The 63,856-nt window shown below is 42.3% G+C and overlaps 2 protein-coding genes across 3 annotated transcripts; both read left to right on the top strand.

Annotated features, from left to right (window-relative positions):
- The first annotated feature begins 9,323 nt into the window (after positions 1-9,323).
- Positions 9,324-36,575, top strand: LOC138750471 (microtubule-actin cross-linking factor 1-like). 2 transcript variants are annotated; one of them, XM_069912538.1, is made up of 8 exons: positions 9,324-9,682; positions 20,043-20,252; positions 24,440-24,668; positions 24,883-25,199; positions 25,942-26,109; positions 28,727-28,850; positions 30,356-30,451; positions 35,336-36,575. In XM_069912538.1, exons 1-8 carry the CDS (start codon positions 9,485-9,487, stop codon positions 35,341-35,343), a joined length of 1,350 nt encoding a protein of 449 aa, XP_069768639.1. In that variant the 5' UTR covers positions 9,324-9,484; the 3' UTR covers positions 35,344-36,575. The 2 variants fall into 2 exon arrangements, with proteins under 2 accessions (XP_069768639.1, XP_069768640.1); XM_069912539.1 differs by lacking the exon at positions 30,356-30,451.
- Positions 36,576-44,352: 7,777 nt separating this feature from the next.
- On the top strand, positions 44,353-50,702 carry LOC138750465 (uncharacterized). The gene is made up of 2 exons (XM_069912527.1): positions 44,353-49,998; positions 50,104-50,702. Exons 1-2 carry the CDS (start codon positions 49,651-49,653, stop codon positions 50,518-50,520), a joined length of 765 nt encoding a protein of 254 aa, XP_069768628.1. The 5' UTR covers positions 44,353-49,650; the 3' UTR covers positions 50,521-50,702.
- The last annotated feature ends 13,154 nt before the right edge of the window (positions 50,703-63,856 follow it).

Genomic DNA, 63,856 nt, shown 5'->3' with positions numbered 1-63,856 from the left:
CCCCAGTTTTAGCGCTACCCGACCTAAACAAAACCTTTGATTTGTACACTAATACCAAAGCTGGAACAGCCACTGGAGTGCTCACCCAGATCAGGGCTGGCTATAGACAACCAGTGGCTTTCCTGTCAAAGCTTTTAGACCCCGTTTGTCGCGGCTGGCCAGAATGTATACAAGCCGTAGCAGCCACTGCAATTTTGGTGGAAGAAGGACGAAAGATTACTTTCGGTGCCCCTATGATAGTTCATACCCCTCATACAGTCCGCAATATTCTATTGCAGCAGGCTGGAAGGTGGCTCACGGATTCGAGAATCTTAAAATACGAAACGATACTAATGGACAGCAATGATTTGACCTTAATCACGACCAAAACTCTCAACCCAGCAGCCTTCCTCATCTCTCCAACTAATGACCAGCCTTCGGATAATTTAGAACATGTGTGCTCAGAGGTTATCGACTTACAAACAAAAATTAGGGAAGACCTAACCGATGTCCCTTTAACTGAAGGGGAAAAATTGTTTATTGATGGTTCTTCACGTTGTATTGCAGGAACCCGCTATAGTGGGTATAGTGTAGTGGACGGTAAACAGGAACTGGTGATCGAAGCTGGTCGCCTCCCTGGTCATTGGTCAGCACAATCCTGTGAGCTATATGCCCTCTGTAGAGCACTCCACGAACTAGAGAACAAGTTAGGAACGATCTACACTGATTCTAAATATGCTTTTGGTGTAGTCCATACCTTCGGTAAGATATGGAAAGAAAGAGGGATGATAACTGGCAAAGGACAAAAGTTAGCCCATGAACAGTTAATTACCCAATCCTTAGAGGCTTTAACACTCCCGTCCGATATTGCCATTGTACATGTGCGGGGACATCAGACTGGTAACAGTCCTGAAGCTATAGGAAACAGGCAGGCTGATGCAGCTGCCAAACAGGCGGCATTAGCAGAAAAGATTCACATATACCAGCTACTACCCACGCCGATAGAGATTAAAAAGAATCCCATCTTTTCACGGGAAGAGGAGGTCGCAATGAGAGATAAGGGATTTTGCCAGACTGCTGACGGGTTGTGGTGGACAGTAGACGGACGGCAAGTCATTAACAAAGCCATAGCCCGCCAAGTCATAGATCAGTTACATCAACAAACACATTGGGGAACCCAGTCCCTTGTTGATACCTTTGCACGTTCCCTTCACTGCCCTGGCATATACAATATTACTAAGTTTGCTACTAGATCTTGTCCCATTTGTCAAAGGGTTAATAAGAAATCGATGCGCCAAGTAATACCTGGCGGTCGCGACATTGCCGTTCGCCCGTTCCAGCGCATACAAATAGACTTTACTGAACTTCCTAAGATTGGTATTTACAAATTTCTCCTTGTCATGGTCGATCATTTTACAAGATGGGTTGAAGCTTTTCCTACCCCGAATGATCGTGCCAACACTGTCATCCGAATACTCATTGAATGTGTCATTCCACGATACGGTATGATGCAGACCATTGATTCAGATAGAGGTACGCATTTCACCTCTAAGATTCTACAGGGTGTCTGCAAGAACCTAGGAATAGAATGGCAACTACATACCCCATGGCATCCCCAAAGTTCGGGTCGAGTCGAACGTATGAATCAAACATTGAAACTCCAACTCACTCGACTTCATGAAGAGACTGGTCTTTCCTGGATTAAATCATTACCATTAGCCCTGATTAGAATTCGGACAGCACCTCGTAAAGATCTTGCAGTCTCACCGTATGAGATGATGTTTGGGCTCCCATTTATGGGGGTCCACACTGATTCTCCCATTCCTGAAGCTAATGACCAATACATTTCCAAATTTTTACGAGGGCTTTCTACTTCCATCCAAGATTTAAAACAAAAAGGACTCTTAGCCCAAACACCACCCTTAGACTTTCCTATACATTCTATTAAACCTGGTGATTGGGTTTATGTAAAAGCATGGCAAGAGGATCAACTAAAACCTGCCTGGGATGGTCCCTTCTGTGTACTTTTAATTACAGACACCGCAGTAAGAACAAGAGAGAAAGGCTGGACCCACATTCAAAGAATTAAACCAGCTTCTGAACCACAACATCACGACACACAGATTCAAACCCAAACCTGGCGTGCAGTCCCTCATCCATCAGACCTGAAACTTACACTGCGCCGTGACAAAGTGCCGTAATGTTACATTTTTGTCATATTTTAATGGTTTATTCAGTTATTGTTGTATTCTTTATTGCCGTATTTTAATGGGTTTTACATTTTTGTCGTATTTTAATGGTTTATTCAGTTATTGTTGTATTCTTTATTGCCGTATTTTAATGGGTTTTACATTTTTGTCGTATTTTAATGGTTTATTCAGTTATTGTTGTATTCTTTATTGCCGTATTTTAATGGGTTTTACATTTTTGTCGTATTTTAATGGTTTATTCAGTTATTGTTGTATTCTTTATTGCCGTATTTCAATGGGTGTTACATTTATCGTTGTTTATTCAGTTATTGTTGTATTTTATTGCTGTTTTCAATGGGTTTTACTTTTATTGTTGTTTATTCATTTTTTTGGAATATTGTTCGTTAAATGGATATGTCACTTCAGTACTCGCTATGTTTTAAGTCCCCCTGGAATAGGGGCAGCAGAGGTTACAATTGTGCTCCTTTAGAATGTAGACAGGGCATGGATTTAATGTATAGTCATAGTGGGATATGGGTTAACAAGGGATTCCAATACGGACCAGGGGAACTGAACAGCTTTAGTGGAGTACATCTAATTTGTATCTTAGCCTACACAGGTATTAAAGACAAGAGTTTTGAGGCGATAGCACAAAGGGCATGGTGGGACAAAGACAGACAGAATGGTAGTCAGGATTGTACATGTAACAGAGAGAGAGAGTTAATACATATGCTAATGTACACAGACAGGCTGCAACTCACAAGTTCAATGATACATATGCTAATGTTAGCAGACAAGCTGCAACACACAGTTAAATCACAAGAAACAATCCCCCCCCAGCTTGGTCTCTTTTCATCACCCCGTGAAGGGGAGCACCAGTTACCAACAACGTGAGCTGCTTGACACTTTAATATCAGGCTCCAAACAGCCTTCGGAGATCGGTGGCCCTAGGGTTCGGGGCTGAAGAGGACGTCAGATACTAGCCACAATTCAACGGAACCGCCTGACTACTGCTATTCGTTCGCTGCTGAAGGCAGCGTTTCTCACAGACTTCGTCAGGACAATGCTTACAAAAGTCGGGTGGTTAAAAGACACTGCTTCAATGTTTCAACGTGAATCTGCCCATGCCCATGTTCAGACGTGGCAACTTCGGACTGATGTGGGATGGACTAGACTCTTTACTGAGAACTGGAGCCTGATACTCGCAACCCTAATAAGCAGCTGGACTCGCTACTCTGACCTTCATGGTGCTCCCCTACCTAAAGACTTAACACAGAGATTACAATTCGGCTATTGACCAGCTGGGTAAAACAACACCTTACACTTGAAAGATCAGTATTACTGATCTAAAAGAAAAGTGAGGAAGGGGGGGGGGGGGGATCAGTCACACTGACACTAGTAACCAAAGATCAGTAACACTGATCATGGTGAAAGATCAGTATTACTGATCTAAAAGAAAAGTGAGGATTGTGAGAGATGGGAAAATTGATCTAAAATTATGAACATGGAAGAAACTAAAGTTCATCAGTAAATGGCTGTAACCAGTTCAAACAGGATGAGCTTGGGGGTTAGGATGCAGGAAAGCAGAGTCTGCACGATTAACATAAGAATCTTCTAGTCTTTGTGACAAGACCATAAGACTAAGATAAGGAATGGTAAGGTACAATAGAATGTAGGAAGTTGAGGTAGTCTGGATCAGATAAGGGTCTCCTAGCCCTGGACAGAAGTACCAAGTCATACATTTCTAATTAGCTAACCATACACAGATTTATACATATGAAATTAGCCAACCCTAGATAGAATGAGTCAACTCTGCATATCAAGAGACTGTAGCCCCGAGAATCAGGAAGGTGTGAATAAGGACAATGACATGATGGGGCACCCACAGGATACCCCCTGGTCCTCCAAGTGTACTGAAACTGCACGTAGGCAGGCAGGATTGCCTATGCCAAACCCATCCAGGGGGCAGAAGAATGTAAGGGGGAGGGCACTCTGATACTGAAATTGACTGTATAAAAGTTGGGTGAGCCCCAGTGTATGTGTGTATTCCCAGGGTAAGGGGAAGCACCCAACTTTGCATTGTTGTAGTAATAAATGTTCTTTGTTCTCAATTTTTGTCTCGAGCAATTTCTTTAAAGGTACTTTAATTTCTAACACTAGGACAGCCAACCATCACATCACCCCAAAGGGCCCCGCCAAACAATACACTCCCAACAACCAGTACTCGTACAGAAAACCATCCACCCCCTCCCACCCTGCAACCGACAGGAATCCCTACATCCCCTCAGCATACTCCCACCTTGCAACCAACAGGAAGCCGTACATCCCCTCAGCATACTCCCACCCTGCAACCGATGAGAAGCCCTACACCCCCTCAGCATACATCCACCCTGCAACTGACGGGAAGCCCTACACCCCCTCGGCATACTCCCACCCTGCAACTGACATGAAGCCCTACAACCCCTCAGCATACTCCCACCCTGCAACCGACGGGAAGCCCTACACCCCCTCAGTATACTCCCGCCCTGCAACCGACGGAAAGCCCTACACCCCCTCAGCATACTCCCACCCTGCAACTGACGGGAAGCCCTACACCCCCTCAGCATACTCCCACCCTGCAACCAATGGGAAGCCCTACACCCTCTGAGCATACTCCCACCCTGCAACTGACGGGAAGCCCTACACCCAATCATCATATTCCCACCCTGCAACCGATGGGAAGCCCTACACCCCCTCAGCATACTCTGGGGAGCAGGGCACCAGAAATGGAGAGAACATCCCTGTTAAGAAGGTGAAGCTTGGGATATGATTCCACCGGCCAGTGACCATAACAGTGGATCAGAAATGGGTTCAGCGGCTAAAGGAGCCACACAGGCTGCACATGAGTTATGTTCATGGGAACCGCTCAGGCTGCGGGCTGCTGGAGACTGGCTCATGGGAATCCCCGTAGGAAATGGGATACGAGAGGGTGCTGAGGGCAAAAAGGGCTTCTGAAGGGTCTCGGATGCTGAAGGCTTCCTGATCATGTCGGAGGTTTGGATCTGGAGCTTGTGTTACACAACACCAATCGTTGTGGACCCTGACATCATCAACAACACCCTGCCGCAACTACCTGTCCTAGCGGAGCTAGATGCTGAATTTACCATCACCGATGTCATAAAAGCAGTCCATTGCATGAAAAATAACAAATCACCTGGAATCAATGGTATCTCTTCTGAGATCTTGAAGCTTGGTGGCGAAGCACTTACCTCCGAGCTCACAATACTATTCAAAACATGTTGGCTCCATCGTTACATCCCCAAAGATCTGTGGGACGCAAATATTGTGACCCTTTCCAAGAACAAAGGTGACCACCAAGACTGCAGTAACTACCATGGCATCTCACTGCTCAGCCTTGTAGACAACATACTCTGTTGTGCAATCCCATTCAACCCCCCCCCCCCACCCCCCACGTCTGCCAACCATCGCCAACAGAATACTGCCTGAAAGCCAATGTGGCTTTCGGCCATCTCCATCAACTATCGATTTGGCCTTCGACTTCCAACAACTGCAAGAGAGATGCATTAAACAACGCAAACCTCTCTATATGTGCTTCATCGACCTGACCAAGGCCTTTGACTCACATCTATTCCATGTCTTAAAACATCTTGGCTGCCCTGACACACTACTGTCCATCATCGTCCAGTTTCACAACATCATAGAGGCCACTGCCCAATTCGATGGCTTGAGATCAGAAGAGTTCCCAATCCAATGCAGCATAAAACAGGGTTGCGTACTCGCTCCAGTTCTGTTTGACATTTTCATCTCTGCTCTTCTGCGCCATGCTTTTCCAGAAGCTTCAGGCACAGCGCTGCACACAAGGAGCTCCAGAAAACTTTTTAATCTGTCACGGCTCCGGGCCAGGACATAAATCAGAAGAGTTATGATTTGAGAACTGCTCTATGCAGATGATGCTGCCGTCATGGTTCACTCCCAGCCAGAGCTGCAAGTATTGTGTGATGCATTTGCATCTGCCTGCACTGAATTTGGTCGGAAAATGAGCCTGGGCAAGACGGGCATCTTTAGCCAACAAACCCACGACACTCCATCAGTTACGATCAATGGGTCAGTGCTCGCCAACATAGACAAATTCTGCTACTGAGGCTTCACTGTGACAACAACGAACTCACTTGATGCAGAACTGGACACAAGCCTGGGAAAAGCATCCACTGTCTCCGTGCCCATGTGTGGGAAAACTGCCACCTCTCCACCAAGTTGAAAATCCGAGTCTACGAGGCCTGCGTGCTGAGTATGCTTCTCTACAGCCTTGAACCCTGGGTCACATACATAAAGCATGAACACTGCCTAACGCATTCCATTTCTGCTGCCTCAGATCCATCCTAGGCTACTCATGGCACGACAGAGTCACAAACGTCCAAGTCCTGGAGAAGACTGGAGGTACGGACCTCTACTCAATCATTCGCGCTCACTGCCTGCGGTGGGCTAGCCACATTGTCTGTATGCAGGATGGCCGATTGCCCAAAGATGTCCTCTACGGTGGGCTACCAGATGCTCCCCGCAATGTTGGCCGCCCACGTTTTCACTACAAAGACGTAATCAAGTGCAATCTCCAGTCATTCCATGTCAACCATACTGACTGGGGGGACCTCGCCGAAAAAATCGCACTGCATGGCGTTCTGCGATTCGCAGTGGAACATCACAATGTGCCAACGACTACAAAAAGTTCCGTGAGGGCAGAAGAGCGACAAGACACCGTGTTCATGTTCACTTGCGAAGGGATGGGCCACGATGTTGTCAATGAATTGAACAGGAGACTGTGCAGCCGCAGAGGCTGATGGAGCATAGGAGGAGAATTCACAGACCGTGGCTCTGAACAGAGATTGTTTTGATTCCCTTTCTACTCCAATAGCTCAGTGCTTAGAGCACTGGCCTTGTCAACATTCCTTGCTGGGGCCTCATTTCTGCAAGGGGAGCTGGACAAAGTGGTGACTCTCCGTCTGCCTAAAATAAAAGGAGTCTTGAACCTTGAACCTCAGTCAGAAGTGAGGAGCTGTTTGGAAAGGCTGGGTGCTGAAGCCTATCAGCTCCTCTCTGAGCGGTGAAATGGATCGGTTCCAATTTGCAATCGTAGCAGTAGGTCTATGGTGGATGCCATCTCACTGGCACTACACAAAGCCCTGGAACTCCTGGACAGCAAAGATGCATACTTCAGGATGCTTTTTATCGACAACAGTTTGCCATTTAACACCATCATTCCCTCAAAATTGATCATCAAACTCCAAGACCTTGGGACTCAACACCCCACTGTGTAATTGGATGCTGAATTTTCCTCTCCTCCTGTCCACAATCAGTGAGGATCAGTAAGAACATCTCCTCTACAATCTCCACCAGTACCAGAGGGCTGTGTTCTTAGTCCCTGCTTTCTCTCTATAAACTTATGACTGCGTGGCTCAGTACAACAAAGCCAATGCAACTGATGCTACCATGGTAGTGGATTATATATAATGGGGCGATGAGACAGCATACAGGAGGGAGAATGAAAACTTGGCTGAATGGTGCACGAACACCCAACTCCCACTCAATGCCACCAAAACCAAGGAGCTGATTGTGGACGTCAGGAAGGGAAATCCAGAGTTGTATGGTTCAGTGATCATCAGGGGATTAGTGGTGGAGAAGGTGAGCAAATTTCAGATCTTGAGAGTCATTATCTTGGACCCAACACACAAATGCCATTGTGAAGAAAAGACATTGACACCTGTACTTCCTCAGGGATTTGCGGAGGTTTGGTACGACATCAGAAACCCTGGCAAATTTCTACGGAGGTGTGGTAGAAAGTGTGCTGATCGGCTCCATCCCAGTCGGGTATCGGCACATCAATACCTTTGACTGAAAAGCCCTCTGAAAGGAAGTGGACACAGCCCAAGACATCACAGGCAAAACCCTCCTCACCAACGAGAATATCTGGAACTCTGCCATCGGAAAGCAACAGCAATCTTCAAGAATCCACACCACCCAGCACACGCTCAGGAAAGAGGTAGCCACAAGACCCACACCATAAGTTTCAGGAACAGCTGCTACCATCAGACTCCTCAACAACAAACTCAGTCAGGGACTTATGTAAGGAGGGTACTTTTACACTTCATTGATGTTTTTCTCTCTGTATCGTACAGTCGGTTTGTTTAAATTTCTTTATTTGTTTACATCTCAACGTTGAGTCAGTTTTATATGGCATTGCCAAGAAGGTTAATTCTGCATGGCCCGCAGCAAAAACTATTTCAGGGATCGATGTGACGTCATGTATGAACTCTGACAAAAAATCTGAAATCCGAAATCGGAAATGTCAGATGTTTTACACGTCTGGACATGGCAAAAGAAACCTTTCCAATGCACTGTTGCCAAAAGTGACTTTAGTTAGGGAATCTTCTGGGGTTTGGAGCCTTCATAATGTGACAAAGACAAGGCCATTTCCTAACCCCTGTTGATCTAAGTAATGTGAATAAAACATCTGGGATCCTAGCTCCATGAAACAAGCCTTAGAGAAGTTGGGTCACTCTATGGTGCCATGTTCTCCCAGAGTAAATCATGTCTGATACCAAACTTTTTTTCCCCTCCCAGAGCAGTTTAATGATTTTGGGAGATGTAATGGTGTCAAATAAACATTCCATCATCTGGAATCCAATGAAGTGGTTCAACCACATCAGAAATGACCACAGCCAGAGTGAGTTGGGGCGGGGGAGTGAATTTGTCCAATTTGCGAAAACATTCACCACGTGTCATTTTTCTTACAGACAGGCCAGATTGGGCTGTCTTATCACACCCCCTCATAGAGGAGGGTATCAATCACTTCCCCGATCTCCTTATAGCCCCCTGGCACCCGATCCAGGTGGGTGCAGACTACCTGGGAGGGAGGGGCAATGACAAGAGGAGTCCACCTGGCTGCCCCGACAACAATGGTTGGCGGGAGACCCTCAAATATAAACTGCCCCTTGAGTACATTCATTCCGAGAATGTGGGGGGGTTGGGGTCTCATTGTGACATCATAGCGAGAGAGTAAATATTGGGAGATTGCCATGGTTTCACTTGTCTTTCTGTATTATTGTGTAACAATAAACCCATTGATGACATCACACAGCCAGCAAACCCAGTTGCTGAGACTGCAGTCGTGTCCATTGTGAGGGTTGAACGTGGTGCGAGCGCGTGGCACAGTCTTTGCCGAATACCAGGGCTTTTTGGCCAAGTGAGGCTCACGGTGGTGACGTATTTGAATTACTACATCACACGTCACTGGAAACACCTCGCGTGTGACTTGCAGGAGAATGGGCAATGCCTTGTGCTGTCTACGAGTGGCACGAGTGGCTGGGGAAGAGGAGCAGAGTAGGAGATCCCTCACTCCTCGGAAAAGAATGACGTGCAACTGCTGCAAGAAGATCAGAGGCAGGTGGTTTCATTCCCGAGTTGCTGCGGAGGAATCGTCAGACTTCAATGTCGACCGCAGGGAAGAAAACACGCAGCAGGTACTCTCGGTCACGTGTGAAACCTTCTATGAGGCAATGTCGAAATGAACATAAGTTGTACTGTGTGCACAAGGTTCATTACTCACGTAAACATCAGACACTCATCCTATAAGGAGAGCTTGGTGTTTCGCAGCTAATTATCTCCAATTCAGTGTTGGTAAATCAGTTACGCTTTGTCTTATCTTTTTCCAAAGCATCTACAGATTGGGTGCTTCATTTATTCTGAAACTTAAACAAGGTCATCAACAAGTGAATCCTACTTGGAATTTATACATTCCTACTTAATAAATGGGTCCAGATAGTCTTATTTTTGTAAATTAAAATGAAAAACATTCTCTTTCCTTTCACAGCACAAAGGATCCCCAAGGTTTAAAGTGTAAATGATAAAACTGGAATTACTGGATATTTCAATAAGAACAGAAAAGGCTGGAAACTCCCAGCAAGTCAGGAGGTGACCAACCTGCTGACTATTTCCAACATTTTCTGTTGTTACATTTGAAGTATAATTATTTTTAATATTTCTTCTGGGAATAATTGGCTGTCAAAGGCAGGAATTAAATTCTCTTTATTGTTTTGGAGTAGGGAGAGTTTAGTGCTTTTTTTAGGAAGGAATATATGGGTTGGCACAACATCAAGGGCTGAAGGGCCTGTACTATGCTGCAGTGTTCTATGTTCTGTGTTTCTGCCATGGTGATTTAAGAGTAAATATTAACCAAGGACCCCCAGAAGAATGTGCCCTTTCCTTTGGTTTCTGCCCTGGAAGAAAGACTGATGAAAGACTGGAGTCCTGGTTTTCTGGCTGAAATCAAAACAAGAGTGTTCTTCGTAAAGATGCACCAAGAATCTGTGGTTTGCCTTTCATCAAATTCAAGTCAGAAACCTCAGCCTTGAGTGTATAGGTGTAAAATCTGAATGTCTCTGGGGATTGACCCTGTGCCATGTGTTCAGTTGCAATGCCTTCAGCAACCCTTGAACCAATGTTCATTGGGCCAATCCTGAAAGGTGTTTTGCCTTGCTTTTTCCAGATACTTTTGTTCTGTTCACTGCCATGGTTCACATGATGAAGATAATGCTTTGCAGTGGATTTGAAAATAGTCATTAAGTTTTAACTGTGACTTTTACCTGCAAGACCACATGCTTGTTCTTGGTAAAATGTTTTTATTGAGTTTAACATATAAGCATACATACAGAAATCTGAAAACCACGTGACAATTCATTCCATTACGAGTAAGGACACGCGAAGAAAACAAAGTTAATGAAACTACATTCAGGATGACTTGTTAACCTCCAAAACAATTACACTCCAACTCCAATCATCCAAAATCAGATTCGCTGAAATCCTCATTTATCCAAAAGTTTACAAAAATTCAAATAAATGAAGATATCCAAAACAAATCAGGAATCTGCATTTATCTGAAATATTTTTCAGAGACAAACTAACCTCTCAGGTTGAAAAAAAAATTATTGCACGTGAAATTAGAACATCGATTGTTCTCGTTTCAGGTAACTCCCTCCCCTCTCTTTTTCTATTCCTTCTTTACCTTCCCCTATTGACTTTTCTCTCCAACTCTCCCATCAAACTGCACACCACTCACTCCCAGCAAGTGGTTGGAAGAATCCCTTGTCCTGCCGTCGTCCAGGAGAGCGGCCTCTCGGCAGCAGCCGGTTGGTCACAGCCCTTTCAGATAATCGGAGTTGTAATGTAATAAGAAATAATCTATATGGTGAACCCATTTATTGAAATAAATTGTACAAAACAAAAGAATAAAAAGAAAAAGAAAACAACTCGAAAAATTAAATCTAAAAAATACATCTAATCTAATGCCTCTCTCTAATCAAGGTTACCTTGCAGACAGAGTAAAATGGGGATTTTTGTTTAAGGTATTGGAAAAATTTAAATTTGGGCCACTCTTTATTGGTTGGGTGAAGGCCTTATATAAAAATCCATTGGCTAGAGTGGTGACAAATGGACAAGTATCTTCTTCCTTTATATTATCTAGATCAACTTGACAGGGTGTCCTTTGTCACCGGCTTTATTTGCTTTGGTTATTGAACCGTTAGCGCGAATGATTAGACAAGATAGTGATATTAAAGATATTAAGGCGAATGAGGAAGAGTATAAAATGAATTTATTTGCCGATGATGCTTTGATATATTTAACAAATCCTACGCAGTCGTTAGGAAGGTTACATGCAAGGTTGGAACAGTGTGGTGCATTATCAGGATATAAGGTTAATTGGGATAAGAGTGAAATGATGCCTTTGACAAGAATGGATTTTGCAAACTGCAGATATTGTTACATTTAAGCGGTTGGATAAAATTAAGTATTTTGGGATAAATGTAGATGATAATTATAATCATTTATATGAGTTGAATTATAGACTATTATAGCATAAAATTAAATTAGATTTAAATAGGTGGAAAGATTTACTGATAACTTTAATAGGGCGATGTGGCGGCGCAGTCTCCCATGGTGTATAACGCCACATGGCGGAGCAGCCATGGGAAGATGGCGCTGTCAAGGTTTTCTCCCTGCCTCAAGTCACCTGCCCAGCGCACGCCTGGGGCAGCGATTCTGATATCACAATGCACGAGGTGACTGAGCTTAGGCTGCCCTTAAGCGGGCGCGGGCTGAATTTGAATAAAAACGTCATTAATGGCTTTCAATGTGGTGGCTGAGTCTTTCTTGGTTGTGTCCATCACGACAGTGTTTTAAAATGAATGTTTTCCCCCGTATTCAGTATTTTTGTCAATCAATTACATGTGGGATTCCTAAAAGGTTTTAAGGATTTCCATGTGCTGGGAAGATCTTTATTATGAAAAGGTAAATTGGCAAGAGTATCTATACAAAAATTGACTTGGAGTTTTATAATTACCACATTTTCAGGATTATTATGAAGCGGCACAATTCAAGTTTATTAATAGAATGGTTGGATCACAACAATGTTTACGTTGGGCTAAAATCCAAATGGCTCAGCTTCATGAACAAAGAATGATACAGTTTATTTATAAATGGAATGCTCAACTTTTCCAAAATTATCCTTTACCGGTGTTAAAACATTTCATGGAAATATGGTATCGGACCAACGTTGCTATTGGTGCTGAGGGCAAAATTTCGGCTAAAACCCTTTGTATTAAAATAAGCTTTGTATAAAAATAAATCACGTATTCCTGAATATTTGGGAAAAGAAAGGTATTATCTTGGCCGAAGATTGTTATGAAGCTGGAAATTTTGTTTCATATCAATGATGGAATGAAAAATATGGATCAGGTCCATGCTTAGTTACCAACTTTGTTACTAGATAATTTTGGACACAGTTTGAGATTACCTCGAAGGAAGAGATTTGAATGTTCAATTATTGAAGGAGGGGAAAGGGGATTGATTACACAAATGTATGCTTTATTACAAAATAAGATGCCTAAGTCGGATATTTATAAAGTGAGAAGTAAAAGGAAGAAGGATCTGTCGGTTTTAATTTCTCAGGATGATTGGATGACATTATGTGAGGACAGTGTGACTAAGCCAGTAAACGTAAGATAAAGATTCGTTCATTATAATTTTATTCATCAACTTTACTTAACACCTGAGAAGTTGAAGAGGTATAGATTTATCTCTTTGGATATGTGTTTTCAATGTGGGGAATAGATAGGGTCTTTTTTACATTCAGTATGGTTAGGTGATCAGGTGAAACCCTTTCTGAATGGAATTATGGAATTTTTATTGGGACATATGAAGTAAAATGGAGTTTGGAAATGAAATTGGGTACATTTCAAATTGCATTTATTCAGTTGGAATAGGCAGTAGCGAGAAAATGTAAAGCTATAACCTGGAAAGATTAAATTGAATTAAGTATTCAGAGATGGGACATGGAATTGCAATCATGTATTCCATTGGAAAAGATAACTTACAATTTACGCCATCCGTCTACCATTTTTGTTAATGTGCGGGTCCCTCTGTGAAATGTATGGGTCTAAATATGTCATGGTTGATTGGTGACATCAAACCCGACTATGATGGTTTGTTTCTTTAGTTTGAGGTTGTAGAGGATGGGAGGGAGCTAAGAGAGGGGGTGGGAGGGGGGTATATATGGGGGAAATTTTTGTATGTTAATATGATGTATTTTATTGTGGATTTTGAATTTGATTTTAAATAAAGTATACAAAAAGAAGGTTACTTTGTAGACCACATGCTAATAGTTCCTTTCATTGTTGTTCAATAACATCTGATCCTTTCCTGCTTCTAAACTGTATTTCTGTGAAATCTCCACACAGCGGCTTCTCTGTGTATTTCCGGCACTACCTGATCCAATGCACTAATTGATAAGGTGGTGTCTGCAACCTATCTTAAGGAAGGCTGAGACGACCACAGATCGCTAGTGATTGTTGTTTACTTTCAAGCAAAGTTGGCTCGGCCAAGGGTTCTTCTCAGATCTCTGAATGTGCAGTGTGACAAGAGTTTTAGAGGTAGCTTGGAATGAATTACTCGTGCAGCTTCCACACACACACATTTGAAAAGCCAGAATTTTAGCAGGATTATTGCATCCTGCTTTTTGCAAAGGAGCAACAAAGTATCCACATACAGCTTGCCTAGGAGAGCATGTGGCGTTAGCAGGCAGAGTTAGAACAGCTTTGCTCTCAGAGAGGGAGGGAGTGAGAGAGAAGGAGTCAGAGAAATCTGTTCCAGAGGGACAAGCTGCCAAACTTTGGAAGGCTGCCTGGTCAAAGGAGAAGACTGGTGGTCTGAAAGATGGCCTGAAAGAAAAAGGATCATCCGGAGAACCCTGAAGGGGGCAAGTTCTGTCAGAAAGACTAATTAAGAGGAAATCAGTTGCAGATGCTCTGGAAATGGAATCTCTCTCTCTGAAAACCAGCAAGAGCCCTTCTGAGTGGTAACCATTTGTCTGTTAAACACCAAAGCTTGGTGAACTTTGTTAATGCTAATGTATGAGCACTGTTGCAAGAATTGCCTGCAACCAGTGAGATTGGACTGTGATCCAAAGAACTTTTCTAATCTTCAATACACATTACACTCACCTGCACTTAGTATTTGAGGGCGGATTAAGTGGGTTAGGTAGGTTAAGTAATAAGTTAAAGTTCAATTCTGTTTTCATGTTCAAATAAAATTCTAAACTACTTTTGTTTAAATAACCCTGTGTTGTCGTGCATATCTATTGCTACTGGTTTTTGGTGTCATCTGGACTCCGTAACATTTTATGGGGGCTCATCCTTTAGGATTTGAACATTGCAGTTTCATGATTTATTAGTTGATTGGGATGTTTTTGCAGGCTATTTTTACAAGCTTACAGAAAGCTTGTGTCTGGAAAAACTGCAGCAATGGATGTTGATACATTTTTGTTACAACCATCACCTGCAGAACTGCAGAAGGTGAGAAAATAGGAACTGATGGCTATTTCTGAGGCATTGAAAATTGTTGAAGTTAAACATTGGATGAGAAAAGTACAAACGTAGAGGATTATAATAGTGAAATATTACATGTGAAGGAAAATTTGTTGAGGAAGACTCACAAAAGGACATTCCAGAATAATAGGCATTTTCAGAGAGCTCATGTGGACCAGATTAATAAACCTGTTCATAAGGTTAGGATGGAGCAGGATAGTAGGGCTGAAATAAAGTCTGGAGAAAATGTTCAGTAAAAAGATGAAGGAAAGGTAGGAAAGGACAGAACTTCTGTATTTATATGCCATTTGTGTAAGAAAGCTGGTCGTGTGACTGTCTAGTCTTGAAACAGAAAAGGTAAAAACAGGTTTAACCAGAACCATGTATACAGAAACAGTGGAATTTAAGGAGAGCAGAGGTGCATAACCTGATCAGTAGGTCATGGATGTTTTCAAGCCTTTTGTGTCAGAGGGCTTTGTCTCAATAAAGGAGGGAGAACCACAGGTTCCAGTTAACATTCTTAGAGATACTGAGGCTGCTCAGTCATTGTTGTTAGAAACCGTTTTAACTGTGGATCAAAGGACAGACACAGAGGAGACAACTTTGATTAAAGGTGTTGGAGATGAGGTAGGGTCAATATTGCTTCACAAGGTTGTGCTAAATTCAGAATTAGTCAAAGGAACTGTTGTAGTAGGAGTTACCCATGCAAGGTGTCTCGTTTTTGCTGGGGAATGATTTGTCAGAGAATAAAGTTGGGTCAGTTTTAAGATTGACAAATTGGCCTAGTAAGGATGTGGTTAGAGAGGATGGTGAGATATATCCTGCATGTGCGGTAACTAGGTCTGTGACTAAGAAAATGATGACAGCTGAAGATGATCCAGATGGGGGGAGTCACGTGATGGAGTAGTGGCCTGTCAGGGAATTCCAGCCCTCTCCGGAAAAGTTAAAAAATGCACAAAACACAAAGGTACAAGATTAAAATTTAAAACAAAGTAAAAATAAAGGTGAGAAGAAAATGGCAGCGAAGAGAGAAAAGTCGAAAACAACGGGAAGAAGAGAAGAAGAAAAAACGTCGGAAGAAGAAGGTGAAGGCCTTACCTGTCCGAGGAGGCCTGCCGCGGAGAGAGAAGCCCGCTCCCTCAGGTCAGTGGAAGTCCCGGGCTCGGGACTACAAAAATGGCTCGCAGAGCCGAGTAAAAGTGCGCAACCGCGCAAGAAAAAAAACACACTGACGGGAGGGGGAAACAGCTGCGGAGTCCATCTCCACAGCTGAGAGAGACACCTGCAGCACAGCAGCTGGTGCAGAACAGAGACAATAACGACAACAAGAAAGAAGATGGTAAAAAGAAAACAAGGAAACAACAGATGGTCAATCCAGAGGAAGAAGAAAAAGAAGAACAGTAAGAAGTGGAAGAAGAAGAGAAAGGCAAGACAATGGATGTATCTTTTTTCAAAGAATATATGGAATCAGTGAAAGAATGGCAATTACAAGAATTTAATGAGATAAAAAGAAGAATTAAGAATGCAGAAGAAAAAATGAATAAAATAGAAATGGTCATATCAGAGATAGGAAAAAGAGTGGAGAATGTGGAAGAACGAGAAATAATCGTAGAAATGGAAGTAAAGGACAAAAGGGAAATTAGAAGAATCTAATAAAAAAGTTAAAGAGGCACATGAGCTGTAAGCTCAGAAGACAGATATAATGGAAAACTACATTAGAAGAAATAATATAAAGATTGTGGGCCTTAAGGAAGATGAAGAAGGCAAGAATATGAGAGAATTTATAAAAGATTGGATCCCCAGGGTCCTAGGAAGACCAGAATTACAGGAAGAAATTGAAATAGAGAGGGCACATAGAACATTAGCCCCGAAACCACAACCGCAGCAAAAACCAAGATCCATTTTAGTAAAATTTTTAAGATATACAAGAGAAAATATATTGGAGAAAGCAATGAAGAAAATAAGAGAAGACAAAAAGCCACTGGAATACAAAGGTCAAAAATTTTTTTTCTATCCAGACATAAGTTTTGATCTCCTGAAGAAGAGGAAGGAGTTCAATACAGCAAAAACGATCTTATGGAAAAAAGGATATAAATTTATGTTAAAGTACCCAGCGGTACTTAAAATAGTTATTCCAGGGCAACAAAACAGACTATTCTCGGATCCAGAGGAAGCACGAAAATTTGCAGAACAACTACAAAACAAGCAGAGAGATGAAGACATGTAATGAGAGTAAAAATGACCACGAACTATATGTATGTGTGTATATGGGTATATGTATGTATATATTATATATATAAAAAAAAAAAATATATATATATATATATATATATATGTAGATGTGTATGTATGTGTGTGTATACATGAATGTATACGTATTTAGAGGAAAATATATAGAGTATAGATAAGAATTAATAAGGGAATGAAAGGGAATAGAGGGAATAAGGAGGGAATTAAAAGAGTGACCTTTGTTACATATGAAAATTGAAATCTTTTCCGGGGGGGGGCTGGGTGGGGATGAGTTACGGTCACTGCAAAATCAGTTGACATTTGCGAGTGAATTCGCAAATCCAAATGTAGAGGGGAGATGTGTTTGCCCAACATGAGATAAAGGGCAACTCAGGAGGGGGAGGGGAGAATGGGGTTAAAGAAGTTTTAAATAGGAGAATAAGGAAAATGTTTGATGTTTTAGAAATGTTGTCTTATAAAGTGTTCAAAACAAGAAAACAGAAATGGATAAGAAGGAAAGGTGATGATGGAGAAACGGAAAGGGAAGATAAACAAAGTTTGAAATGGCTACGTTGAACTATATGACTTTAAATATTAACGGAATACATAACCAAATCAAAAGGAAGAAACTGCTAAATTTACTGAAAAAAGAAAAAATTGATATAACATTTGTGCAAGAAACACATTTAACTGAATTGGAGCACAAGAAATTAAAGAGAGATTGGGTAGGACATGTAACAGCAGCGTCGTATAATTCAAAAGCAAGAGGAGTAGCTATATTAATCAGTAAAAATGTACCAATTAAAATAGAAGAGGAAATAATAGATCCAGCAGGGAGATATGTAATGATAAAATGTCAGATATATTTGGAGTTTTGGTATCTACTCAATGTATATTCACCTAACGAAGAAGATCAAAAGTTTATGCAAGATATTTTTTTGAAGATAGCAGATACGCAAGGGAACATATTAATAGGAGGGGATTTCAACCTTAATTTGGATTCAAATATGGATAAAACTGGGAAAAAAATTAACAGAAAGAACAAAGTAACCAAATTTATAATTAAATCGATGCAAGAAATGCAACTTTTGGATATATGGAGGAAACAACACCCAAAGGAAAAGGAATATTCATATTATTCGGGTAGACATAAAACATACTCAAGAATAGACCTATTTCTGTTATCAGCTCGTAAGCAAGATAGAGTAAGAAAAACAGAATATAAAGCTAGAATATTATCGGACCATTCACCCTTGATATTGACAACAGAGTTAGAGGACATCCCTCCAAGAATGTATAGATGGAAATTAAACTCCATGCTACTTAAAAGGCAGGATTTTAGAGAATTCATTGAAAGACAAATTAAAATGTACTTTGAAATAAATACGGAATCAGTGAAAGATAAGTTTATACTATGGGATGCAATGAAAGCGTTCATTAGAGGGCAAATAATAAGTTATGTAACCAAGATGAAGAAGGACTATAATCAGGAAACAGAGCAGTTGGAAAGGGAAATAGTAAATATAGAAAAAGAATTAGCAATGAAGGAAGATACAACTAAAAGAAGAGAATTGGCAGATCAAAAAATAAAATATGAAACACTACAAACATATAAGGTGGAGAAGAACATAATGAAGACAAAACAGAAATATTATGAACTAAGGGAAAAAACGCACAAAATTCTAGCATAGCAGCTTAAGACAGAACAAGCTAAGAAAATGGTATTGGCATCAAGGAAAAAAGACAAACAAATCACATATAATCCAACGGAGATCAATGAAAACTTTAGAGAATTCTATGAACAATTATACCAAACTAAAAACGAAGGGAAAGAAGGCAAAATAGATGAATTTTTAACTAAAATTGAACTAACAAAATCACAAATAGAGGAATAAATTAAATTAACAGAACCATTTGAAATAGTAGAAATACAAGAGATAATAAAAAAAAAACTACCAAATAATAAAACACCAGGAGAGGATGGATTCCCAATAGAATTCTATAAAACATTTAAAGATTTATTAATTCCTCCCCTCCTGGAAGTAATCAACCAGATTGACAAAACACAAAGCTTAACAGATTCATGTAAAACAGCAATAATTACAGTAATACCAAAGCAAGGGAAAGATCCACTCGCACCAGCATCATATAGACCAATATCATTACTTAACACAGATTATAGGATAATAGCTAAACTATTAGCAAACAGATTAGCAGATTATGTACCTAAAATGGTAAATCTAGACCAAACTGGATTTATTAAAAAAAGACGCACAACAGACAATATTTGTAAATTTATTAACTTAATTCATGCAGTAGAAGGGAGTAAAGCGCCAACAGTAGCAGTTGCTTTAGACGCAGCGAAGGCCTTTGAAATGAAAGGGGAGGGATTAGACGAAGGGACCCGAGAAATGAAGGCAGTGTTAGGGAGACATGAGCAGGGAAATGATGAAGCGGAATTCCGTCGATGCCCGTGTGTGTGTATAGGAGGCTGGTCTTTAGTATTTTCCATCCTTTTCGTATTGATCCAAGACTGGGCAAGACCACGTGTTGCCCATGTGCATATTCCGATGAAATGGTGTGGAATGGCCCCTGTTTATAAACAGGCATCTTCCACTCAAGTGGTTTCACATCCTCCTCAATCCCAAGGGTTTGCAAATAGATGAGGGAATATGGAATTGCTGCCAGGAAAGTACAACACGTCTTCAAACTAACAGGATTTTGCAATTTGTAGGAAACAACAGAAGGTCACCTACAAAAACATAAGAAGACAGTAGGTGATCTTCTGAAATGGTTGGCAGTCGAGGGTCACTATGGAGTTCATATCACCGAAGACGAATTCTACGCATTAGGTGATGGTTTCCAGATGGAGGAAGAGGACGATGCGATGGGGTCATTTGCTGAGATGGGCGAAAGACTGAATGACCACCAGCAAGGCCTGAAGGTATGAACACTTCCAGGTGTTTTGGATAAGTGTATATTCGAACAATTGTAAAAATATTTTGGATTGGACTTTTCATCAGAACCTCTGATCAGTACAGATTTGATGAAAGGCGACTGACTAAATTTCACTTAAATAATGACTAACACAATTTCCAAATAATGTTGAATTGAATTTTGACGATCTTCTCCCAATCCTATTCAAAGATCTAGCAGATCCTCTTTCTAACTCAGTCCTACTTTCTGTTCTTTGCTCTGGCCCAGTCACGCAAGTGATGAGAGATGACGGGAATATGATTAACTCACTAGTGAAGGGGCAGTGATTGACGATGGTCACAGAGGCCCTTCACTAACAATCTCACCATGGCAGCTTCTTAACAAAAACTCTTCACCTCAGTAATGCTGTATTCTCAGATAATGTGGATCTTGATGTTGTAAAGGGAAGAACCTCCTCCCCTATTTTGATAACTCCAGCACCCACTCATGTGATTAACTCTTTATAACCCATTGAATGGGCCATGCAAGCTATTCACAACCAAAAAGGGTTGAGGAAGCATACACCACCGGAATGAATTCTGGCGTAGCAACGTCACTGTTCGTCCACTCAACCAGGCCAGATCCTTGTGCAGATCTAGGGATTGGTTTGGAAAAGAGAGTGAGTAAGGCTACACCCCCTCACTACCACAATTTTCCTGTTGTTGAGGCAACTGTTGGTGACAGCAGGAGCAGAAAGATTCATCCCATGTTTCTCCAGGGGCTCCCTCAATTCTGATGTGTGGTAGCACCATTGTGCTAAATGGGATAGATTCAGAATAAATTGACAGCTGGAATCACAGTGGCCAAAAGGTACGATGGGCCTTTAACATTTGCAGCAGGAAAGTGTTACTTACCATCGTTAGTTCTCCCATTACAACCAAGACAAGTCATCACCATGGTTTAATAGGGAATGCAGATGCACATGAGGTGCCAGACTGATAATCTTACAACACTGGACAGTGGGCAGGCAATGCAGAAAAAAAAATAACATTCCAAAGACAGAATTAACCGCTGATGAAATTTGAGCTCTGTCGTCCTTCCGGCTGGGTCATGAACAGTAAACAGGAAAAGAGGGACCAAGGGTCTCCTCATTCTCAGTGGTGGTAGGCCTCAGCTTCTGAATAACAATGTTGGGGTTAAGACACTTTCTAGCATGTTCCATTAGGTTCTTCCGACACCATCACAGAAATCACTTTCACCCTATTTGATTTACTTAGGAACACCAAGTGCAGCAGACAAATAGGACCAGACTCCATCACATTCGAAGTACTGGAGAAGTTCAGTCTAGATTTTTTTGCACCTATTGTCACAGTTGATCCACTGACATCCTTCTGACAAAGTGGCAAATTCTTCAGGTATCTGGTCCATCTACCAAAAGCAGGACAAAGCCATACTTTATTTAATCAGCTGCCCGATGGAAAGTGTGTCGCACACACTGTGACATAAAGTGGCATTGTTCACCAATAACCTGCATAATGGTACTTCAATTGGGTTTTGTCACATGACTCCAGGTCTCCTTCTCACTGTGGTCCTAACATGGACCAGCCACTTTGAGTACTGTGATAACTAAAACAGATCAGAGGCTACCTGTCAAGCAGTAGGTGGCGAACCTTTGCTCCGCACTTGACTGGATGAGCACAATTCCCAAAGGGCCCAAGGACCTCAACAGCAGAGCAAAGCAGTTGGCTTGATTAGCCCTCCATTCATTCTCTCCACTGAGGTAGTCCTGTATTCTATCAACGGAGTGAACGACATCTACTCGACTCCAAGAATATGTCCAAAGAGGAGCCTTCTGACATGGAGAGGGACGTGCATTAGGTCCGTAGGAACATTACTACCTGCTGATTCCCCTCCACACTCCTCTCCCTTCTAACTGGGAAAGATATTGCCGTTCGTTCAGTTTGGGCCCTGGCAGGGACACCTGCATCTTGAAGCACTAATGTGAAAATGATAATTACCCAGAATGTTTTCACTCAAATGGGGATAGATTTTCACGTTTGTCATTCCTTAATATGCAGTGCTCAAGTCAGATTTTCATCGTTAAAAAAGAGCAAAGATCTTTAAACATTTACCAATTGATGTTATCTTCTTTTCGTAAAGCATTGCTTAACATGTATGCAAATTATTGCCCTGTGTGTGCTTGACAGCCTGGTTTGTTTTGGAATAAGGCGACTTGAATAAAGTCTTGTAAAGTCCAAAGGATGTTGAACAAAATGGTAAAGATCAATACAATAAAGTCACCGTTATGTCTCTGTGTGGGAGGCTTCTTAAATAGCAGAAGTAAAATCTCTTCTGCTATTTGAATCTTGCATCTTCTTAGAGATGCAAGATTCAAATAGCAGAAGAGATTTTACTTATTGATGCCTTCCACCATGCCAGGAAATGTTCATACTCAAATAGACATGCACCCCACATTGGTGCACGACATTTACGACAGTGAGAAGGGTGTGTTATCTCGTCAGGATCATGTGAACTCTTTTGTAACTTCCTAGGAATACACACCCTTCTCACTGTGGTAACCGTCGTGCACTACTGGGGGGCACCTATACATGAGTATGAGTGTGAACAGTTTCCTGAGATGGTGGAAGGCATCAGTAAGTAAACTCCCTTCTGTTATTTGAATCTTGCATCTTTAAGTTATTTAAGAATCCTCCCAGGTAACACGGAGACAGAACATGTTGGCAGTGGTCGGTAAAGAGAACAAGAATAAAACTATAAAATTGATTGGAAGTGACTGAAATCTGAAGGGGAAGAAGAGAAAAAGTACACCTGAAAATGAATGGCTGGTGCAACAGCAGTTCACCCAGTGATGGACGGGAGGCTGAAGACATGGTTGAATCGTTTAAAACGTTTCAGCAGATGTACAATTTAGCAGTGAAAAGCTATTTTAAAAATGCAACAGCGAGGAGAAGGTTAGTTCTATACATGTCTGGACAGGGGAGCCAGGCCGTGACTTATTTAATAGCTGAGAGCTTACGGGGTGGAGAAAAATGATCCAGAGCAGATATTTGCAAAGGTTGTTTCTCACCTTGAACTCAGCTCTAATCCTAGACTTGAATGCAATGAATTTCAAGGTTTTGTGTAAGAGACTGATGAGACTGTTACTAACGTCCTTACTACACCAAAAATTAATGCTGCAAAATGCAGATGGAAGGATATAGAGGAAAGATTAGCTGATCCACTAATATGCCCATCCTGAAGTGCAAAAGTCTCTTCTAGGGAAGGATAGCTTGAAATTGGCCAAAGACTCTGACACAGCCAGAGTCTTCAAAGCCACGAGGACGCAAATGAAATCCCTATCAATGCAGACCCACCCACAGCAAAGAGAAGGAAGGGTTGATGCTATAAAAAATACAATCAGAAAAGTGCCACCCCCAGGACCTGTAGGAAGGGCAGCGGACAACACCCCTCCGTGACCAAAATGATTGCCCCGCATACGGTTCTGAATGTGGAGCCTACGGCATAGCAAACCACTGGGCGAAGATGTGCAAGTCTGGCGTGAAGGAAACAGTGATACCAGTGAAGAAAAAAGACAAGAAGATCCACCATCTCTTAAAAATGTTGACACACTCATATACATAGACATCCACCCCACAGTTACTTCAGTGAGAAGGGTGCATTCTTACACAGTTACAAACTAGTTCACATTCTCCTGACTAGATCACAGTCACCTCTCGTTAGATTTCACGTGTTCTCTTTTACATCATGAAAGAATATTAAATCCCTGAATTGAAAGTTAAGGATGAGATCATTCAAATGACAAAAGTTTAATGTGCTTAAGTTTAAATAAAAGTAAGTCTGTTTGACAGGGAAGGGACTGTGTACAAATACTGAAGGAGAGGATTTATTTTCTTGTCAGTCAAATTAAATATGGAATATATTCTACTCCATCTCAGCAGGATTCATCCTTTGACACAAGCAAAGAATTGTAGATCAAGGTAGTTGATTAAACCTCCGAAAGCATAAAACCATTTAGATTTCTGGACTTGAAGTACATTTCCTGTGTGTATTTAAGAGTGTATTGGTACCCTGATTTTTAATAAATTGGGAAACCTGAATATTTTATTTCAATTGCAAATGCAATAAATAGAAACCTTACCTCCCCCAAGACAACTTGGAGCAATAAAAATGAACCTAGGATTGTTTCTTTTCTAGGAACATCGCCAAAAGTTGTCCCAGAAAGAGCAAGAGTTGGTTTTGGCCATAGAGGCAGCTCAGACTTTCCTGGAACAAAATGTCCAGGACCCTTTGCGAGACGAGGAAGTTGCACTGCAGGAGAACTTGAATGTCTTGATGGAGGAGTACAAATCCGCTTTATCAAGTGCAGATTCTCAATTAAACGTGATTGAGGATCTGCATCTAGAACTGCAGAAGTTCCGAAAAGGTGAGGGAAAGTATTCATTTATTTTCCAGATTACTATAAAATACTATTTACTGAGAGTTAAAAAGAATTCTAAGTAAGACAACTGAAAGCTACATGTGGTTTGGAATAACCCCAACTTGTAATTATTACAGGATCCTGTCAATGTGTCAAAGTCTATATAATCTGGTATTATTTGATCATTTTGATTATTTCACCATTATATTCCTTTAAACAGATCATGATGAATTCGAAACATTAATGATTCATTCAGAAAAGGAACTACAAAAAATAAAAGCTGAGGAATTTGACTCCACGTCATTGACATTCAAACTTAAGAAGCAGAAATTCCTCTTCAATGATCTTCAGTTTCTCAAAGGGGATCTAAGATACCTCAGACGATCTTGGAAAAGTCTCTTCGATGCTGCCTTTCTCTTTGAAATCAGGAATGCAATTGAAAGCTACAAGATCCCAATTGATCCTGATGCCATAAGCCAACGTGTGGAGGAGACGGTTGAAAGCGCCGATGCTCGCTTCAACGCACTTCGATCAGAAGTATGACATATCTCCTTTTTTTTGACTAATAGCATTTAAACTCCAATTTTACTTTAGATCAGTAACATGAGAGCATTTTGATAGACTGAGCAAATTGTGTAAGTTTTAGTCTTATAAGAGTGGCTCTGGAAAAGGTTTGCGGCTGTGATTAATAATACCCATGAAGAACAGGAACAATGATCAAATCTTTCCAGTATTGTGGAGCTCTCTTGGTGGCCAAACTCACTCGAGTTGGACAGAGACCACTGCAGAAAATAAGTCATGAACTCATTTCCTTTTAATAAAATCAAATGTCGAACAGATCATAATTGGTGAAGATTTTCCAGACTGGCCTCCCACGTGCATTTGTCACTGAACATGGTGTAATGTGTCCAATCCACAAAGGTCACCTCGCTGTCTCAGTATGTCCTAAACCCAAGGGTTAGGCTTGAATGGCATAACAGAAATGCAGAGTGTTCGGCTGGAACAAGCCCAGCCCCAAAAGAATTTCTGTCTAATCTTCACTGACACACTAAATTTGTGAAGGTTTTCAATGCTTCTGATATATTCCTGACCATCAGTTTATTTGTGACCCTCAAAAAACTTGATGCAGGGAACAAAAAAATGATAGTTGGCATAAGTAATGGACCAGTAATGTATCGCTTGACCCATTTTGGATCGATTGGACACTCGATATTTGATTGCATCACAAAATCGTACATTTTAAAAATCCACATACTCATTCATTTCTTTCACTCTATAGTGCATTGGACTTGGAATCCGTCTTGGCACCAAGGTATTTGAACAATGGCAAGAGAAGGCAGATGAGCTGCGTTTGTGGCTAGAGAGAGTAGAAAGAGAAAGACGAATGGTTCAGCTGGAGGCCATCTCTAATCCAGAAATCTTGCAGCAAGAACTTGAAAATATCATGGTAAATTAAAGTTGTTATTTCATAAATCACTGTGTAATGTTGCTTATTCTAATTTACGAGTAGAATGATGAATGCTTTGAAATAATGATAATGTGCACATCCAATAACAGTGGTTAAGGCCAAATGGGAGGTTGTAAGTTTGGCACCTGAAATAGGAAGTTGAGCTCCATTCATTCCAACTTGATCAGGTTTTAATGGGAGCCTGATGAAGATCCAACAGCCAATTTGCTTCCAGATGGTGGGGGCGAGATTGGAAAATGTAACAAAGAAGCCAAACAGTTCTGCTCTCATTGTGTGTCTATTTTCAGTATGGGTTTCCTCAGACCTTATCCATGTTTAATGGGGGCCTGGTGACTAAGGAAATGGTGGCAGAATTTTGGACGACCTCCAAGATTATAACAGCAGAGCAAAAAATCTCAGCAAATCATTAATGGGATCATCAGGTGCAGAGACGATAACTCCATAGATGGGGGTTTCAGGAACAGGTGAAGGGAGGTGGGAGGAAAGTGGTGACTTGGAGCACATTTGGAGGTAAGATTTGTTTGCAAAGTGGCAGAGATAGATTTATTCCAAAGAAGTATTCGAACCATAGAACCTTACAATATTACAGAACAGAAACAGGCCCCTTTGGCCCTTCTTGTCTGTTCCGAACCCTTTTTCTGCCGAGGCCCTCTGACGCACCTAGTCCATAGCCCTCCATACCTCTCCCATCCATGTACCAGTCCAAATTCTTTTCAAATTAAAAATTGAGCCCACAGTCACCACTTCAACGGACAGCTTGTTCCACTCTCCCACCTCTTCACTCTGTGTGAAGACGTTCTCCCTCATGTTCCCCCTAAATTTATCCCCTTCACCCTTATCCCATGTCCTCTGGTTTGTATTTCACTTGCTCTCAGTGGAACAAGCCTACCTATATTTACTCTGTCCTCCACATCATTTTAAATCTCTCTCTCAATTCTTCCCTCATTCTACACTCCAGGGAATAAAATCATAACCTGTTTAACCTTTTCCTACAACTCTGCTCCTGACGTCCAGGCCACATCCAAGTCAATCTCTGCACAATTGCCATCCTTCCTGCAGTTAGGTGATCCAAACGGCACACAATAATCCAAATTGGGTCTCACCAATGAAAATTAGACTTTATCCTTTGATTGATCAAGGTCAATGTGCCAAAAGTTCTCTTTGCAACCCTATCCACATGTGACACCATTTTCAGAGAATGAGGTGTCTGTATTCCCAGATCCGTCTGTTCTATCATACTCCTCACTGCCCGACTGGTTACCATGTATGTCCTTTCTTGGCTTGTCCTTCCAAAATGCAACACCTCACACACATCTGCATTAAATTCCATGTTTCAGCCCATGTTTCCAGCTGGTCCTGATCCCTCTGCAAGCTTTGAAAACCTTCTTTAGTGTCCACAACACCTGCAAGCTTACTCATCCAATTTACCCCATTATCATCCACATAGCCTTCCTGGTTTCTTTCTTGAGGTTTTTTCTTGCATTTTCTATACTCTTCAAGCACCTCATTTGCTCTGTGATGTCTATACCTGCTGCACACCTCTCTTCTTCCAAACCAGATTCCTAAGCCTGCTAATCTTGACAGGAACATGCAAAGTCTGTACTCTCCAAATTTCACCTTTGTAGGTCTTCCACTCACCCCGCACATACTTTTCCAGGTCAACACCTTCTCATTCCTTTCTAATTTCCTCAAATTGGCCTTTCTCCAATTTAAAATCTCAACCCGAGTCCCAGACCTATCCTTCTCTATCATTAACGAAACTAATGGCATCATGTTGACTGGAGTTGATGTTTGAGGAATTGGAATTTGCATCAGAAAGACAAATCAGAAAGTTTTGCTTTATTGAGGTGGAGGGCATTTCTGGTCTTGCAGTCAGAGAAAAATCGGACCATTTATTGCAATAATGGCCTGGGATTGATGGTCATGGAGAAAAGCTGTGGGCCATTAAGTGCTCGAGAGAATAGGAGTTGCAAACGGGTCGGATTGCTGAGGGAGAACACATATTTACCTTTGAAGGATGATGGATTGGGGAGAGGGGTCATCTGGAGTAAAAGTAGACAGGCAGAAAAACGATAATGCAGCCAAATCTATGTCCATTAGTGGTGAAAAGCCAAATGAGTTCTTCAGCATTATTTTATCAATGCTGATGTAAATCTAAGCATCAGAACATTTTTAAATATTTTCTTGTGACCTTGATGGTTTGCAAGGGGACTTCAGGGCCGGTCAAGAGATGTAGACAAGATAAAGATGATGAGCTCAACAGCATCAGAAAATGCTCAAACATCAGGCGTATTAAATACCTCGAAGCATTAATGAGTAATGAGTAATGATCAATAGAAAGTTTGATCTGGTTGTTTGAGAAAATTCCAATATCCTGTGGTTATTGGGTCCTTGAAAATGTTCGCCTCCTCACCCCAAAGCAGGCCAGAGAGTTGTTGGTATTTATGATAATTTATAGAATCGCCTTCACAGGCTGTTTATCTCCTTGACCCAAAGACAATATCGAAATTAACCAAGGCATCGGCAAATCTAAGATATACAGAAATAAATATTAATTTTATTGTGAATGAGTCATTGTGTCATTTTGAAATCACAGGTTCTTCAGGGAGAAATTTCTGAACATGAAGATGGTGTCGAAAAGTTACAGGAGGCAGCAAAGTGCCTGCTGAATTTGAGCAATGACGTTGTTCCAAATATAGTCCAGCTTCGAAAGACCACAGGTACCATTTCAACATTTGATGTTTAGATCAAAAGGTGGTTCTCTAATTCCAACAAATACAAGTGATGCTTCCAGCTGGTAAATTAGACATTTTCAAATTGTGCAAATTACCAGTGGGGACCCACCAACCTCTTTGAACCATTCTAAAATATTTCTTGCAATTGATTGGATTTCAAATGTTGAATCATCTTTACCTAGCACGTCATAAATAGGCTATCATTTCATAAACAGCTCTGAAAATGACCATTTACTAAAGAACTGTGCACACTTAAATGTTTGAATAAAATTAAGTATTTAAGAAAGTTCAATCGAACTTTCTCCACTGAATTGTGGTCAGTGATTCAGACTTGTAGGCCAGAATCGCAATAGTATTGCAAAATGTGTGTTTATTGAATGAAATTTCTGCTCGAGTGGTGCATCTTAGAAGTGTTGGGTCTTATAAAATTGTTGCATTAAAGGTACTGAATTGAGAACCATATTTGGAGCGTTGGAAATGAAAATGGCGGCAAATGGGAATTCTTGCAGTGAATTCGTTGAAAGTGATGCTCTGCGATTATTTAATAAAGCAGCCAGGCTCCAGTCATGCATACTTGTCCGTGGCTCATCAATTAAAGAGAAGATTGAATGATTGGAAACCAGACAACTTCCAATCATAGAAACAAGACTGGAAATAGGAAACAAATGTTAAAATATGCCAGCAAGGCAGTGAAGTCACGAGCTCCATCGAAATGTTAATGTTGCTTTTCTTTTTTCCAGATGCTCTATCAGCTCATTTATTTTTATACATTTTTGTTTTCTTTCCTAAACCTCAGAAATTCTATATTTTCCGTTTGTCTTGTTGATCAGTTATTAATAGAAATAGAGGGTATGTAGAAATGGTAGAAGGTTAAGCAGCGGCCATTTACCAAGTGTGAACATCTGGCAAACATGCAGCCAAGGAAGTGTTTAGGGCTGTGATGTCTCAAAGACCCCCCAATGAGAGGGGATTTCTCATGCTGTGCTGGGAGGGCACTGAAGATCCATGCATCTGAGCACCTGAAGGGCGGGATACAGTTCTGCTGAGAACGGTTGCAGCTGCTCTCAGAGTTTTCTCTATTCAGCAGGGTATTCTTTGTTGTTCCTGCTCCTCTCCAGCCCCAGCTCCCCCCCACTTCACCTGCTCCTCTCGATGAGTAAAAGGCCTTGAAGTCAACATGTTTTCAACAGAGTTGCACAACTGTCCCTCTCTTTCTCTCTCCATTTTCTTTTGCAAATGTCCCTTCCTTTTCACTGTTCTTCATTTCACTTGTCTGCTATTTCACGCTGATTCCCTCCAAACTTTTTTCATTCCTTGCTCACCTTTTCTCTCGTCATCTTCTGTTCTGCATTGCTTTAAATATTACTAAACCCACAGTTCTCTCTCCAAAACAAAAAAATGTGTTTGTTGGGAAGAAAACACCGGAAACATGGTAAATCTTTGAAGACATTTTTAAATGTATGTGTAACAGAACCTTGTGTTCATTTTAGCTACCATCGAACAGAGATTCCAGCGTTTGCGTCAGGAAACATCAGAGCAGAAGAGGACGTTGGAACGGACAAATGTCCAAGTGGAAGATCTTGAAGGTTTACTTTTACCTGGCACTTCTCACCACTGCGATTTTGGAAATGTTTTATTTCTGGATTGATGAAGCAGGGTCGTTGACCTAGTTGAGAAACATTGCTATTTTGCACACATAACTGGTCCCTAATAGCAATGCAGGAATGACCAGATGATGTTGATTGCAAGATAAATCTTGGCTGAGACAATTACAGTCCAGATACAGGACATCTCGGCCCCTCGAGTCCACACCGATTTAAGTGGGCTCCTCTAGCCCAACTTACCCACTCCCTGTCCATAACCCTCCAATCCCCTCACATCCATGCAGCTTTCCAACTTGTTCTGAAATGACACAGGAAGTTACATCCCAGACCCTGGCACCAATCTGTTTCCTTAATCGTATCCACAGAATCCACAATTTGTCATCCTGACCATCGAATCCCCTATAACTATTACCCTCCTCTTCCTTTCCCTACCCTTTTGGGCAACAGAGGTTGACCTTGTGCCAGAGATACAGCCACTGATTCCTTCCCCAGCCTGAATGCTCCTCAAGGAGGTGTGCCATTTGTTGAGTGCTTCAGTCACAGGTGCCCCCTCCTGTATCTGTCTCTTCCCTTTCCCCTCTCCTAACTGGAACCCACTGATCATCCTCCTGTGGCCCTGTTGAGACCACCTGGCTATAGCTCCTATCTATGATGGCCTCACTCTCACTGACCAGGTCGAGGTCATTGAGCTGCAGCTCCAATTCCCTAACACGGTCCCTGAGATGCTGCAGCTCAGTACACCTAGTGCAATCGTGGATGTCCAGGAGGTCGAAGACTCCAGGACCTTTCACATCTGACACTGAAAAGAGCAAACTGCTCTCACACTCAACCCTTCTCTCTTCCCCCTCACCTTAGAAAGAGAAAATAACAAAAAAAATATAGTCTTACCTTAATCTAGATACACTCGACCTCAGCCTCTACTCGCTGAACCCTCTCGAGCCAAAGCCTCGAAACCCCACTCTTTCACCAGGCCACTACTCACTGGGCCACTCCTCGCTGGCCTCTCCTTTGCGTTTCCCTCCTTTTATCGGCCTTGACCAATTAAACCTGTCACTCTCAACTCGCTCCACCTCCGAACACTGCCCAAACTCTGGTCTCCGCCTCCTCCGACTCACTGCTCGAACCGACTAGGCCCGAGGCCGGGTAAAGAACAGAATTTATTGTACGATAGAATCTTGTATGTTCTTTAAAAACCATATAGGATGTGGTTTAAGGTCTCATCCAAAGCAATTGCATCCACTCATGCAATTTGATTTCACTACTTCCCCAATGTGCCATTTAGAAATGCACAGAATGACGTGGATGTTGCTTCTCTTCACCATCTGAAACAAGTAAATGGGTTCTTACTATTAAAGCTTCTGCCTCGCACGTTCGAAGTTTGAAAAAGATCAAAGCTGGTGCATAGTTTCATGCATCCACAAGTATATAAAAAATGGGTTGTGGCAAATCATCGGCAATTATCCATGCCTGCTGCATCCAGGCATATTTGAAGATTGGAGCACGACTGCAACGCCATGTCAACTGTGGCGGATTAACTACCACTCCAGGCTGAGCTTTAGTAAAGCCCCCCTAACCTTGCCTCCCTGCCCCACTCTTTGCTGAATCGAATAAAGTGACATTAAGTTACTTTAAATAACATATTAGGGGTCTCCAAAGTGGTCGATATCGACCCTTGGTGAAGGGGTGGGGGGTGGGTTGGAGAGGCAGCAGCGTGACCCAGATGTGTGGGGGGGGGGGGTGAGACAGCAGCACCACTCACGTGGGCAAGGAGGGAGATAGACGGCAGCGCGACTCGGGTGGATTGGAGAATGGTAAATAGAGTCCCCTTGTTTAAAAAAGGTAATAGGGAGAATCTTGGGAATTAGGGTTAGTCTTACATTATTGGTGAGTAAACTAATGTAAGGGATTCTTAAGGATGGGATCTATGAAGATCTGGAGAAATACACTCTACTCAAGGATAGTCAGCATGTCTTTGTGAAGGCAAGCTTGGGCCTCACAAATCTAACTCAGTCTTTGGAGGAGGTTACAAAAGAAATTAATGAGGGTACGGTGATAGATGAGGTCTACGAGGATTTTAGCAAGGCGTCTGAGAAGGTCGGTCACAGGAGACTCCTTCGGAAAGTCCTGAGTCATGGGATGAGCGAAAAATTACCTGCATGAAATAAAAGCTGTCATGTCGGAAGAAAGCAGAGTGTCGTAGTGGAATGAAAGTATTCTGCCTGGAGGTTGGTGCCGCAGGGATCTGTTCTGCGACCCCTGCTCTTTGTGATTTTCATGTCACCTGGATGAAGAGGCGGATGGATAGGTCAGTAAGTTTGCGGATGTCACGGAGGTTGGTTTGGAGGAGTTGTGGATGGAGATGAAGGCTGTTAAAGGTTACAAAATGATGAAGGTGGGATGCAGAGTTAGGCAGAAAAGTGGTGGATGGATTTCAATCCAGATAACTGAGAGTTGATGCATTTTGGAAGGACAAACCAGAAGGCTGAGTCCAGAGTTAATGGTCAGTTACTTATGAGTGTGGATGAACAGAGGAACCTTGGGTTGCAAATCTACACATTTCTCAAGGTTGCCGCACAGTGTGATAGGAGAGTGAAGAAGGATTATGGTGTGCTGAGATTCCTTCATAGGTGGTTTGAATTCAGGAGTAGAGTTGTCATGTTGCAAATCTATAAATCTTTGGTATGACTCACTTAGAATATTATGTTCAGTTCTGGTCACCTCATTATAGGAAGGAGAGGGGACAGAGGAGATTTACCAGGATGCTGCCTGGATTGGGAAACAATTCTCATGAGGCAAGGTTCGCAGAGCTGGAGTGTAGAAGGATTAGAGGAGACGTGATAGAGGTCTACAAGATCTTCGACATCCTTCCGTGAATTCAGGGACCAGAACACTACGTAATATTCCAAATGCAGCGAACCAAAATTTTATACAGCTGTAACTTGACTCACCAACTTTTACACTCAGTGCCCCAAATCATGAAGTCCAGCAGGCTGGATGTTTTTTTTACCATCCTCTCCACCATGTTGTCTCTTTCAGGGTGCAGAGAGCGTTCAGCTCAAAATCCTTCTCTCCATCAATGCTAGAAAGGATATATTGTAGACTTTCCCTTGCATTTGACCTCCCCCCCTCCCAAATCCAGCACCTCACTCAGGGGAGGGAGAGGAGAAGAGGAGGGAGAGGGGAAGGAGAGGGAGAGGAAAAGAGAGGGAGGGAGTGTTGTCGAGGAAGGGGGAGGGATATAGTGAGAGGGTGAAGGGAAGAGGAAAAAGAGAGAGAGTGGGGAAGGAGAGGGAGGGAGAGTTGTCAAGGAAGGCGGTGGGATAGGGGGAGAGAGGGTGAGTGGAAGAGGAGGAGAGGGAAAGGGGAAGGAGAGAGGAAGAAATGTCGAGGAAGGGGGAAGGATACAGGGAGAGTTTGAGGAGAAGGAGAGGAAGTGGAGAAGGAGAGGGAGAGAAAAGGATAGGGAGGAAGAGTTGTAAAGGAATGGGGAGGAATATAGGGAGAGGGTGAGGGGCATAAGAGAGGGGAAGGAGAGAGATAAGAATGGAGTGGGAGGTAGACTTGTCGAAGAAGGGGGTGGGTTAGAGGGGAAGAGGAGAGGGAGAGGCAGGGAGAGTTGTCAAAGAAGGGAAGGGATAGGGGAAGTGGGTGTGGGGAAGAGGAGAAGTAGATGGATAGGGGAAAGAGAGGAAGAGGAAATAAGAGGGAGGGAGAGTTGTCGAGGAAGGGTAAGGAATATAGGGAGAGGGTGAGGGGAAGGAGAAGGAGAAGGGAAAGAGGATGAGGGATAGTTGTCAAGGAAGGCAGAGGGTTATAGGGAGATTGTGAGGGGAAGGGAAGGAGAGGGAGGGAGGGAGAGTTATCGAGGAAGGGGGAGGGATATAGGGAGAGAGTGGGGGAGGAGAAGAAGATGGAAAGTGGAAGGAATGGGAGAGGGAGGGAGAGTTGTCGAGGAAGGGGAGGGATAGTGGGAGGGTGAGAAGAAAGAGAGGGAGAGAGGAAGGAGATGGAGAGGGAGGGAGACTTGTCGAGGAATGGGGAAGGATATAGGGAAGAGTGTGATGGTAAGAGGAGAAGGAGAGCGATAAGAGATGGAGAGGGAGAGGAAAGGAGAGAGGGAGAGTTGGTGAGGAAGGGGGAGCGATATAGGCTGAGGGTGAGGGGAAGAGGAGGAGAGGGAAAGGAGAGGGAGAGGAAAGGAGAGTGAGGGAGAGTTTTCGAGGAAGGGGGAGTAATGGGGTGAGGGTGAGGAGGGGAAGGAGAGGGAGGGGAAGGAGGGGGAAAGGGAGAGGGAGGGAGAGTTGTTGAGGAAGGGATAGGGATTTTGGGAGAGGGTGAGGGGAAGAGGAGGAGAGGGAGAGGAAAGGAGAGGAGAGTTTTTGAGGAATGGGAGGGATATAGGGAGAGAGTGAGGGCAGGAGAAGGAGAGGGAGAGGGGAAGGAGAGGGAGAGGGGAAAGAGGAGGAAAGGGAGGGAAATTTTTTGAGGGGAGGGATTTTGGGAGAGGGTGAGGGGGAGAGGGAGAGGAAAGTAGAGGGAGGGAGAGTTGTCGAGGAAAGGGGAGTGATAGAGGGAGAGGGTGAGGGGAAAAGGAGAGGGAGAGGAAAGGAGAGTTTTTGAGGATGGGGAGGGATATTCGTAGAGAGTGAGAGTTAGAGGGGAAGGAGAGGGAGGGAGAGGGAGGAAGAGTTGTCGACGAAGGGGGAGGGATAGAGGGATAGGGGATTAATGGGTTTCTATTGTCTCTGAATCTTTACGAAAAAGTGAAGATGATTTTGAGCTGAAGACCATTGGTCGTCTTCGCGTGATCTTCCTCAACTCTGTTCATCTCTTCCCTTGAATGACTTTTGTTTCCATTGCTTGTAGATTCGTGAAGCGCAGAAGGGAGGACAACAACTTGTGCTGGAAGTCGAGCTGGTAGCAGGACCAACTGTCAATAAGGCAGCCACACTTGGAAACACAATCAACATGTTCAGGTATTTCTACATCCAGTCCTGGAGGATCTCAACAAAGTTCAAGGAGATTTCTGCCAACACCTAAAAATTCGACAACTCCAAAAAAATGTAGTGAACAGATCCAACCTTTGTACACGTCATTCATCACCCACACCAAAGCCTTTAACTCTGCATCAAGGAAACAACTATAGGACACCCCTTCTAGTATTAGATGAACTGAAATGGAAGTACGGATCCTGAGGCTCTTCAACAAAGGCATATTGGCCACAGTCATGGTCAACATGAGTACTTGGGAGCCTTTTTGCATGAAGTGAAGAGTAAACAAGGATCTGTGTCAGGTCACTCGCCTGAGTGCTACTGGTACCATGTAACCCAGTACTACCTGTCGCATGGTCGAGTGGTCGGCGACTAAACCGGCTCCCCCATCAGGCTTGCCTGGTGAGGAGGGTGGCTAGACACCCTGCAGGATGAAAAACAAGACCTGTCAAAGGGTGGATGAACCATGGACAGAAAGGTCTGGCAAACCATCATCTGAGAGGGAACAGCAACCTTTGAAGCCAGCAGATGTGCAGAAATAGAAGAAGATGAGAGGAGAGGCCGTACCAACCCAAGCCTGATCTGCCATCTGGAACAACCTGTCCTGAATGCAGAAGAACTTTCAAAGGCAAGATTGAACACAGAAGCCACTTGATAGCAACGAGGAGGAGAACTTTCTGACAGACAGCGCAGAATTCAAACTGAGGTCCAGTCCTGACCACTGGCCATGTAAAGGCATTGCCCTAACCACTACATCAACCGTGACACCCTGCTCAGAGAAGCCGGCTGGAATCTCGAGCGTCTGGAGGAATCGATGTGTCAGGCAGCAGTGGGGAGGGGTCGGGGATCAGCGGCGGCAGTGGGGAGGACTCGGGGATCAGCGGCAGTTCCTACCACACCCCCACACACAAACCCTGACGCACACGCCCCACACACACACACACATACACACTCGATTCTTTGAAAGATTTTATTTAATATTCTCAAATTACATAAAGAAAATCAAATACACATAAAATAACTGTAAACTACATCCCCTCCCCCTTACTAATACAATAAAAACCAAAAAAAGAAAAAAATAACCAAAATAAAGAAAAAAAAAACAACCTCTCCTCCCCCAAAACCTTAGAGAAATGTATCAAATATTCCCTGATTGGTCTGCCAACATTACAACATTGATTTAATTTCTATAGCCATGTGTTTCAAATATAAACACCACATATAAATAAAAAAGAGTAATTACTTACATTATATGTTAATTTTTCTAAATATAGACAAGAGTGCAATCCGTTATGCCATCTTTGCAAGTTTATATTCTTCCATGTGACAGCTATATATTTTCTCGCTACTGCTAACCCAAATCTTAACAAAGCCAAATATGGTTTAGGCATTTTGAATCAACAAATGGAACATTAACATAACCCAACAAACATATTTTTGGATCCATTAAATATCCCTTTGAAACAAATCCCTCAAAAATTTTATAATTTCCTCCCAAAAATGCTTAATTTTCTTTCACGACCAAACTGAATGTACAAAAGTAACTTTCTGCTCTCTACATCTAAAACAGAAATCTGTTAAACTGAATCCATATCTCTTCAATTTCTCAGGGGTTGAATATAATTGATGCAAAAAATTCTAATTGACCATAGTATACCTCACATTAATTAACTTGGTAACACCGTCAACACACAGTTTTGACCATTCCTCCCATGTCAAAATAATATTTAATTCTTTCCCATTTGTCTTTTTCCATTTTCTCCTGCAACAACCTATACATATCAGAAATAAAGCATTTTTCACCTTTATCTGCAATTAATAATTCAAATTTCTTTTGATCTGGTAAATTTATTTCCTTCCCATAATTCTTCTTTAAATAATCTCAAAGTTGGTAATAAACAAAGAATTTGATGCAATACCATATCTTTCCTGCAACCTTTTAAATGAACAAAACCTCCCTGCTTCAAAACAATCTATTACATTCACTAATCCTTTAATTTCCCAATCTTTTAAGTAAGGATTCTATCATGAAAAGGGAATTAATTTATTCTGATATAATGGTGATCTTATCGAAACTATTCCGATAGAATCAAGAATTAAATTGCGATTTTACCAAATATTCATTATATGTCGAAAAACGGATAATTTAAATTCTTGTAACAATAAAGGATTCCATTTATAAATGAAATGATTAATATTATTTTCCAAAATCTGAGCCATCTTTATCTTTGCCCACCTAGGAGATTGTTGATTATCAAATAACCAATTAATAAACTTCATCGGTGCCACCTCATAATAATTATAAAAACAATGTAATTGCAAACCACCCAATTTATAATGCCAAGTCCATTTTTGGAAAGAAACCCTCGATAATTTACCTTTCCATAAGAATAACCCAACTATGCAAGGAATAGATTGAAAAAAGTATTGTACTCGAGCATAAATGTTCATCTTTATGCAATTCACTCTTCCTATTAAGGTCAGTGGTAAATCTTTCCACTTATCTAAATCAATTTTAACCTTATTTAATAAAGGTACATAATGCAAAATAAATAATTCATGATCATTTTTATTTACAACTATTCCTAAATATTTAATTTTATTTGACCATCTAAATTTAGTAATTTGTCTACAATCCATAAAATCTTCTTCTGCTATTGGTAAAACCTCACTCTTTTCCCAATTAATCTCATATCCCGATAATTTACCATACTTATTCAACAAGTCCTGTGATAATTTTAGTGAAGTTTTTGGATTAGTTAAATATACAAAAACATCATGTGTAAATAAGCTAATTTTATTTTCATTTTCTCTCACTTTAAGTCCTCTAACACCAAAATCATGTCAAACAGCCTGAGCTAAAGGTTCTGTCACCAAAGCAAGTAAAGCAGGTGAAAGAGGAAAACCCTGTCTTGTAGAACAAGATAAATTGAAAGATTTTGAAATCTCACCATTCGTTATTACCCTTGTCGTAAGTTCTGCATATAAAGCCCTAACCCAACCCCTAAAAAATGGAACAAAATTAATTTTTTCCAATACTTTAAACGAAAACTTCCACTCAACTCGATCAAATGCCTTCTCAGCATCCAAAGATATATCCGTTGGTTGATTATCTTGTTGTTTTTAGCATTAATTAATGAAATCAATTTAACTATATTATCTGATGACAATTTAACTATATTGTCTTTGACAAACCCTACCTGATTGTTACGTAAAAAAATTTGGCAAATAATTCACTAACCTATTATCTGAAACTTTTGACACCAATCTATAATCAACATTTAATAATGATATCGGTCTGTAAGGTGACACTTTTAAAGAGTTCCTTTCTTTTTTTAGGTATAACTGTAATCAATGCTTTTGAGAAAGATTCTGGAAATACATCCATTTTAGTTGCTTGTTTCAAAACATCTTTATATAATGGAAATAATAAATCATTAAATTTTTTATAAAACACCACCTTAAATCCATCCTCTCCAGGAGATTTCCCATCAGGCATCGATTGCAAAGCTTCTCTCAATTCTAATTCAGTAAATAAAATATCTAAATTCTTTACCTCAAATTCATTTAACACTGGCAAATTTAAACTAGATAAAAATAAATCAATTTGATCCATTTTTTGATAACCTTCTGACATATATAAATTTTCATTAAATTTTAAAAATTCATCAGTATTCATTTATGTAATTTCTCCATTCTTCCTAATAGCATTAATTGTCCTTGATACTTGCTCAGTTTTATGTTGCCATGCCAAACCATATGCACTCTTTCTCCCAATTGATAATAACATTGTTTAGACTGCAAAATCATTTTCTCATATTTATACATTTGTAAATTATAACGTAATTTCACTTTAGATAAATTTATCCTTTCATCCTCTGTATAATTTTTTTAAATTTTTTTCTCCAAGCCTTCGATTTCCTTTTCCAAATTTAAACTTACGAATAAATAGTTTTTTTCTCTCTTAGTTGTATCGCTAATAATTTGTCCCCTCAAATATGCTTTTAAAGCATCCCACAAAATAAATTTACTTTGAACTGAATTTTCTTTCATTTGTAAATAAAAAATAATTTGATCTCTCATCTACTAAATGAAATCTGGTCTCTTCAATAACTTTTCATTAAACCTCCATCGATAAGCTGTCTCAGTTAATTCAGTCCCTAAACATTTAATGAAGGATATGAGAATAACCTACTTTTATATTCTGCAAAATTAAATCTACTTGTAAATGCACAGAAATCAAAAATACATTTATTCTAGAGAAAGAATTATGCCGAGCTGAATAAAGTGAATAATCTTTCTCAGTTGGATTTAATTTCCTCCAAATTTACACTAAATTTAAATCCTCCATCATCTTAAACAGTCTTTTTGCCATTTTAGTTCTTTCAACAATTTTTGGAGATTTGTCCAACAAGGGATCCAAACAACAGTTAAAATCTACTCCGACTAACACATTCCCATATGCCTGATTCGAATTTAAAAATGTCCCTGAAAAAAATGTCTGATCATCTTCATTTGGTGCATAAACATACATTAAAGTCCAACTTTCAGAAAAAAATCTTCCAATTAACAATCAGTACTCTTCCAACATTATCAAAAAAAAAAATCCACAGCAAAAAGTTTTTTTTTATTAACTAATATCACCACGCCTCTAGTTTTAGAGTTTAATGAAGAAAAAATTACATGTCCTGACCAATCTCTCTTCAACTTCAAATGTTCTTTTTCTGTCAAATGAGTCCTTTGCAAAAATACAATATCTACTTTTAGCTTCTTTAAATTTTTATTTTTTCTGCCTTTTTCTCCTTTGATTGTAATTCAAAAGATACATTTTTACGTATCAAAATAGCTACATCTTTAGCCTTAGAATTAAATGAAGAAGAATATACATGCCCAACCCAGTTCCTTTTTAATTTCACGCTTTCCTTCACATTCAAATGTGTTTCTTGTAAAAAAGCAATATCAATTTTCATTTTCTTAATATACGCCAAGACCCACGTATATTAATCTAACTATTTAATCCTCGAACATTAAAAGTAGCAAACCTCAACTTTGACATATCTACTATTATTACTAAATACCAATAATATCTTTATATAAAAACTCAAATTAATGTATATAGGCCCTCCAATAAAAAAAATCACAAATTAAAAACTAAAAAAAAATTAAAAATAAAAAAAATTAAAAAATAAAGAAAAAGGAAAAAAAAAGAAAATCCCCCCCAAAAAAAACTACCAGAAGGTAGTAATCCCCTAAACAAAAATTGGGTGTGGGTCACCCACCAGTGGCTGATGACTAGTAAAGAAAGTCCAAATCTCTCCTTGCCCAGCCAAACAGTCAGTAACATCAAAATATTATAAGAACAAAAGAAAAAATAGAATAAGAAAATTCTTTTCACCCAAAAGACTCCAATCTTGAAAATCCCATTTCAGAAGTTGGACTCTTTCCATTCCTGTTTTTTTTCCCATTTTTGCCATTTCTTCCTTTTCCAGAGCTACCAAAGTTTTCTTTAGGAGATAATGCTGGACTATGTCTTTGTCCTCTTATATCTGGCCATGAGTCAGCAAAAATCATTGCTTCACAATCAGTTTCAAAAAACCAAAATTGATAGACTCCGTAAAACACCTTCAACACTGCAGGGTAACGAAAAGTAGACTTATAATCTTTATGCCACAAAACTTCTTTAACTGGATTGAATCGACGTCGACCTGATGCATTTCCAACAATGGAGACATTTTCCTGTGTGCTCCCTCCATTGAAATCAAAGGGCTTTCTACTTCTTGGGAACATGCACCTTCTTCCGGGGAATGTGTAATTCCAGCGCCATCCTTCATTTGGTAGCAATAGATTTTTTTTCAGCCCGCACAGGAAATCTTTGGGGTCTAGGCAATGAAGAAATTGAGCCAGGGGCTGTTTCAATTCGTCTAGTCCCCAGATCCTCAGCACTTCGAAAATGTATATTCTTATGAACTTGAGGTTTAATCTTTTTACCATTAGTGGCCATAATAATTGCTTGATACTTTAAACTAAAATTTAAAAAGTTTAAACTTGAAAACAAAGGGTTAAAAAACAGGTATTTAAAAATCTGGCCAGAGAGGTCGAGATTACATGTCTAGACTCTACGCTATCTTGCCACGATCCCTACTTTTAGCTTCTTAATATAATCTATCACACATTGCCTTTTTATTGGGTGATTTAAACCCTTAACATTAACAATTGTAAAACTTAAATTACTTATTACAACTTACACAATGGCACCAATCTTTCACAATTAACTTAAACAAAAACCCTCAACCAACAATAAAAAACACTAGACCCCCCCTGAAAAAACTGCAACACACTCGAGACACATACCCCAGACACATACCCCAACAATCACACACCTCCCACACACACACCCTACACACAACCCCCAACACACATCCCCAGACACACATTCCACACATACAAGCCCCGACTCACACCCCCCACAATCACACACCTCCCACATGCACACCCCACACACACTTACACATCCCAGGAACACACCCTCTCACTCACAAACTCCCACACATACACTCTGCGCACACACACACACATATCCCCCATACACATACTCCCCCACACACAACCTCTGACAGATATACAGAAACACTCTTCGACACTCATACACACCTTCCACACCCTCACTCCACAAACACCCAATGCACCCACAGTCCCCTTCCCACACACCACACCTACACATATACCCCGACGCACAACCCAGAAACACCGCCCACATACACCCCTCACACACACCTTCACACATGATCACCTCCCACACACAACTCACAAAATCAACTCCCAGCCACACATCCCACACATAAACGCACACTCACACTCACCCGATACAACCCTTGGACAGATAAACCTCCCACACACATACCCGTACACACATCCTCTCACACTCAGTCCCCCCCACACACACCCACCCACACCCCATATACCTCTCACGCACACCCCCAAACACACACACACCTTCACACTTGACCACCTCCCACACACAACCAACACAAAATCAACACCCAGCTACACACACACACGCACACTCACACAATACAACCCCTACACAGATAAACCTCCCACACACATACCCATACACACATCCTCTCACACACACAGTCCCCCCCACACACACCCACCCACACCCCATATACCTCTCACACACACACCCAAACACACACACCTTCACACTTGACCACCTCCCACACACAACCAACACAAAATCAACACCCAGCTACACACACACATACACGCACACTTACACAATACAACCCTACACATCTGCCCCAAAATACATGGCCCCAATGGACATCCCCCACTCACTCCCCACATACACACCCCACACAATCATAACCCTTCAGACTTCCCCACAAAAACAATAACATACCCGTCCCACACACACCCAACACAAACCACACACACACCCATTCATAGACCTCCACCCATCCCCCAAACACATACCCCACATACACACCCAGCACATGGACGCCCCTCCATATTCACCACCGCATTCACACCCCTGCACACACAACCCACGCACAAACCCATTCCCAATCATGCCCCCTACACACTCCCTCCCTCGCATGCACAGCCACACTTATTTCTCCGCACACACACCCTTCACACCCTTGACACAAACATTGCCAGACAAATCCCACCATGCACACGCACTAATGCGACCCTGCACAAACACCTTCCCACACAAGTCCCTCACACATGCACTCCCACTCACATGGCCCTACACACACATCCCGAACCACATACCCCTACACACACACACCCCATAAATACGCCCACACACACACTCCCTCATACAACCCCCTCACACACAAACCCGCAAATCCACCCACCCACACCACCCCACACATATTTCCCCCACACTCATGCGCTCACACAGACACACACACATTCCCTCCATGTATATCACACACACACACACACACACACACACACACACACACCAACCCTCCATATGCAAACCCCACACAAGCCACACATCCCATACCCACACACACACTCTCTTTATTCAAATCCCACACACACACAAACCCCACTCATAAACACCACACAAGCACAAAACCCCTAACACACACAAACTCACACACAAAAACACCACACAAACACAAACAACCCCCACACTCAAATCCACCCCACACACTAACACACCACACACACTAACCCACCACACATACACACCATACTCACATCCCCAAACATCAGAGACTTACCCAAATTCCCCACACACACAAACCCCAAAATAGCACCCATGGTGGAAGTGAGGGCATTGGTGCAGTCGCTGACCCATGGGGAGGTGTGGGTGAGGGCATTGGTGCCATCGCTGATGGAGGGAGGGGGTGGTGCCGTCGCTGATGGAGGGAGGGGGGGTGGTGCCTTCGCTGATGGAGGGAGGGGGGTTGGTGCCGTCGCTGATGGAGGGAGGGGGATTGGTGCCATCGCTGATGGAGGGAGGGGGGGTGGTGCCTTCGCTGATGGAGGGAGGGGGGTTGGTGCTGTCGCTGATGGAGGGAGGGGGGTGGTGCCTTCGCTGATGGAGGGAGGGGGGTTGGTGCCGTCGCTGATGGAGGGAGGTGGATTGGTGCCATCGCTGATGGAGGGAGGGAGGTTGGTGCCATCGCTGATGGAGGGAGAGGGGTGGTGCCATCGCTTATGGAGGGAGGGAGGTTGGTGCCATCGCTGATGGAAGGAGGGGGGGTGGTGCCATCGCTGATGGAGGGAGGGAGGTTGGTGCCATCGCTGATGGAGGGAGGGAGGTTGGTGCCATCGCTGATGGAAGGAGGGGGGTGGTGCCATCGCTGATGGAGGGAGGGAGGTTGGTGCCATCGCTGATGGAGGGAGGGAGGTTGGTGCCATCGCTGATGGAGGGAGGGAGGTTGGTGCCATCGCTGATGTGTCAAGGGGTGCAAGATGACGTCGTCATTGACAAGTATGGGGATGGAAGTAGCGCTGACAAGCGGGGTGGGGGCGCATGCAATGCTTGCCATGTCCTATATACGTTGATGCCCCACACAGACACTGACACACACACTCACCCTGCCACACACACCCACTCACACATACACACCCCCACACACACCCCAAACCCACACCCCTCACACACTCCCCATACACCCATCCCCCACAAACTCACACACCTCACAACCACACACACACCCCTCACACACACCACACATAACCCACACCCACACCCCTCATACACACACCCTCACACATGCCCCACAACACACACCCCTCCACACCATCTCTCCACCCATCCCACACACTCTCACCCCCCACCCACACATCCACACACTCAGACACCCCCACACTGCCCCCTACACATATTCTCACAAACACACATCTACACACACTTCCCACACACACCCATCCCTCACACACACACCACATTAACACACCATACACACACCCATCCCCACACACCCCACTCCCCACACACCCACTCCCCACAAACACACATCCCTCACAAACACACACCACACATAACCCACACACACTGCCACACACATACCACACAACACACACCCCTCCACAACACCCACCCACCCATCTCACACACACTCTCACCCCCCACCCACACACTCAGACACCCCCACACAGCCCCTAAACTTATCTTCACAAACACTCATCTACACACATTTCCCACACACACCCCTCTCGCACCCATCACTCACACACACACCCCACACTAACACACTATACACACACCACCCCCCACACACCCCACTCCCTACACATCCACCCTCCACACACATCCCTCACAAACACACACCACACATAACCCACCCACACCCCTCATACACACACCCCTCCACACCATCTCTCCACCCATTTCACACACTCACCCCCCACCCACACATCCACATACTCAGACACCCCCACACTGCCCCCTACACATATTCTCACAAACACACATCTAAACACACTTCCCACACACACTTCCCACACACACCCATCCCTCACACACACACACCACATTAACACACCATACACACACCCACCCCCACACACCCCACTCCCTACACATCCACCCCCCACAAACACACATCCCTCACACACACACACCACAGACACCCACAAACACACTTCCCACACACTCAGACACCTTCCACACTGACTCCACACAACACACAGACCACACACAATTCCCACACACACCCCACACACCCACATACTTACACACACTTCCCACACACACTCCCACTTACACACACACCCCACATCCCCACACTTACCAAACACTCACCCCACACAAACCTCTCACATCCACTTCCCACACACTCAATCCACACACTCAGACAACTCCCACAGTGACCCCACACACACACACACATCCACACTCCAATAGAATCTCTTTTCTCCCTCTCCCCTTAATCCCGTCTCCAAACCAGATTCTTGTATTTAAAGTAGACTTTGTTCCTAGACGAATATAATATGGGTCTGGAAGTCGGGTTTTAGAATGAAAGGTTCTGAAAATCGTTCAGGATAGGTCCCCCCAATTATTTCGGGGCAAATTGGAAGATGTTCTTTTATATCAGCGACATGTTCTATCAGTGAGATAATTTTGTCGAGTTCCTTCCATTTGACGTCGATGTTGTGCTTTGTACAAATGTCTGCATATATTTGTTCACTTATGGAAAATGGAAAGAAGGAAATGCACACACGCACACATACCCACTCCCACACCCTCCCACACGCACACATACATACACACAACCTCCCTCACACCCCTTCTTACACACACCCACACACATACCTACCCAAAAGGACCCAAGCACATACACTCCACACATATCCACCACACAATCCTACCCACACACCCCACACACAACCCCTCACCCATTCCCTCCATAACCCCACATGCAGACCCCAAACACACACCCCAATCCCACACACACATCCACACACTCAGACACCCCCACACTGCCCCCTACACATATTCTCACAAACACACATCTACACACACTTCCCACACACACCCATCCCTCACACACACACCACATTAACACACCATACCCACACCCACCCCCACACACCCCACTCCCCAAAACTCCAGACACACATCCCAAAGATTTTGGGGCAAATTGGAAGATGTGCTTTTCTATCAGGGACGTTTTCCATAAGTGAGTTAATTTTGTCGAGTTCCTTCCATTTGACGTCGATGTTGTGCTTTGTGCAAATGTTCTGTATATATTTGATCGTTGATATATTTGTATATATTTGTTCACTGTTCTGTATATATTCTGTATATATTGTATATATTCTGTATATACTTTTTCACTGTAAACAAAAGCCCCACATATCTGCACACACACCCTCACACACACAACCCTCCCCCACACCCCTTTTTACACACGCCCACACACATTCCCACCCACAATCAACCATGCACATATAACCCACACACATCCACCGCACAATCTCACCCACACACACCACACACATCCACTCACACATTCCATCCAACACCCCAATACCCGAACATGCAGTCCACAAACACACACCCAATTCCACACAACTCCACACACACATCCCAAATCCCACACACAACCCCAACTATTTCGGGGCAAATTGGTAGATGTGCTTTTATATCAGGGACGTGTTCGATAAGTGAGATAATTTTGTCGAGTTCTTTTCATTTGACGTCGACGTTGTGCTTTGTACATATGTTCTGTATATATTTGATCGTTGATATATTTGTATATATTTGTTCACTCTTCTGTATATATTCTGTATATATTGTAAATATTCTGTATATACTTTTTCACTGTAAATAAAACCCCCACATACATGCACGCACACACACACTACCACACACACCCAAATGCCAACAGACACTCCCACTCCCTCACACACACACACACACGCACACACTGTCCCTCACACCCCTTCTTACACACGCTCACACATATACCCACCCACAAGCACCCATGCACTTATACCCCACACACATCCACTACACAATCTTAAAAAATCAAACAAAAGATGAGAAACATTAAATCGGACTGACCCGACAGGACGGAGGAACTAAGGTCGTTTGGAATCAGCAGATGCGATAGAATCGGCAATCTCCGTCAGGCCGAGGGACCTTGAAACACCACACAAGTATAAACTAAACTGGATGAGAGGGTCCTTGCAGAGAAATGGATTGGAGTCAATCCACAGGACCCTCAGAGCAACAGAGAGGATCACTGGAGTCTCCCTCTTCCCCATCAGTGTGATCTAGCAGGATCCTTGTCTGAAGAGGCCATGCCAAATCCTGGAGAAGCCCTTTGACCCTGCCCACAGCATCTCTCAGCTGCTCCCATCAAGGAAGAGAAAGGAGGATCAGAACCAGCATCAGCAGGATGAAGAACAGCTTCTCTGCAGGGGTCGGGAGAAGGTTGAAGCACCAAAGGAACTGCTCCCACTCACCACCCGAGTGCAAACAGAGAGCGCATGTAAAATGTTCAATGATGGGAATGTATGGACATGATACTAAGGGCTGAAAGAGACTTGGAACAGGGTTTTTTGTGGTCGATCATTTATTACGAATAAAGTCTTACACGAAAGGGCAAGAAGCAGCTAAGGTTCTTCTTTCCACACAGATCTACTGTTAGTCCTCTAATTCTATGGGAACTGTCGCAGGGTTGTAGCTCCCAGTTGTTGGGATAGGCTGACACAAAGTGGTAGGTCCAGGTACTAATGAGGATGCCATCAGGTGGTTCCCCACCCCCCACTCTCTCCCCACCACCACTGCCAACATCAGTTCTTTGTATTACAAATAAAGATGAGTGAAACACAGAAGTCTGCAGACGCTGTGATTATAATTACAAACACACCGACATGCTGAAGGAACTCAGCTATTCTTTCCAGCATTCAGGCCTGAGCCCTTCTTCAAGGAATAAACAGAATAACCCAGAAGCAGGAAATCTCAGAAAGGCTCCGAATTCTGGTTAGGGGACAAATCCAGCCCAACAAAAGGTGTTAATTGGATGTGATAGGGATGAGGTTTTTCATAGCAGGCCGAGCGACCATGTGGTCAGGCGGGCCGAATCGCTGTCCCAGTCAGTTGGTACAAGATGGCATAGGCCCCCCTTCCCTTCTCATGAGAAGCATGCGTTTGGTGACACATGTTGCCTGGGAGGGAGTTGTCGCCACATCCTGGTTGCAGCAACCCCGCAACGCACTGACATCACTCCCCTAGACCAGCGCACCCCAGAGAGGAATGAGGTCGTCCCCTAAAAGCAGCACGAGAGGTTCATATAAAGGCAGTTACTGGTTCACTTCATGCTGTGTGGAGGTGCTTCATTTCAGTAGCACCACCTTTTGCAGTCACGACAAGACCATGAACAGGCTGTCAGCAAGAGAATGGGATGGGGAATTGAAGCAGGTGGCCACTGGGAGATCCCCGCTCTTGTGGCGGACATGGAGAAGTTTGTGTTTATAGGATAGCTATAAATTCCGATGAAAATACAACCAGTATAGGTTTTACTCACTCACAGGCTTCCAGAGTGGGTGAGAAAATACAAGTCTTTAGGCCAGCAAATCTTCCAGACAGGGTTCAATGATCAATTCTTCCCAACAGGGTCCCAACCTCCAAAAGGCAGCCCATTCATATATTGGTTTCCCGCCCAAACACAGCTGATTGAGTCTATTACCTATCAGATGTGAATTGTCAAAAGCTACAGTAAGCGTTCAGTAACCTTAACAACACCTTCCAGTGCCAGCTTGAAATTGTTTCTGCTCAGAGGTTTCGCCCACCATTGTTCACAGACGAAGGTGAATGATGCTTGTCAGTGACACATGGGTCTCTCTGGAGGTTGAACTGATCCCAGGGCACTGAGTTCTGGAGAAATGACCACACCAAATTTGATGTTGCTGAATGGAGGAAACACTTTCGTATGTCGCATGGCACCTTTCACTTCGTGCTGGAACTCTAAGAACCTCACCTGAAGCCGCATAGACCAGGCGCAGCAACCATGGAGCCGGGATTTCGATTAGCTGTGGCTCTGCGCTGGTATGCCACCCCTTGTGAGTATCGATCCATCAGTCCCATCTTTGGAATAGGCATCAGCACCGTGTGCATGGTGGTGCAGGTGGTGACGGCCGCCTTGACGAAGTTCCTCGGTAAACGTCTCATGTCCCTGCCCATTGGAACACGTCTCCAGGAGACCAATGACAGCTTGGTGCAAAGGGGATACCCAATGTGTGCCGGTGCCATTGATGGATCACATATTCCCATTATTGCCCCCAGCTTGCATGCTGCAGCCTACTACAATCGCAAAGGCTGGCATTCAATGGTTCTGCAAGCGGTGGTCGACCACAGATTCTGGTGAGCTAAGCCTTTATTGGTCTTTATCACATCACATCTCAATGTCTATCACTTCACTGTGCTTTCCATTCACGTTACAGCTTCTCAGATGTGTTTGTTGGCCGGGCAGTACCCATGATGCCCGAGTGCTTGCCAACTCTCCTCTGTATAGAAAGGAAGAGGACCAGGGCGGATACCACTTCCCACCTGACGTGAGTGTTCACCCTACAAAGCTCCATGTGTCAATCTTATGTATGCTTATTGTGTCAACGGTCATGTGTATGAATTAACAACATTCTCCATTGTTGTGCCTGCAGGTGTCCAAGGATGTTAATGGAGTGGAGGTTCCAGCGCATCTTGTGGGTCATCTGGCATATCCACTACGAAATTGGCTGATGAAGGGGTTCACACAGCACCAAGGACTGGATCTGGATCAGCAAAGATTTAACAAGGCCCTTAATTCTGCAAGGATAGTGGTGGAACATGCATATTGCCGTCTAAATGGCTGCCGGTGGTGCCTGTCCAACCGTCTGGATATCTCTACCACCTTAGTCCCAGGTGTTGTGTTTGCTCGCTGTGTCCTGCACAATATATGTGAGATTAACAAGGAAGACTTTCTGTCAGAGTGGACGTTGGTTGAAGCAGATGGTCCTGCACCCATTAGCACAGATTGTCGCAATCAGCAGGCCCATGGGCACCAGGCCATCCATTCTGCCATTTTGTCCATCCTGTAAGGGTATGACCCTGCCACCTAGCTCCTAATTTCCACAACTTGTTCCCCCCTCCACCCTCCCCACCCAATGCGACCACATGAGCCTACTGCCTGGCATGTTATGTGTTCTCGTGAAGTAATGGTTGCATATAAATGAGACTTGTGTGCTTGTCAAAAATGTAATAAAAAACATTTTTTGAGAAATCTTATTGCTTCATAAATATCTGAGTTCGATATAGCAATGTAAACATTTCACATTATGTTTAAACTAGATGTAAACCATGGAACGGACAAATCACATTGCAAATACCCTCCACACTTGAACACCGCAGAACAAAAACAAAAACGGTAAACACAACAAACACCTCCACCCGGCACCACAGCATTTCTGTGTTGTGCCGATTATACCTCTCGGAGGAGGGTTACCAAGTTCATTTGGCAGGCGCATCCTGCGCATTCAGGTGGCCTTCCGGCAGCCCATATTGCCATTATATGCGGCTTTACAAGTGGGGCATTTGGCCACCTGAAAGTGCCTTTTCTAAGAGTTCCTGTATCTGGCTCATTCCTTGAAGAAGGGCTCAGGACTGAAATGTTGGGAATATATCTTGATCTCCTATGGACACTGAAAATCCGGGCTGAGCTCCTCCAGCTTAACGGTGGGTTTTTAACCACAACATATAGATGCACATCTCAAGACAAGGCCACAAAAATGTGCCACCTGGGAAAATTGCATAACAGGGGCATCTTGTGGTTCCACTTGGCTGCTTCTTACATTGTTTGGCCAGGACCTTTGCAAATTTCCCAACACCTATTCTGTGTTTTCTCCAGCCTGTCAATTCAAATACACTTGTTTTCTTACTTCTCCAGTTCTTGGTTTCTCTGCTTCCTGACCTGCTTTTTCCAGCAGTTTTGTATAACTTATATTCCAGCAGTTGCTGTGGTTGAACTTTTACTGATTTAATGAATTGTTTTCATCAGAATCTAAATGTGCTTGAGTCCACGGTCAGCCATGTAAGCATTGAAATGGGTGGCCACTGGGAGATCCACCCTGTTGCAGCAGACAGAGTTGAAGTGCATTAAATGCACCCAATGATTTGGTCACTGCAGCCACCAGTTAAAAAATTCAAGAGGTTCTGCAGTCTGTGTGTCAAGAAATCCCTCTGCACCTCTGTTTTTAGTGGGAATCCTTCAACTCTGAAGTTGTGCTCTCTCGTCCTTGACTCCTCTAACATGGGAGATAATTTTACCACATCTACTGTATCCAGGCTTCTCAACATTCGAAGTGCTTCTTAGGACCCCTACCACTCATCATTCTTCTGAACACCAAGGAGTATAGTCCAAGATCCATCAAATCTTCCTCATATATTAATCCCTTCATTCCAGGAATCATTCTTGTGAATCTTCTGCAATGCCAGCACATCCTTTCTTCAATAAGGAGCCCAAAACTCTCTCCGCTACTGCAGGTGCTGCCTCGCCAGTGCCTTCTTAAGCCTCAACATCACATCCCTGCTCTTATATCCTATTATTTGCGATATGAATACCAACATTCCAATCAGCTGATTGACCACCAACATGGAAGTTAACCTATGGGGTATCCTGCACGGCGATGCCAAGGTCCATCTCCCCCAGAATTTTGAATGTTCACCCTATGCAATAATAATCTGCCCTTTTATTCCTTCTCCCAAAGTTCATGACCAGACATTTTCCTACTTTGGAATTCACTGGCCTCTTCTTTTTCCATTCTCCTAATCTATCTGTGTACGGGTGAAGAAAAAGAGATGGCCCCCAGAATTGTTTCCCAGCATTTCTGCACACCTGCAGAAAGCCACATAAATCAGCAAATGCCTTCTGGTCGTTCCCCCTGATAGTACAGATTCTAACACCAATGTGTATCTGTCCAGAGTGTAGTGTAGGATGACTGTGATTGGCTGAGAGTTTAGCCACACCTATTGGCAGGTCTTAAAGGATTTCTCCTAGCCAGACCAGGTCATTCTGGACTGGTCGACCCACTTATGATATGCTCCAGTCTTTTAGTTAATAAAAGTCTTGGTTTGGATCAACAAGTGTTTGGTTCTTTCGACGCACTCTGCAATGTTTCCCCTTCCTGCACCTTTGCTCTCTGAGATGTGTCACCAGCAGTGTCCTTTCCTTCTGTTCCTCAAAATAGATACTTTATTTTCATATTTCAATATGTGCGCAACTCGGAGTTCACAATATTAGCCAAGAGCTGTTAAAATTCCCGGGAAAACATTGCAAATTATAAAATCTTCTCAAACAATGAAAAACCATGTACAAAAGTGAAATCAGTGACTCCTGGTGGGCCAGGTAAAAACTGCATCGGGAGATACATAAAAAGGTGCCTTTTTAGAATCTTTTTCTGCTCATGTAGAGAGGGTTTTGAAGGTTAATTGGAAACTATTTTCAGAGGCTTGGACTTGGATGAATTTGTACGGACTGAATGAAGATGATGTTCACTTTGTTCCTGATGCATTTTTATATTTGAATCAATCAATGAGAATATTATGGTTGGAGGAGATTTTAATTGTTGTTTGGATCCGTTGTTGATTAAATCTCGAAAAATTGTGAAAAAAAAACAAAATGGCGAAAAGAATAACTGAGTTGATGGGGGATTTAAATTTAGTGGAAATATGGGAATGGAGGAATCCGACCGAAAAGGAATTTTCCTTTTATTCTGCACGTCATGATTCGGTTTCAAGAATAGTTTTTTTTGGTATCAGCCCATTTGCAGGGTCGAATCAGACAGGCTGAGTATAAGAGTAGGATTCTGTCAGATCACTCATTATTGTTAATTTCACGTAGTATCGCAGAGATGGTGGAAACTTGTTATTGTTGGTGATTTAATGAAATGTTGTTAAAAAAAACCTGAAATTATTACGCTTGTAAGAGATCAGATTAGGTTTTTTTAGAAACGAATAAGGGATCAGTTCAAAGTAATTTTATGTTATGGGATACTTTAAAAAAGATATTTACGAGGTCAAACTATTACTTACACAGCAAAAGTGAAGAAACAATATATAGCAGAAATTCAGGACTTAGAGAAAGAAATTGCAACATTAGAGAAGACATTTCAGAAAAATTCAACTGAGGATAATAAAATACAGTTGTCCAAATTGAAGCTTTGTTATAATACAATTGTGAAAAAATAATTCAATGATGGAAACAGCTCTACTATGAGTTGAGGGAGAGAGCACATACGGTTTTAACTTAGCAATTGGAAACTGAACAAGTGCCTAGAATGCAGTTAGGAGAAATTCAGAGATAACATAAACCACAGGATATTAATGATGAATTTTGTACATTTTACACAATGAACACAATGGCAAACTGTTTCATTAACCTCAAAAACAATTGATCAGAAATAATCTATAGAACACCGTCAAACCCATTAACTGAAATAAATTAAATAGAAGGAAAAAAGAAAAAAAATTAACTGCTAAAACGAAAAAAACCTAAAAATTAGGTCTAATCCAACCTCTCCCTCTAATCAAAGTTATCTTATGTAATGAAGAAAAGAACAATAGTGTAGAACCACTGGTAGCCCCCAGAGAACAGGCGATGAATGGCCAAACCACACATTTAGTTCCTCCAATTGTAGAAAAATTCTAGGAATGTGCCCCATTATTTCATCGATTGGAACTTTCTATCTTTAATATAAGATATGATTGTCTCTAAACTTAAAAGGACATTACATCATGTAATCACAGTGTATGAGTCGGGGAAGAATCATCTTTCCATTTCAATAACATTGCTCATCTGGCTATTAACGTAGCAAAAGCTCAAAATTTTTTCTGAGCTGCCGACGATGGTTTATCTGGATCACGAGAAAAACTAAACAGAGCAATTTAACGGACAAGTTCAAAATTGATCTTAAGAACCATTGATAAAATTTGAAAAATGCCTTTCCTGAATTTCTCTAAGTTTGGGCATTCCCAAAACAGAGGAATTAAAGAGACTTGGAAAATTTTAAATTTCTCACATAGTGAATCAACATCTGCATACAAGCGAGATAGTTTCAGTTTGGACATATGTATTCCTGTACCACCTTAAATTGTAAAAATCAATGCCTAGCATAAAGTGAAGAGTCATTAATACAATTGAGAATAGAATACCAAGCTACTTCTGGAAATTTTATATTTAAATCTCATTCACAACTGCTCTTAATCTTGGATTTTAAACCCAATACATTATTATAAATACATGCTATTAATCCACCATGAACATAAAGCCGTAAATTTAAAAAAATAGATGAAGAATATTAGTCTTAGAAATTCACGGAAAATCCAAAATCTTAGATTGAAGAAAATGTCTAATTTTTCAATGTCAAAAAAGAGTGATTACTAAGTTCAAAATTTAGTTGATAATTGTTTGAACGTGGCAAAATTAACTGAAATAAAGGGGTCATTGAAACTTTGAATACCTATTCTATAACATCCTTGAAATTTACATCCAACAAGGATGGTGGTAAAAGATGGTTATCTATCATAGGGTTGCCCAATGAAAAACCATTTAGCCCAAAACAGTTCCTAAATTGGCCAAAATTCTCAATCAGTTTTTCAATCATGGATTATGTGTCAAATTTGGAAAATGGTAATATTGTAGAACTTTTTTGGAAAACTGTAATTCCGTCATGGCCCATGAAGGGCGATTCACTGATTTTTCCAAAATTATCTAAAGCAAGCCTGATCCAAATGCTATACTCTTTCCATTTATTACATTCCCAGCAGAAGTTGGGGAATTACAGCTAGTAACAAGGAACTGGCTCTGTTATCCCCTCTTCACACAGGCCGTAAAGTTCATAGTTGGAGCAAAGGTCTATCTTGGATCAAATGAACCGATAAAAACAGGATCCAAAGCAAGATTTAATTTGTTATTTTGGCCCAGTATTTAATGGCAGAAACTTGCTGAGCAGAGAGGGCTTTTATAATAGATAGATAATATTGAAATATTACAGACCTGAAGGGCTTTTATGTATTCATTAAATAAACAGAAAAGGGTTTAAAATAATCAGACAATAGTCCAATTTTATAAATTAGATCAGGGTATTATATTATAAGCCCAAAGTTAGGGTTGTACCTAATGGACAAATGTCCTCAGCATTCCCATGAACCAGGTGTAGTGGGCAGGGATGCCGATTATCTCCAGCTCCCTTCGTTTTGATTCGAGAACCGTTGGTGGAAGATATTCACTGAGATCCAGACATTAAAGGATCGTGGGTAAATAAACCAGGAAGAAGATGAGATTAATCTATTTGCAGATGATGTCCTGATATGTTTGACAGACCCAGCAATTTCATTGGTAACACTACACTCTAAACTGGAAGATCATGGGAAGATCTTGTGATATAAAAGGACCAAAATAATCAACTTCCACGTATGTAAAAGGGAATTAATCAGGTGAAACTCTGGCCTGTGGTAAATCTGACATTTGTTGTTGTCCAGGTTTTCATTTCTCTGTGAGTCACAAAGATATGAACCCTCATGATTTCATTATTAATATATTTAAGCACTGATGTACTATCAGGCCAAAACTCAGAATCTGCTAACTCCATCTGTAATTCTCTTCTTAACATAGTGTCCATTTTGCTCACCGTAGTAGCAGCAGTCAATTCCATTCAAGGTCTGGTGACTGACTTTAATGGAGTAACTCTGGCTTTTCCCATTACAAATCCACCATGTACTCACACTTGGTTTTCACAGGACTCAGTAACTGACAGGATCAAAATCACCTTCACTACATCAGCAAAATGGCGTAACAGCAAACGTGGCCACTCCAAAGTCTGTTGACTTCAAACGTCCAAGTATTTGAAGACACTCAATCCAATTTCTCCAATCTTGTGCGATGGATTCTGAGATAGTTTCATCCCATCCAAATTTTCTTCTGCACAATTCTTGAAGAATTTTCTTTCATTGAATATTTTATTTAAATCAACATATATATGAAAGTTATAACAATTAAAATCAAATCACAATGTTACAGAGCTTACAAATATATGTTGATAATATATAAAAAAGAAAAGAAAGGAAAAGAAACTAAGATACTACTGTAGCGGCAGCTACAACCAGACAGGTTGAGTTCAGTGAGCAAAAATTCCTTTATTCAGGTTTGCATGGCTGGTCTTATGCTCCCAGCCCAGACTTGGCTGAGAAGCGTACCGGGGGGTCACGTGGGCCGCAGTTCACGGGCTTCTGAGCCTGGTGCCGAGGTAGGGGAGAAACCCGCGACGGTGCCATTTTGGACGGCTGCCCCACCGCATGCATGACATGAGGGGCTGGATCACATGCCTAATGGCATGCCGCCACACAGCCCCCCCAGAACCGGTGCCAATGGCCTTTTTTGTCGGGCAGCCTCGCTTCTTGGGTTGAGCCGCGACCACTGGCTCATTGGGGTTGAGGTGTGCTGGCTTTAATCTGTCCACAGTAAACAGTTCCCTCTTACATTAATGTCTGGTGTGAAGGTGGATCCTGAATGCTGGATGACTCTGTACAGCCCTTCATACAGTCTTTGAAGGGGTGCTGTGAAGGGTCTCATCTGATAAAAACATACTCTGCGGAATACAGCTCACTGGGCTGGTAAGAGGCGCGTGTGCCATGTCTGGACGGTGGTGGGGGTGTGAATGACTCCAACTGGGCCCGGAGCTGGGAAGTAAACCATGCGGTGCCTGTTGGAAGTTGTGAGGTGCATTGATAAACTCACCAGGCAGGGCTAGTGGTGCACCATAGACCAGCTCAGCCGATAACGCCTGCAGACCTTTTTGGGTGTCGAGTAGATGCCCAGGAGTACCCAAGGCAGGTCATGCACCCAGTTGGGGCCGGTGAGGCGGGCCATAAGTGCCGACTTCAGGTGGCAATGCAATCGCTCGACCACTCCCAGTCTGTTGGTGAGCTGTGCCCAGAGTGAAGAGGTGAACTGCGTGCCACGTTTGCTGGTGAGGTGGGTCAGCATGCCGAACCAGGCAATACAATCGGTCAAAAGTGCTCGGGAGCAGGAGTCTGTGGAGGCTTCTCGATAACCTCAGGCCAATGAGTGGTGCAGTCTACCACCGTGAAAAGTTAACGGTTACTTCGGGAAACGGGTAAAGGGCTGACAATGTCCACATGTATGTGGCTGAACCATTCTCGGACGTGTTCAAAATCCTGCACGGGCACTCTGGTGTTCCAGTGTACCTTGGAAAGCTGGCAATGGATGCAGGTTCTGGCCCAGTCTGCAATCTGCTTTCGAAGACCGTGCCAAATGAAGCATTCTGCCACCATATGAACCTTGGACCTGATGGAACGGTGGGAAAGGTCGTGGATATGGTGGAAGACATGCCTGCACCACTGCTGGGGAACCACTGGTCATGGGGTGCTCATGAAGACATCGCACAGGATGGTATAATCACCGAGAAGAATCGGAAGGACCTGGAACTGCTGGCCCGTGATGGCCGTCCTGAAGGCTTGCATCTCATCATCGGACTACTGATCCGGGGCAAGCTGGTCATAGTCTAGGCAGCGTGTCAGCGACCACATTGTCTTTCTCCGCCTTGTGCCAAATGTTGATGGTGAACTCCAACACAAAGGACAGGTGATGCTGTTGGCAGGCCGACCAGGGATCTCTAGCCATAGCGAGAGCCTGAGTGAGGGGTTTGGGGTGGGTATAAATGGTGAAAGGCCTCCTCTCCAAGAAATAGTGCAAATGAGGCACAGCAAGGTACATGCCCAGCAACTCATGGTTGAAAGCACTATACGTGTTCTGGCGGATGATGAAGTTGGCTAAAGAATTCCAGTGGTTTTCACTGTCCATTAACCTGCTGCTGCAGGATGGCACCAACGGAGGTGGCAGAGGCATCGACGGAGAGCAACATAGGAAGGTCGGTGTGTGGGGGGACGAGTAGGGTAGCCTTCACGAGGGCAACTTTCGTGGCCTCTGGAGTCTAGGCGTATCTTGTTCTTGGCCGCGATAAGGGCGAAGAGTGGCTGCATGATGTGTGCAATGGCTGGAATGAATCGGTTATAGAAGTTGACCATACCTGCAAACTCTTGTAGCTCCTTGAGGTTGTTTGGGCGTGGAAACTCTCTGATTACAGTGACCATAGCAGCTGGTGTAGCTCTTTCGGTCGTGATGGTATGGCCCGGTAACTGCATGGACTCTTTTCTGAACTAGCATTTGGCTGGGTTGATCATTAGGCCGAATTTGGCAGTTGGGAGAAGAGGGTGTGCAGGTGAGACTTGTGTTGTGCCCAGTCTCTGCTGGCGTCAAGAATGTCATCCAGATAAATGAACACAAAATTAAAATCCCTGCGCACCATATCCATGAGGTGCTGGAAGCTCTGGGCGGTTTTCTTGAGCCCAAATGGGATGCATAGAATTTGAACAAGCTGAAGGGGGTGATGATGGTCGTTTTGGGGATGTCCTTGGGTGCAATGGGATTTGATGATACACGCGCACCAGGTCGACCTTGATGAATACCCTCGCGTCATGCAGATTGGCTGTAAAGTCCTGAATGTGAGGGATGGGGTAACGGTCAGGTACTGTCATGTCATTAAGCCATTGATAATCTCTGCAGAGATGCCAGCCACAGGAGGCTTTCGTGACCAGGTGGAGCAGTGAAGCCCAAGGACTGTCGGAGCGTCGAATGATCCCCAGTTCCTGCAGATGCGAGAACTACTCTTTCGCTATCTGGAGCTTATCCGGCGGGTTTAACAGTAATGTACAATAAACTGTATCAGATTCTGTGACACCAGGTTCACAATGGGGAGAATATTTAACAGTGATATACGGTAGACTTTGGTAGATAGTGTGACACCGTGTTCACAGTACAGAGAAGGTTTAACAGAGATGTACGGTAGAATAAGGCAGATTCTGTGACTCCGGGTTTACAGTAGTGAGAAGGTTTAAAAATGATCTATTGGAAAATATGGAAAGAATGGGAAAAAAGTTGAATTGACGCAAAGTCTTCTCGATATTGAAGATCCGGAACAATCATTGGGACTGGAATCACTGGGTTGAATGTTTTTGTTTCAATACTTTGTGAAAGTCTGACTGGGGGAGTGGCTGACACTGAGTCCTTTAGTCACCTGCAACTTGTGGACTTTACCACACCCAGATTTTTAAGGAGCTACTACTTTTGAGTAGCTCGTTTGGGGATTGATTTTTCTCTTTTTTTTGGAATCTTTTAAATAGGTGGGGATTAGAATACTGTGAGATTTAGAAGGGGAGCATTATTTTATAATAGGATTCACATTCGTGGGAAGGTTTAACAGTGATATACTATGAAATGTGTCAGATACTGTAACACCAGGTTCACATGGGAATAAGGTTTAACGGTGATGTATGGTATGTTGAGGTAGATAATGTGACACCAGGTGTACAGTGGGGAGAAGGTTTAACGGTGATGTATGGTATGTTGAGGTAGATAATGTGACACCAGGAGTACAGTGGGGAGAAGGTTTAACGGTGATGTATGGTATGTTGAGGTAGATAATGTGACACCAGGAGTACAGTGGGGAGAAGGTTTAACGGTGATGTATGGTATGTTGAGGTAGATAATGTGACACCAGGTGTACAGTGGGGAGAAGGTTTACCGGTGATGTATGGTATGTTGAGGTAGATAATGTGACACCAGGTGTACAGTAGGTAGAAGGTTTAACAGTGATGTAAGGTAGGGCTGAGGCAGATATAGTGACACCAGGTTCACAGTTGGGAGAAAATTTAATGGTCATGTACGGAAGACTGAGGCAGATACAGTGACACCATGTTCACAGTTGGAGAAGGTGCAAAGATGATGTACGGGAGAGTGAGACACTTATTGTGACACTGGGTTCACAGCAGTGAGAACGTTGAACAGTAATGTCCGATAAACTGTGTCAGAAACTGTGACACCAGGTTCACAGTGGGGAGAAAATTTATTGGTCATGTACATTAGACTTTGGCAGATACTGTGACACCGAGTTTACAGTAGTGAGAAGGTTTAACAGTGATATACTATAAACTGTGTCAGATACTGTGACACTAGGTGCACAGTGGGTATAAGGTTTAACATTGATGTACGGTAGACTGAGTCAGATTCTGTTACTCCGCATTTTCAGTAATGAGATGGTTTAAAAATGATATACAATAAACTGCGGCAGACACTGTGAAACCAGGTTTATTGTGGGAATATGGTTTAATGGTGATTAAAAAAATGAACTTTGGCAGATAAAGTGACACTAGATTCACAGTGGGTAGAGGTTTAATGCTGATGTATGGAAGACTGAGGAAGATATTGTGACACCGGGTTCACAATGGGGAGAAGGTTTATCAGTGATGTACGATAAGCTGTGGGAGATACTGTGACACATGGTTCACAGTAAGAAGAAGTTTTAATGGTGATGTAAAATAAACTGTGGGAGATAAAGTGACACCAGGTTCACATTGGGGAGAGGTTTAATGGTGATGTACAGAAGACTGAGGCAGATACTGTGACACCAGATTCACAATGGGGAGAAGGTTTAACAGTGATGTACGATAAATTCTGGTATATACTTTGACATCGGTTCATATTGGGGAGTACTTTTAACGGTAATGTATGGTAGAGTGAGGAAGATACTGTGACACCATGCTCATTGTATTGTTCATTTATCTTAATTACAATATCTAATTAATATGCTCATTTCTTTTTGTGGCAACTTCTAAACATTCCATAAACTTCAATTCCAATCAGATTTTGTTCATTTAAATAGGTCACCATTAAAAGCCCAAATCATTTGGTCTCTAAAGTACGCCTCACAAAATTAAATTCTTTACTTGGGTTTGGTTGCAACAGCTCTTCGGTTTGCTTCATTATTTTTTCAGTCCCTCGTTTTGTGTTTTCTTTTTTGCCTGTTCAGCTTCACCAAATGGGCATCCAACTCTCTCTTCTCAGCTTGACCCAACGTCTCCTCTGTAAACTTAAGCAAACCAAGGAGACCAAAGTTAAAATTTTCATATTTGCATTTTCAAAAACAAAAATGGCGCTGTGACTTGCAGTTTCACATCATAACCCCACTTGCTAAACTTGCAAGCAACTGCACCTCATCCTACAGCTGGAAAATTGCAATAGAACTGCTTGCTTCAAGCAAAGTTATTATTTGACTCTTTAATAATTTTTTGTAAATTTCAACAGACATAATATCATTTAACTGTTGTTTATGTGTCGTTGGAAAATTACCTTTCCATTCAATCAGATTTAGAGTTTTGAGTGCCGTATTTGAGAAAAGATGTGCTCCTGTTGGGGACGGTTCAGAGATGATTTACTGGAATGATATCAGGAATGAAAGGGTTAGTGTATGAGGAACATTTGTCGACTCTTTGACTGTACTGGTTGGAGTACAGAAGGATAAGGGGGACCTCAGAGGCATTTCAAATGCTGGATGGCCTGGGCAGAGTACATATGGCAACGATGTTTCCCATGGTAGGGGATTCTAGAACAAGAGAGCATAATTTCAGGATAAAAGGGTGTTGATTTAAAACAAATTTTGTCAGTGGGTTGTGAATCTGTGGAACTGAGGTCATTGGGTTTATTTAAGGCAGAAATTAACAGGTATTTGATTAATCAAGTAATCAAGGGTTAAGGGGAGAAAGCTGGGCAGTGGGGCTGAGTGGAAGAATGGTGGAACAGACTAAATGGGCCTACTTCTGCTCCTATATCTTGTGATCTATATCCTGCGGAAGACAAAGACAACCTCTTCTGCATCATGGTTTTATGTTATGTGAACCCATTTCCAATTGAATCCCATGTTACAAGTGGCCCACACTCCTCCGGAATGTTTGCTCTCATGTTATGCCATTTTAGCCAATTCAATAAGATCGCTAAAGACCGCTGCGTTTCTCTCAATGCAAATTCTACATTGACAGGACTACAGCTACCTCATTTTAAAAATTAGTATCGAGCAGCTCAAATGATATTTCTTGGTTCTTTTTTGAAAGGGTTAAAATAGAATCAAATAAAATAGGAGAGTGAAAAGCAGAAGAATTTATATACAAGTGGGAATCGAAATTAATGGTTGGTGATAAAGATACACCATTGTTGAAACATTTAATTAATATATGGAATAAAATAAATGATGAAATTGGTGTAAGTGGATGTACATCACTCAGAATAGCTTTGATTCAAAATCATCGTATCTTTTTCAAAGGATCATCAATTTCTGGATAGATGGTTTCGTAAGGGGATTAGAAATGTGGAAGATTGTTATGAAAGGGGTCAATTAATGTCATTTGAGCAACTGAGAAATAAATATTGTATAACTCATAGCAATCTTTTTTTCTATTTCCAACAAAGAGCATATTTGAAGGATAAGTTAGGACCAACCATGTTGTACTGAAATAGAAATTCCTTCTTGAGGAATTGTTAAAAAAATTACTTCTATGATGTCCTGTTTATTACAATTAGGAACTTTTAAATGAGGAGTTCATGAGTCAAGACAAAGGTGGGAAATGGATCTGAATATTGTATATGATAGGCTAATATGGGCAGATCCATATAAGGATCTCAATGTAAGATATAAATGAGTTCAGTATAATTCTTTATACATCAGTCATATATCAGATGTCAGCAAGGATTTTATCTGAAAGCAGCACCTGGAGTCAGGTGACTCAGGCAGTTGGATTTGAAAAGCTCTACAGGAAGCTGATTTGGCAATAGAGATCATGTGATCCAGGGGAGTTTATTCATTCACTTCAACTCAGAAGTCTGGAACTATTGACCAGAGTTCCACACTGCAGCAGTGAGGAAGGAATTCACAACTAGTTTTTCTTCTACAGCTACTTCTTACACAAGAGAAAATGAATAGAATAAAATCAGAATTATCAGACCAATGTTTTAGGTGTGGTAAAGGTGTAGCAACTTTCTTGCATTCAACTTAGCTTTGTCCTAATGCAAGATCTTTTTGAGGAGAATTACAGATTACAGAACAAATTACAGGAGTTGTTTTTCCGCAAAAATCCAACTTTCTATTCATTAGGAAATATTGAAGGAACAAGGCCCAAATTAAAACTATTCATATATCAGATGAAATTTGTTAAATTAATATTAGTAGTGATGAGGAGACGTATTGCACTTACTTGGAGATCAGATATATTTTTAGGGATGCCAAGATGACATTCAAAAATTCAAAGTTCTGTTCCTTTAGAAAAAAATTACATATAGCTTCAAAAATGTATACTCTATGCTTTTGCAAATTTGTCACCTGAATATTCAAATATTAGGCTTCAATTTGTAATAAGGTCTTTTCCATCCCTCTAGTCATGTGAGATTCTCCTCTAAGTTGTAAAATTTTTATTTAGATGTGTTAGATTTCCTCGCCACCGCAAACTCTGGGAAAGCGGAGGACTGGCACAGGG

Source organism: Narcine bancroftii, unplaced genomic scaffold (assembly GCF_036971445.1).
Source record: "Narcine bancroftii isolate sNarBan1 unplaced genomic scaffold, sNarBan1.hap1 Scaffold_152, whole genome shotgun sequence".
NCBI lineage: Eukaryota > Metazoa > Chordata > Chondrichthyes > Torpediniformes > Narcinidae > Narcine > Narcine bancroftii.
Note: the sequence above shows the minus strand (reverse complement) of the source record. Positions and strands in the feature narration are given on the sequence as shown.

Bases quoted from the DNA above. Each gene is read 5' to 3' on its own strand.
- LOC138750471 (XM_069912538.1), top strand. From the start codon at position 9,485: ATGGGCAATGCCTTGTGCTGTCTACGAGTGGCACGAGTGGCTGGGGAA. The intron at 25,200-25,941 runs GTATGACATATC...TTCACTCTATAG, and splicing joins TCAACGCACTTCGATCAGAA to TGCATTGGACTTGGAATCCG. The intron at 28,851-30,355 runs GTACCATTTCAA...TGTTCATTTTAG, and splicing joins CCAGCTTCGAAAGACCACAG to CTACCATCGAACAGAGATTC.
- LOC138750465 (XM_069912527.1), top strand. From the start codon at position 49,651: ATGACAGCTTGGTGCAAAGGGGATACCCAATGTGTGCCGGTGCCATTG. The intron at 49,999-50,103 runs GTGAGTGTTCAC...TTGTGCCTGCAG, and splicing joins GATACCACTTCCCACCTGAC to GTGTCCAAGGATGTTAATGG.